Raw genomic sequence first — 72,089 nt, 5'->3', positions numbered from 1 at the left:
TTGCGTCACAGTTAAATAGTTATTATATATTTGTTAAAATATGTTAATAGAATTTAAAATTGTTGTAAAATTGGTGTTAATTTTGTGAATAATCAGGAAACTAAGATAAAATTAAAGAGAAATTTCACTAATAAAAATGAGGCTTTAGAGCTAATTATCAAAAACTATTTTTTGCCTTTATGCAACAGAAGGAAATGTATATAGAACCATTAAAGTTTCTATTTCATAAACTGCTGATCTGTAGCAATGATTTTCTCTTGCAGCTCTCTCGTTGCATAGTATCGCGACATCCTGACACAAGCCGTAATTTCCGACTAAAGCTAACTTTCCTCAGCTTTTCCAACTCTCCCATGTTATTGTACTAACATTTTACCGGCTGCTCTTCATTGTTCAACTTAACATGAAAGTACATAAATACGAAATAGAAAAATCAAGATGAAAACTTTTAATAAAGCTGTAATCGATAAATTATATGTTTATTGAAAGTTCATTTTTACCCGTTTTGACCGACAAGAATTGTACTACACAGAGTAATTATTACGCATATTAAACAATCGTAAATTTTATTTCTAAATATTAGTTATATTTATTTTTGTAGGACGTCTAATAAAATGGAAAATAAAAAAGTACATTACAAATTTATTTTTAAAGAAAATAAAAACATAATTAATGCAATATTATAGACTGTAAAAACATATATTATATCCTATTGTAACTCTTATGTAACAAGTAAAAATAAAAGGATTGAGATAAATAATAGTAAATGCACTATAACATTATTGGCAAAAATTAAGTTTTACAATACAATATACAAAAGCATGGCAAAGGTTCTCTAATTATTTATAAGAAATATGGAAAGAACAAAATATATTTTCATCAATATAGTATGGTGACTGGTTGGAAAGCTGAAATTTTAAGTTAAAATTGTGCTATGTCTGATCGATGTAAAATAAACCTATAATTATTCGGTTCTGTCGTTGATTACATAATGCTGTTGTAATATACTGTTACTGTTTTGACGTACAAATTAAAACTAATTATATGTAATGATAAACGGAAAACTATAATTAGTAAGATATACATAATTTATTGTAGCATATCTAGTCGCATATCTATGATATGATAGTTATGACATAGAAATCTAATTTTTTATATTAAATATTATTATTATTATTTTTTTATTTTTTTTTTTTAAATTGCACTGTTATATTTTATATTGAACTAAGTTTATATTTCATGTTCTATGTAATTCTTATGAATTTTAGTAAATTAAAATTATGCCTAAGTGAATTTGATTTAATCCCATTTAAGTTTCAGATTCTCTAGAATTTTTGATGCTTCAAGAGGTTATGAGGTCCTGAGAGGGATTTTGAAGTTTCAAGAGGGAATTTGAAAAATGACAATGGATAATAAATTTCAGTAAAATACTTGTCTAGAATGGTAGCAATCTATTACCAATGTGTCTCATATTAATTATTAAAATAAAATTATTAATTACTACATTTATGATAATAAAGATAGTAATATGGGCTTACAAATATATTTGATAATGAATAAAAATATTTTTATGATTAATTTACGTCGGTTAGATTACAATTCGAGACAAAATATTATATATATATATATATATATATATATATATATATATATAATAGTTCTTTAAGATTTCGACTATCTTAATAATTCCAAACTTTCACAAATTCGTACTTGACAATCTATTAAAATATATTTCAAATTGAATAAAAAGCAAATTAGCATGTTTTAACAAAAATTAAAATACAAACTTGACATGAAAATATAATTTATATTCTTAATGTGATTTTCGTAAAAACGTTTTCATTAACAAAAATACCATTTATACCCTCGATACCTCGTTATTTTATACGGATAAAAAAAACAAAAAAAAAAAAAAAAAAAAAAAAAAAGAAACTTACAAATATGTGATCATCATATGTATTGTCAAATTAAACATTTCAAAATATATACCAAACTTTTATACCACTATATCACATTAGTCCCAGTAGCACATACCATTAATTTTCTTACAAATAATAGACTAGTATTACTGCAATAGACAAACATTAATCTTACTTGTGCACTTTTTCACTAGAATTAATTTAAATCCCGTTCTTTCCAGTTTTTCTCATCAATCACAAGCTTTCATATCAATAATATTAACATTATCATATTCAATCGCAGTATAGTAACACATACACATAAGCTAATGTACCTGCCAAATCAATTATATTAATTACCAATACACTTTGATATACTTTTATAAAAATATTGTGTGTGTGTGCGCGCGCGCGCGCAGGTTTATCATCGAATTATAAATGCTCGCCTTGCCAATACTTTATTATTCTCGTATACTATCCGATGAAACCAAATATACGAATATCCGATATGTTCTAAAAAGGAGAATTATTAATCTAAATGATATTAATATGAGTATTTATCCAATATTGATTGTGTCGCTGAACAACTATTAGTAGACCAGAGTAGAAACAGAATTAAGGAAACGAAGGACGTTAGCCACGAACTCCAATTTCTGCTGCACATCTTCGTCACAGCAACTCGTTAGATTTTCAGCAACGCTCATCTCACAAACACGTATATTACAAACTCACGTTCAAAAGTCATTAAATACTTGCAAGTATTTCGTATTCTAACTCGCTCTATAAACTTATAAATACTCGCTGAGTTTAATTCAAGTGATATATATATATATATATATATATATATACGATAAATAATACAAATTCCAATAATAATTAAAAACATTTATTTTTAGTTAAATTATAATTAATATAGATTAAATTTATTCTTTTATTAAATCCAACGTGTTGCAATTAATAAAAAATTTTTTCTTATATTACTGGCTATTGACTACATCGAGCTGACATTTATTTCAAGTGGAAACATTAATTTTTAATTGAAAATGAGTGAACAAAACACTTTTTATTACATTTATTGGAATTTATTCACTTTTTGTAGAAATAAAAGTTCTATGGTAAGGGTTCATATGGATATTTTTGGGAATACCGGATCGATTACACCGAAAATTAACAAATCCTCGTACCAGAAAAAAAATTAACAATTCAATGACGAGGGGCAAATTGAGTTTAAAAACTATTACAATTCTGAGCTTCATCATTAAAATTTTTATTATTAAAATGTGCAAATATTTCTGTAAATTTAGAAATCTTATATATACAAAAAAAAAAAAAAAAACAAACAAAAATAGTTGGCAGAAAATTAAAATTTTTATAAAACTTATCAATTCTAATTATATCAGACTACTTTTAAAATATTTTTATCTTATAATGAGGAATAATATAATTTGTATTAACATTTATAATTACATGTTTTATCCGAAGTCATATATTTATAAATTGGAATGAATTGTAAAGGTTTTTAAATGACACTTATGTAAACCAACGTACTCATAGCTAATAAAAATTAGAATTATTCGTTAGTCAAGAACATTTAATAAAGATATTTTTAATTATTGATAAAAATTGAGTACTCTTTATTTAAACAAATAGATAATAAATACTGTGCTTCTTCTAAAACAGATATATCAGTTTGCGTTAAATAATTGTAAACATAAGCGTTAAATGTATAGATTATCAGATGGAAGAAAAATATTGTTATATTTATTAATGTATAGAATTTCTAAAGCGAATAAATATTAATTATTATTGTTTTAATATTATTTAAAATAATTTCGTATTGAAAAATATCAGAATATTCGTTGAAATGCTAAATTGAAAAAAGAATGCTCAAGGTATAGTAAAGATGCGTAATTTAACTTTATTGTAAAGTTTTTATACTTTTCGAACGGAAGGTCCTCAATTCATTAAAAATGCACAATCAATAAATGAAAATATAAAATATAATTATTTTTTCAAATTCCGAAATAATTTTTAGGATATTATTTAAATTAAAGAAAAAATTGCAAATACTCGGCAAACGTAGCGACATAGTAAATTGTAAAATTCCATCAACTATTATAATAAACATTTATTCTCGTATCAATTCTAACGATTATAAAATAAATAAAGTTTTTTCATTAAACTAATATGGTAGTGTCATTAATCGAATAGGTCGGATTAACTATTTCAAGTAATTATAAAATTATACATTCATCGATGAAAAAATACTTATTGTCTAGCAGAAGCACACTTATTTCTTCTTACGCTGCCAGTGATTATTTACAAATATATATTTAAACAATTATACATCACATTAAAATACACATTAATGCTAAAGTAAAGATTAATGATTATTGGTAAAAATAACAAATAGTGATAAAATAATTAGAAGTAATTCCACGGCAATACGATTAAATTCAACGGGTGCTGTCATTTATATTTATTAACCGCAGTTTAAAGACGGACTGGAAATAGTAAATTTTAAAGTTCCGTTCGTGGCTAAAGCAAAAATAAGGTTTATTTTAAATGGCTTATTATCCATTATTTGCATAAATTTGTTTACCTATCGTTGGCAAACAAAAGATTTGTGTCATTCGGTTAATTAATAAGCAATAAAATTGTCTGTTGAAAGATTAATCGTCTTTAAGTTTATATGTTGCTAATAGTTGATTACAACATTATGGTAAATGCCCTCGCAAAGTCATTTACCACGAATTATACATAAGTCTCATTTAAAAATATGTTAGCATTTTTTTTTTTACTCCAAATTAGGTCTTTAAAATAGAACCTCGATTATCATAATACAATACAATTTTATTTTATTTTTTTTTAATCTATAAATAATTTTCACACGATAAAATGGCTCTTTCAATTAATACAAGACTTTGCTATTACCATTAAGTATTAGTTTCATCTTTTAATTAATTTTACCATTTATCTTACTTTACTTTGGCTAATTTGTACTTTATATATGACCTATGTAAATTTATTTTAATTAACTTGAATAAATAAATTTTAATATTTTTATAATAAATTACAATGATTTTGAAAATAAAATTTTATTATACGTTTTATAATTGCATTTCTACATTAAAACATAAAGAATAAATATTTACATATTTAATTTTTTTCAAAATATCAAATTGTTTATTAAAATTTAAATACGCGTAATACAACTTTCAAAACAATTTAATCCTTCAAATATATTTCGAAATTTATTAATTTAATGCATTTCTAAAGAAAAATATTATTATAAAATATTTTACACATTAATTATAACGTAACTTCAGAAATATAAACAATAAATACATTTATGGAAATTAATAATATTCTAGTTTATAAATATATACTTTAGAAATGTATAAAAATTTTTCATAAGAACATTAATATTAATGGACTAATCTGCCCTTTAAAGTTAAATTTTCAATTAAATTCCAATTTTTCTTATCTGCAAAAGTAAGATACAACATTTAATTATATTACCATGTATTAACATAAAAATAATTTACTTAACCTTCGGCAGTCTATTAACGTAACCAAATTTACTTTATTGTATAACAATACTTCAAGTATAATGGAATTTATTAATTGATTTTTTTTTCTTTTTTTTTTTTTTTTTTTGTAAGATGATTCTATCGATATATATAAGTATACTATAGTTTTTTCAATATTAATTTGGAATAGAATCCAACAAATGAAGTTCTATGCTTCACAAAGTTTATTCATTAAATTTAACGAATTGAAATAGAAAATATTAATGATAAATAACCGTATTTCAAACTTTATTGATTCAGCATCTCAACTAAGAAAAAAATGTGAATATATAATAGTACGATCCTATACTAGATGAAGAGTATTTATTTTTGAATAAAATAATTAAATTGATAAAACGAATATATATATATATATATATATTAAAAATTGTATCAATACAATCAATATTTCGGTATAATCATAGAAAATTTTAATCTAATAAAATAATAGTAATTTTTCATCATTACAAGGTTTCTGTAGATTTTCGAAAAGTTTACAATTGAATTATCTATTTATAAATATTTAAAATTCACATGAAATATACTGAAAACAAAAAAAGAAAAAAAAAGAAATAAAGAGTGTTAAAGAATTATGGACAAAAATAAATCAGCGTATCAACATTTTTTGGAAATTGTTTTGATTGACGTAATAAAGAGGACCAGAATATTATCCTATTAAGTTATTGTATAGCAGAACAATGTAAGAATATTGTTATACAATTTCGCTAATGCGTATTATACCGCAAAATCCGAATTGAATAATAAAATATTAACAACTACATCTGGAATTTCAATGAAACTATGCGATGAAGTCAAAATTGCCGTAACAAAATTAGTGACGCAACTAAATATTGCATTAAACGAAAATTCTTTCTAATTTTCATACGCATCGTAAATATCAAAATGATTTATTTATTAATATGATATATTAAAATTATTTGATGAATAAGATGATAATTTTCATTTATAATTTTAGATAAAACATTGTTAATAATGTTTATATTGCTTTATATTATTGTGATAAATGTATTTTTTAATGAAGCAAATACAATATACCAAATTTAAATATTAAAATACCAACTACGTGATATTTACTTAGAACAACTGATTTTGCAAGTTTTAATTAATAATCCGTTTGTTAATAACTGGACATATAACCAGATTAAAAATCCTTTTAGTAGTAAAATTATAAAATAAAAGCTGTTATTTGAATTTCTGTGTTATAAAATTATTCATTATTAAAAGTTTAATAATCATAAAAAGCATTGAAATATTACAAATATATTTTAAGCCTTGTAACATAGTAATAATACATGAGAAAAAAGCTCACATCGATTACTTTTCACCCAAATTAATGTCGAATAATTATTATTTATTTATTTATTTATTTATTTATTTATTTATTTTTTTTATGTAAATATTTCTCCCGTATTATTTAAAATAATAAAATTAAAATATCAATCTTAAGCTTTTAGTTGCAAACGCAATTTTATTTTTTAATAACACTGAACCAGCAGTGATTTAATTCGTTATTAAGGAGCAAAATGTATTGTAACGCGCGTCATTAACGAATGATGAGAAATGCCAAAAAATGTGACATTCCTATTTCTATTTCAACTAAATTGACGCTGACATTATGCAAAGTGCCATTAAATTTGAAAGTATAAATAACTACGAAAGCGTTTATGATATATATATATATATATTTTTTTTTTATAACTTACCGCAATTCAACGACAAAATTATGTGGATTAGTTATCCGTATTGAAAAATTCGCCTAAAAATCGGTCGACAAAATTCCAAGAAACATTAATACGCGTGGCAACATTTACGCACAAGCAAATTAAAAATCCGTAATCTTAAATTTCATCCCTGTGACAGGTCGAGGCGGAACCGTCTTGGGCTCACCGTTAATCACAATCCTCTCCTCCGCTCATCCCTTGATCGCGGATTGGACTTGTACGTTGCTATGCATGGTCGTGCTTAGGAAGTATAAAGGGCAGGCCCGAGCCCATTCCTATTTTTAAATGTGTGCGCCTCCATGCATATTCATCGTGCGTCACTCTCGTTCGCGCTCGCCATTAGCTATAATATCGAGTGGAGCAACGACGGCGACTGAATAAGTTATAAAGTGCAACTCGCTCGAGTATTATGTAAGTTCGTTGCCTTCCTTAAGAGCCCTCCGGTAGTAGCGAAGTGGAAAGGAAAAGTGAAAAGAAAGTTTCAGTAGTCATTCGGTCGCGGGCCATCGTCCGAGCCAACACCCCCCTCCGTCAACACCACCAAACCCCCCACAAACACATAGACGAACGAGCCAAGTCAATGAAAGTACTCTATTAAACGCAATCGATAAGCTCTAAGTGTTTGCCGCCACGTTCCTTAAAAACCTAGGCATAAAATTGCAGGAAGCCGTGTCAGGAAGACATTAAAGAAGCGACTGGCTGGAAGATCAACATTTTGCCATTTTTCAAATTACCGAGCGTTGCAAGCGCGGACAATCTATTAAGTCGATTGAGTTGAAAAGTACGGAGAATTTTTCTTATCTGACGAGTTGCCATGATATTAACGATCCTAAGAAGATGTGCTTATTCTAAATGAAGAGCGTTTTGAGAAATAAAAATGGTCGACTAAATTATTTACTGAGATTAATTGCTATTGCAATTGAATGATGCTACAATTTGAGAGATATTTTATAAGTCTTGTGAAATAATGTTCTTCGCTGATGATTTTAAAGAGAAAAAAATACTTCACTATAATTACGTTCCTAATATTTTTAGAATATGATTTAAAAACATATTTTAATATTGGTGTATTATGAAAATATCACAAATATGAATAAAAGAAAGCAAGGGGTGGTGGGGAGGAGGGGGGGGGGGGGGGAGGGTGCGCGCGTAATTCCTTTATAGAAATATAAATTTACCCTGGATTTATGGTATTCTGTCCAGGTACTCTCAATAAATATATATTAATTCTAATCTTAAGAAAAATATTTTAGGAAAATTCAGTTTACATGTTTAGCAAAAGTGATTAGATATCTCTTCAGATTTGACAGACGTTAACTGTAATATATTGATTATTGTAATAATAACAAAAAAACATTGTGAGTATAAATAAAATTTCAAATATATGATTTAACTGCTAAATGGTCATCAGTTTATGAAAATAATTACATAATGTAACATTCAATCTAAGAAAAAGAACATTATGTTCATTAAATAATAGTAATTTCTCAAAGAAATCAATATTAATTTAATAAATAATTCAATTTGAAGAATTGATATAATCTTTAGTTTCATACATGTTAGATATTTTTCTGTATTTAAAAAAAAAAGGGAAAAGTAAATACGAATTATTCAATATAATTGTTGTTTTAAATATAAGTTTATCGGTAAGAAATTCAATATTTATTTTTACATATATAAAATAAATATAAATTGAAAAATATTTTATTTACTTTAATGTATATATATATATATATATAAATTTAATAGAATTAAGGCATTTTTGTATATTACAGATCATTTCAATTCAAATAAAAATTAATAATCTCAATATTAACAAATAAGTATTACTTAATAATATATAAAGTTCTAACTTTACAGTTTAATAAAGAGGTAAAGTAATATATGATTTTATGAAAAAAAAATTGTTAATATTTAGTAAAAATATTATGGTAATAAACATTTGTTAAAACTCGTACAATTATTTTACATATATTTGAAGTTTTACAAAAGTTGTACTTAAAAATTACTTTATACATAATAAATATAATTACTATAATATTGATAATATTTAAAAAAAAAAAATATATATATATATATATAAATATGCGTGCATGTAGAAATTTAGAGAGTATTAATGAGTGTATTTTATATTCGACTACATTCCTGTAAATCTGAAAAAAATAAAAAAAAAAAAAAAAAAAAAAAAAAAAAAAAGCGAAACAAAGGGAATAAAAAGTAAATGCTGTGAAAAAATAAAAAGAATTTGCAGAATGTTAATAAATACATTGGCGAAAGATTTATTTTTTATTTTTAAATATTTGAATAATATTTGAAATTGTCATAAAATTCTTTATATTTAAATTTAATAATCCGTCTTCTTTATATAAAATACAGTAGAGCAATTGTTTTAAATAAATGAATAAGGAATAAATTATTTTTGTAATTTTTCTCCGATCCATAGTTACTAAGAATTGAGTATCTTTCATATATTATTAATTATATAATTTGTAAAATAAAATAGACGGTTATCTTGAAATTTTTAAATAAAAGTTTGGCTATCGTAATATTTTTATGAATTGGAAATCGTTAAATCACTTACATTATCTCCCGTACTGACCATTTCCATGATTTATGTAGTATAGACAATTAATATACCAATTCGCTCAGATATTACACAGTCGCCCTTAACGCAATAAGCCATTGGCGTATTCTACTACCATTAACCGGAAGATGAGTCTAACTGGCAACAATCCAAATAATACCAACTAATTCGCGTACATGTATAAACAAATGGTGTAGCATAATTATCGTAAAATATTTTTAAGCAATTGAGAAGTAAAAAATTTATAAGAAGCTACGTGAAAGCGAAAGAACGATAAAAGAAAATATTGCGCTATAATTTTATTACGTAATCTTTGAAAAAGAAAACAATTGCGTATTATGTTGTTTTTAAATAGATAAACAATAAAAATCTGTTTTAAATACATATATATATATATATATAATAATGAATAATGTAGTATTAAACTTTTATTAAAAATTACAAATTATTAATATATTTATACCGCAATTCAGTTTTTACTTTTACAGAATGAATACAAAAAAAAGAAATAACGTTTGCGATATTTCACTAACTTTTTCAAATACATTAAAAATAAATTGTATTTTCTCTGTAAAGAAAGACAAATTAAATAAATAGGAAATTCTGTCACATATTTACGTATCATCAAGTGTCCGTATGTTTAAATACGATAAAAATGAATCGACTTCTCTATTTACATGTTTGCTGATATTTTTACAGAAACATGGAAAACTCTCGACTACTTTATCTACAATTATATACTGGAATATTCACATATATCTATTTCAACGAGACAAATGAATGAGAAATTGAGGAAGAAAATTTGCGAAACTATTTTCTAGAAAGAAATACGATACTGTCGATATTTCTACAAAAATATTTTTACAGAAAATCAGGAAATCAACGTTTTTTTTCTTCTTTTTTTTTATTGCAATGTTAGATAAGTCGAGCGTTTCTGTCCCGTGATTTTTTGTCATGAGATAACATATTTATTTTATTATTGTATTGTTATAATTATTTTTTAAGTAATACAACTTTGTTCATTAGAATATTAATATTATTTTTAAAAACATTCAAAATCTCTACTTGAATTGAAAACAATATTTCTTAGTTAAGTCTTGTTAAAATGTTCATGATGTTCAGTTAATACTCCATAAGATTTTAAACTTTTAATGTATTTACTATTTATTATAAATACTGTTATTATTCATTGCTCAATGGTATTATAAAGATGAGTACAAATAGAGTTATTGTTTTACTTACTAAATTATTGACATACGATTAACATTCAAGTGATTATCATTGAATGTTAAGTCGTATCAAATTAATCTAAGCCGTTCTCCCAAAAAAAGCCTTTTCTAATTAATAGACATATAACAATTGTCTAAATTGTCAATTGTCTAAAGCATCACTTCAAATTATAGTAATTTTATATAATTTCAATAATTAAATTTGTATAACATAATTTGTAAGGATATGTGTAATGTAGACCTATTTATAACTTTACATTATTTATAGCGTTAAATATTATGACTAAATTTGTAAATAATTAAAAATAAATAACTACTCAAATTTTCAGTGATAATAATATAATAATAGCAATTAAAAATCGTGATCATCGTTAAGACAAGTAAAATGAAATTAAATTAAAGTATGAAACCTGCACCCAACATTCTTTAATTGTTAATAATACTTATTAATTTTACAATCTATCTTGTTTTAATTTTCTTGTATAAGACTGTGATGAAGGTTATGGAATTGATTTCTTATTTATAAAATTTTTCTCGACACAAATAGAGAATGATGTTCATTTAACTGCTCATACTCCTAATTCAATGAAAACTTCATTTTATAATTGTACAGGCAATATACCACATGTCGTAACATCTCGGGAAAGCCGAAGTTTGCAACTATGACAACGACTGCAATCGATGCACTTCGTGATTCACGGATTTGGCCGCTTCGCGGTAAATCATCGGTATCACGGACCCGGAGAATAAACGGTCAATTAATCAATTCGCCCGGGTTACCTGGATCCGATAAAGGAGGTCAATCGTAAGATGGTCGCCTTATCATGAATGTTTTACATCTACGCTTATTAATTTATATATTTTGGCTTGCTGCAATTATCTTTGGTATTGTTAAGACTTCAGGGTGTCAAATTTATGAAATCTTTATTCGTAATAGAAGTTTTTCGGCGACAACACAAAACTTGAGCAAGAGTACTTTAATTAACATTAAAACGCGAAAAATATCAAAAAATTATAGAATTTTTCTATAACAAATCCATATGTGTATATAATTTAATTTAATATTGCAATCAATCTATAGTCTAAGGTCTTGACATACAAGCTAATTTCAATACATAGAGACACGTACTGTGACGCGTGGTTTAATAGACGTATCAATCAAATATGTCAATGCCGACTCTGAAATTTTTTTTTTATTATAATTTATTAGATAATTTTCAATCAAAACATTGTATATTCCAATATACGTTTGCGTAGAAATGGGTGATATGAGTGTGTGCGCGCGCGTACACTCCTTCATCATACATAGGAGCACATAAACACAAAGTAATTATAGAAAAATTTATCCTATAAGAAATGAAAACCTTAGTAATTTTTTTTTAAAACCCTAAAAATTTTTTTTTTTTTTTTTTTTTTTTTTTTTTAATATTTTCACAATATTTCTTTTAAAATTATAACAAATACATATCTAACATTAAGTTTTTACATATTTCACATATAAATAAAGCGTTACCATAAATTTTATGATTTATTCATTATCCGAGCTTAATTTATACATAATATTTCCGATTTAATGAATATGGAAATTTCGACAAGATATAAAATAGATAAACGCAACAATATAACAGCTCATTACTTACACACTTCCGAATTATTAATTTAAAATATTTGATTTATTTAAGCATTCTGATATATAATGTAATACTGAAACGAAATGAAAATATGATTTTTAATTATTCATTAATGATTTAAAGCGAAGTTCACGTTTTATGAATATTTTAAGGAATTATAAAAATTACATTAAAAAAAAAAAATTTTTATCTAATTAATATTAAAGATTGAGCCTGTGAATTAGATAATTAATATGAAAATTAGTCTTTCAAGCATAAAATCGAAAAAAATGATATTTTTTATAAAGCAAAAATATTTGGCATTTTATTATCAATATTAATTTATAAATGTCAGAAATTTCATAAAGTATTACTAACGACAATCTGTCAAATATTATCTGTCGATAATAAATACAATATAAATACTATATATACAATATCAAATATTCTGAAATGAAGAAAAAAATTTTTTTTGTAATTTATTAAACTAATAAATTTATCTATTAATTGTGAACAAAAATTTAAAAAATTAGTTCTTCAATAAAATTTGATTATCTTTCGTGCACTGTTTATCAACAATATTGTAGATAACGACTAACAATCAAAATTCGAATATTATATATTGTATATTAATTTTCTGAATATTGAATTTACTGAATTTTTCGAATATATATGTTTTTTTTTGTTTATTAATTAATTATACAATAAACTGCGGTACTCCTCGGCTGATTGCTTAGAAAAATTTAGATCGATTTATTTGAAATATTAAATAGCTTATAGTAAATTAATTTATATATAAATCTAGACTATTACAGCATTTCTGTGCGATAAATTTGACATAATAAGTGTATGTTTGAACTTTATCAGTAACTGCTTTATTATTAATAAAGATTCATCGATTGTTAAGCAAATAAAAATAGACATTAATAAAATAAAAGGACCGAATGCAGAGAATCCATAATATTGAAAATGTTCTACATTTGACATAAGTACTAATGAAATTCTTTAATAATTTATTCATCTTCACCATTTATTTAATAAAGTATGTACGAAATTTAGCGCTACTTCTTAATTCTAAATCATACTTTTTTAAATAAATAATCATCTATATTACGTTATTACTCTACACCTTTGCTTATATATATATAAATTTATGACAAAAATTATGAATAATTTGATCATCTTGGTTAATAATTAATATAAATTATTAACAAATTTTTATCTATAAAAATTATTACTTAAAAGTAATATGCCTGCAATTATTATAGAAATTTTTCATAATAAAATACGACTAAATCATTATGTCATTGTTATTTTGTAATTTGGTATCAAATTTTTCACTCTTAAATTATCTAATGACCAGCGTCAGATTTAAGAGATTGAATTTAATTACTTTCATAGAGAATAATCTCGACCGTAATACATAGTAAGTAGCAGCAGCAGCAGTTTTATTCAAAAATAAAAGATGCTACTGATTAGCGCGAATTCTTATATATTCAAGCGATTAACTATTTCGGAATATTGGTTTTTACAAATTTTTTTTAAATTTTTTTTTTTTTTTTTTTTTTTTTTTTTTTTTTTTTTTTTTTTTTTTTTTTTTTTTTTTTTTTTTTGAGGCTATAGTTAACTCACAATTACCTATCGAAATAACTTTTAAAACCAAATAAACTCACGAATATATGGTATAACAGTCATTAAATATTAAGAATCTCTAGTATATCGATGCTAAATTTATGCATAAATTTGTTGTCGTTGATTCTAAATTTTTAGGTAACTTTTGAGAAAGATTTTATAGTGTCGCAAACAATATTGGCCATTATGATTCATTATGGTTTTTATGATAACATTGATAACATCCTAACACGCACATACTCTCCATGTTTCTCTTATTATTAAATAATAATAAAATTTTTATATAAAATACATAAGATGCATTGACGTGCGTGCGTGCGCGCATATATCTACCGGAGATGAGATAGTATTGGTTAGAAGAAATAAATCGATTTATATCGTCCTATTTGTCGAATCTCTGCAAAATACCGATGATCGTTGAGATTAATAAATATCATCAATTATAATACTTGTTCCGCACCGTAAAGCAGCTTTGCGTTTTAAGTTTGCAAAATATTCAACGCTTTAATTAAATAAAATTCATAAAATTCTTTAGCCTCTGACTCGCGCGCTTACGCACACAAACACTGTCGCACACCGTATATAGCATGTCACGTCATTACGATAATGCGCGAGCAGATGCGGTATCAAACTTACACAATTAAAGCATCGGCGAGTAAAATAAGGACTGGCAATTTAAGAGGCGCAGCCGGGGTGGGGAAAGGCCGCGCGCGCGTTATAATTCAATACTGCCGTAATTGACGGATCAATTTGGAATTGGAAGCCGCGACGTATGCGCCGAATATATTAAACGAGAGCGACGGGCATAATCGGCCAGGTGGAAATGTTGTTTATCATAGTAGAGATTACTATTAAAATTAGGGGCAATATGCCAAGTCATGCGAGCTCGTTAAATGCAGGGGGGGGGGGGGGGGGGGGGGGGGGGGGGGGGGGGGGAGATGGCGATGGAGATGGAGAGAGACAGAGTCATTCAGAGATTTTGTTTGTTTGTTTGTTTGTTTGTTTGTTTGTTTGTTTGTTTTTTTGTTTGTGCGTGTATGTGTGTGAGTTTGAGAAAAGAGATACTCGATTAGAGAGAACTCACTTGTGGCCCACATGTCGCGGCGCTCGTTCACGTTCCAGCCGCTCTCCTCCACCACCAACTCCACCATCGTTCGCCGGTGTGCCCGAGCTCTCGGCTACGCGTATCTTGATCTCATACGTGGCTCCGGGCTCGTTGCCACTCGGTTACTGCATTGCCTGGCCTCGACGGCGGACTCGCCTCGCTCATGATGGATGACGCTGCCGAGGGCGCCGGGGGCTTGGTCGTTTTTTTTTTTTTTTTTTCTTTTTTTTTTTTTTTTACCGACGCCGCTCTTTATTATGCCCGACTCCTTCCGCACACAGCACAACACTGCCTTGACACTCGGCGGCCCTCGGTATTTACAAACGCCAGCTCCTTTATTTTCATTTCAGTTTAATTCGGGGCCCGCTCACCCGCTCACCCAATTATGCGTCCCCGCGCACTATTTTCGCTCTTTTAGCGGGCGCACAATCGTCGCGCGCCCAAGTAACGCCAACTCGTATGCTTCGATGTTAGTCGGGCACATAATAATCCGCTCTTCCTACTGTTTTGCCTCACTCACACTTGCTCACACGGCTTTAAAACGCTACCAATCTCGTCCCGCCATTGCCCATTCCGATTTACATCTCATCTCACCATCTCACGCGCAAACACACACACACACACACACACACACACACACTCTCTCTCTCTCGCTCCTCTCGCTCCTCACGCTCCTCTAGATCCTCTCGATCCTCTCGATCCTTTCACAATTGCAAGCGCATTGTTAATCGTTGCACCATCGTACATCCATCCAGCAACGGCGACACTTTAATCGACAACATCAGACACGACTGTAATAATTGATCGATGACTACGGTCTCCGGCAAATTATAAGCGCAATCTAAGCCGTGAATGTAAATTATGTTGGTGCGATATTACCGTACCAGGTTAACGACAAATACCTTCGCTATTTTTTTGCTCGTTTTGCCCTCACGCCGCGTGGATTCTCAAAATCCACGGCCCGGCCACTTTCTTATGGATTCTAAACAAGTAGTAATATCGTTGCTTCGTGCCACCATTCACTTTGTGTGCCTGCGCGCGAGAGAAATATTGAGAGAGAGAGAGAGAGAGAGAGAGAGAGAGAGAGAGAGAGAGATCGAACGACACGCTCGTCAAGGCTGGCCGATCTCGCGGACTTAGATTCGCACACTCGCGTCGCGTATTGAGGCGACGGCCGTGGGTGGTCGCCGTAGTTCTTTTGGCTCCCGGCCGCGCAGAAACCGGAAGAGCCGCGCTTCGACGCTCGGGATAGACCAACTCAGGCGGCGTTAACCGTTGCGGGAGCGCTCACCGAGCTCTTATCGCCGACTGTCGCCTGAAGGCGGCATCCCCTCGCAATAGGGACGGAGCGGGCGAGTGCGACTACCGGTAGTGGGGGCAGGGAGGAAAGTAGGGAGCGTGAGGGGGTGGGGGAGAGGAGAAGGAGGCGAGAGCGCGTTATCGCGAGAGCCACCTGTCGCGCGGATCTCCGGTGCGAACCTCGGGACCAAAGGTGAGCGAAGCGCGATGCGTCGAGGTCGGCGCGCGACACGCGAATGCCGGGGCCGAAGCGAGTGCGCGCGACGCCACGACGAGGTGGTCAAAGGTCGTCGTCGCCGATACGCAACATCATCGGACACCTACGTCCCACTCCAGCTTACGCCCCCGCGCTCGCGCCGCCGACGACTTACTCCAACTTTGAGAACCCCTTTGCCATGGCTGCGCTGCGCTGCGCTTCATTTTACGTAAACGACGGCCGTTTACCCCGCGTTATTTGAGCGACTGCGGCCCACTCTGGCCCGACTCGGCTACTCTCCTCCCCCTCGCCCCTCTCGCACAATCACACTCTCGCTCTCTTTCTCTTTCTCCCCTCGTTCCCTCCCTCGCTCACTCTCTCTCCCTCCCTCTCTATTCTACGCGATCTTTCTTTCATTCTCGTCCGACTAAATAACCTCCCGTCTTTTCGCTCAAAGCTCGCTTTGATCACTGCCCGGGCCTTGTAATTTTATTATTATTCATGCTTTACCAAATTTTTCTTCCCATCATTACACCTTTATTACAATCTACTCTCTAGTAACTTTGCCCCCATCAGACTAAATTGAATTACTTATTTAATGGCATTAATTGCGTTTTAAACGTGTATGGTCGAAGCGAATGAAAACAGTTATTTTCTTAAAAAGGAGATTCTCTCTCTCTCTCTCTCTCTCTCTCTCTCTATCTATCTATCTATCTATCTATCTATCTATCTATCTCTCACTCGCTCACTTTGACATTGTTAAATACGGGCGTGAGAAAAACCTTGAAAACAATAATTCGTTAAAAACTCCAAAATACTTATTAAAAGCGTCTCTGAAGTTCGCGATTATGTTGCAGCACAATTGTTGGAGTGTGATGAGTGAATGAAAGCATTCGCCACGTATGTCTCACTCCAAGATCCTAATAACAGAGCTTTTTTTAACTTACGTATGAAGTACCTTATAAACTTTTCATTACGAAATATAATGAAACTTGTAAAGGGAACTTAACCACCGTTATAACTGAAAATATATTGCTTCGTATATTGCTTTAAGAATAATTCTTGCAAAATCCTTGAAAACTAAACCTCAACATTCGTGAAGGATGTTAAGCAAGTTAAACTAGATGGTGTGTTTGTGCATATGCGCGCGCGCGTATATTTGATGATTCGTTATACTTGCACCTTGTTATAGTTAGTTTTAGAGAATTTTGGAAAAATAAATATAAATATGCTTCATTAGTACCTTTAATACTTATCTAATATTGTTAAATTTATGTGGATGGCCCAAAATATAAATAAAATTGCATAAAAATAATTTCAAATACAGTTTTGTAATAGCGTGAGTTTATAATAATGTAATGATATGTTATCATTGAATGTTCTGAGTATATTCTTGAAAATAGTATGGAATTTTTAAAATAACCTAGGCACATTTTAATATCATATTGAAAGGACAAGAAATATAATTAATTAACATACGAATTACCTTCGATACTCTGGCCTATTTTACAATTTCTTAAATAATTGTTGTCACAACATTTGAGATGAATTTAATTAACTTAAAAATAATATAACGATTAAATGAAATTACTAATAATATAAAACTTACTAATCCCTTTACTGGCAAATAATCTTTATTTTTACGCTCTTTTCACTATTTATCAAAGAAATGAATTAATAAAATACTAAACAGTACAACATAATTTTATTATAATGAAAAATATTAATAATTATTTTGTTTATAAATCTAATATGTGCACAATAAACGAATAAACAACAACAACAAAATTACCTACACACACACACACATATATATATTGAAATTTTTTGTTACTTAGAGCACATTTAGGTTTACGAGACATAAAATAGAAGGAACATATATTTTTACCATATTTCATATAATATTTCCATTAATAAAACGTAAAATTCATCAATTATTGCTTTATTAAGAAGTAAAATAAAATAAAACATGATAAATCTTAATCGAAGCACATTAACATATTTAATTAACCATAAATGTATAAAAGTACTGATAAAAGTACTAAAATATTAGCACTTTAACCACAGTTTTATATCGATATCATCGGTAGATAAAACTATAGATACATCTGAAATAAGTCAAATTAAAACTTATTACGTGCACATTATATTATCAATAATTACATCACTTATGTTGTTATAATTTGCCTCAATACCGATTCTATACTACACTTCCTTATTCATAGCTTAAATAATCGATGCTGAATTTAAAGGAAATATTTTTGAAATTCTGGAAAAAATAATTTTTCCAATAAAAATGCTCTCTTAAAATGTAACGAAAGTAGAAATAACTGAACGAAATATTTTAAAACCATAATAGATATATTAAATTATATAAAATATGTATTTCTATATATAGTCTATTTTTGAAAAGTAACTATTTGCAATTAATCGCATAACTTTGATCGTCAGTGTAATTAATCATTGAGCCGTATGGAAAAAAATGGAAAAATAAAAAAAATTGAATAATTTTTTAGCATAGCCAATGTAATTCTATCTAATAATATTAAGTTACACGTCATATTGGATTATGTGCTAGAAAATATCCGGATTAGCAATCCTTTTACCATAAATTGCACATTAATTGTAAGAACTATTTTTCTAGCCCTCTAGTATAATTGCACATTTTCTTCTATCTTATCGTCAAAAAAAAAAAAAAAACTCCACTACCACTAGAGTTTTGATAAAAAAGAAAAAAAAATTAACAATATAAATTGATTAACTATAAAGGCTAGAGTTTACGATGATAGAAAATTACGTGTATGATAGATACTACCCTAAGTGAATTGAAAAAAGTTTTACAAAATACTATTTATTCCCATCAATCACATGATAAATTCATGCAACTATACTCGTACGAGTATCTAAAAAGAAATTGATAATGTGATTAACTCCATCGGCTTCGTCTCTTTATACTTTCGGATTCATTTTTACAAAGTGTCAACGATCATCGAGAGCTACCATCTGGATTCGCAATATACGAATTTCTCCCCGGAGCATTACTTACGCAATGAATTATGAAAATCAACAATACAACGATAATGCCAATATTCGAGAAAATGAATGAGTATACTTGACGTTGTGCTATCACGTGTCATTTGTCCATCTGAATTACACGTACACATTTTTCTGCTGATCTTGTCAGATTAAATTTTCTTCAATTAATCTCGTCTCTGAGAAAATTAATGCATAATATTGGCCATTTACTTTCATTCTCATAATGCACTTGAAATAATGTCTAATTTTGCATAATAGTATCGTAAAAAATAATTTGTGTGGTAAGATTAATCCACGTCACTCAAACAATAATGTGCAGACAATGATGTGCATCTACTTTGTATATAAATTCTTTATATAAAATACCTTAATAAATAAGGCATTCAACGAGTTATAATAATATTTATTAACTAAAATCAATACCTTCTAAAGTTCTCCATTGCTCTCATTTAATCTTTCATACTTATAATTATAGAATAGGAAATAAATAGAACGGAAAACATAGAAAAAATCATTATATCCAAAAATAACTTAAACAAATATTAATAAATAATGACTAACGGATATCATCGGTACAATAATTTTATTCATTGCTCTTCAAATATTTAAATGCCTTTTTTTCCTTTTCCTTTTTTTTTTTTTTTTTTTTTGTTATTATTTTATCAATTTTGAAAACAGTTTATGACCCCTTAATCTTCAGTTTAGAAAATTCTTTTGAAATTACATATACTTGTATTACAATTATTCCATTCCATTCGATCAACAATGTACAATAATCATTCGTTTGGGAATAAACGTAGATGAATTTTGATAATTCGATGCCTCTTAATAAGTATTTAAAAGGCATTTTCTATTGTCGTAAGTTCTTACCAAAAGTTACACTTCGATAAATTTCTAAGAGATAAAGATTATACGAATGTAATAAAAAAAAAAAAAGAGAAGCAAAATAATAATAGATCTCTTGCTAGAACAACGCTCTTATTTTTATACTTATTCTGTCGACAAAAATTTGGCACTTTATTGAAAGCATAATATACCTCTGCTGTTTCTCAGTTATTTATACAATTTAGTTAAATATAAACGGATTACAATATGTTTGTAAGAAGAAAAATCAGTGAGTAATTAATTAATGAATAATTCATCATCTCTAATAAGGTATACGATACTCTAATAACATTATACATTTAACTAATAAATTGCCGGAAAGTATTATCAAAGAAGAATAAAACAATAGTATGAATTGACAATAATATAACTTATATATTTTTATATACTAATACAAACTTAAAGTACAAATTTTTCTTCATAGTACATACAACAGTACAGTACATAACTATCACTAACATAATAAAACAGATAGTCCGAGTGAGGGGAAAATGTCAACTTATACGCGGATATAAAATGATGTATTACAAAGTAACCTCTTGGTATAAATAGCTAATGGAGCAGTACAAAATAATTCAAATAACATAAAGGAAATCTTGATTCTTTCCTCCTCTCAATGGTAGACTTTTACAAGCGTACGCGCGTAAAAATAATCAAATGAAATTACAAACAAAACGGATTTAAGAACATATTAAATAGAGAAGAGCATGAAAGGCTCGAATAATTGATTTTTTCAAATCATAATTCATAACTCTCTACACGATTATCTCAAATATACTTAAATAATTTAATTGAATTTAAAATGTTTGAATTACACAGTAAAATGATAAATAAACTAAAAAAAAAAAAAAAAAAAAAAAAAAAAAAAAAAAATTAGTACAGGCCTATTAAAATTATTAAGGTAATCAAATGTATTTTCCATCTACTAATTTCTTTATCTTAAATTTGAACGTTTCAATTAATACGATCGTGATTCATATTCATTTTTAAGATTTGTAACTTAATTTTAATTAATTATATTTTTAATACAAATTATTCATCTTTTAAATTGAATGTTAAAATGAAAAATGTACATACAAAAATAATATAAAGTATCCATCAGAATAAAAGGAAAAACAAACAAAGGATGTTGTTAATACATTATCTTTTAATTTTATTAAATTTTAATCTAACATAGCACTATATGATATAGATAATTAGTATCACGTTTTTGCAACAACATTTATATACTAGAAAATCAAATTCTAAACCTTACAAATGACAATATAATGGAAGTGAAATAAATTCATGTACATATAAGTGGTTAAAAGATATTTTTTATAGCTGTGAAAATAGACAAAAAAAAAAAAAAAAAAAAAAAAAAAAAAAAAAGAAAAGAGAATAAACTCAAAGTAATCATTGAATATATTATTAATCATAAAAGAATTTGATATAAAATTCACTTAATTTAATGTATGATAAAATAATCTACAAACATGTTATTACATATTTTTAAATATTCATTTCGTTAAATATATAAACCCGTATTCTTTATATATTGACATTAAGTTTATTGTTATTTAAAAATAAGATTTTCAGGTTTTAATAAATTTTAAATGCTTATAGAATAGAAACCTTAATTTTTTTTTATACAAACGTAACAGTATTAACACGAAATGTAAAAATGCCCGATTACATTTTATTTTAAATTAGCCAATAACATTATTTTATAATTTTATTTTGAAACCAATATTTTTCTGACTTACACTTTTTAAATATAAAATCTCATGTCTAACTTGGGCAAATATAAAAACAAAATAGCTCGATATTGGTTTTTAAATTAGTAATATTTATTTATATAATAATGTTTGTATCATTAAAATATTATTTATAAAAGGTGTTTTTAGTTTAAAGAAATTACAGTGGTATATAAATTATTAAGAACATATTAATTTCGTTACTATTATTTGAAATGATATAGATTACATTGTGTACATAGTTTTTAATATTTTCATTTATAATTAAAAAATAAATAAAATATCTAAAAATAATTTTGTAATATTTGGAATATAGTAATGGGATTAGATCTTGAAGTGTTTGGAACATTTTGGGTTATTAACAAAAATTATGTCAAATCAAATTCTGATTACTAATTTAAAAAATATTTCGATATATTTTAAGTCTAAAATTTATAGTTACATAGTAATTTTTAAATTACAATGCAAAATCAGAAGAATATTTGAATAAATAAAAACAATAAAAATATATTGAAAGTATAGAAAGTCATTAAATTCATTATACTTTCATTGTGTATTTTCAAAATGTATAGAGAAAATTGTAATTATCAAGTGGATGATCATATAAAATCTACGAAACGTCATCTAAATGATTTCCTTATGGAATTTCTATTTCATTAGAATTTTAATGTTTTATTGACTTTAAATACTAAATTACTTCGCAATTAAAGATATATTTAAATAATGGGAATAATTATCGTTATTACATAATAATTGACTTAAGAGTTACGATAAGATTTTTTAATTCTATTCAGATAAGTTATTATAAATATGAGCATCTGGCTTTCTACTTCACAAATATCCATTCAAATGGTTAAGTAAACTAAAAATGAGCATTTTAATAAAATACAAATTACTTCACAACTAATCTAACCAGGCAAATTAACAAAATTTACTTTATTCGATAAATTTTAATTAAACCTAGTATTATATATATATATATATATATATATATTATTGAAATTCATAAATAGAATTATACTCGTGGCATTTCATTGTATCTAATGAAAGGGTAATTATACTTATGGTATTAAAAGTAAAACTATTTTTTATACGTGTCATTATAAATAATATCGATAATTTAAATATATGAAGAACGAATGTGTGTGGCGGAGGGTTGCAAATATAGCGTCCGAGTAATGTCGAACGGAGTCAATAGGAGTGCGTCGTAGACTAAACCATCGCGTACATTCCCTACATCCTATCTATAATTGTTATATTGTAAATGTTTCCCGCAAGTGGCAAGAAAAAGACGATAGTTCACATATAAAAATAAGTCATTTATAATGGCTTAAAACAATTAATTTCTAGCTTCATCTATATTAACACAACTGACAAATACCGTCTGTTTGGAATTTTTAATGAAATTTTATTCTTTTTAAGTATCTTAAATTAAATTTAAGACACCTAAATCCATCCCATGAATAATATTTATTACATATATAACTATATAATTATAAGCGTATAGTTTGTTTGTAAAAAAAAAAAAAAATATAAAATTTTACATTTACAACCTCATTGCTTACAATTGGAAAATCGTTAAATTTGCACCAAATCTATTACATTTATAAAATGTCTTTCTATTTTTAAGCGAATATATTAATAATGTATGGCACATAAACACATAATTCAATTCAAGAATTGACAAGAATTTTATGATTACTACATAATATCGAACGATATGAAATCGTTCTTTAAAAACAAAAACAAATAAAACAAAAAAAAAAAACAAAAGTAGAAAATTCTTTAATAGACTCAAAAGCTTACAATAAAAATAATAACTTGTAATTTTATTAAAAAAAATTTTTGTAATTGTAAAAGCCATTGTCAGTGTTAAGCTAAAAATTCTAAATATTAATAATTATATTCGTATTTTAATTTTTTCATCATACGTAAGAGTATTGAAAATGAATATATCAATTGCCTCGATAAGAAAATTTCTTTCTAAACAACAACGAATGTAAATAGAATGCATGCAACAAATATCATGGAATAATGTGTTATCAAAATTCATGTTACAAGATCGGTTATGTAATATGTCTATTCGATCAAAAATTGTTTATAGCATCAATTAATATCCAGATTACAAAAGTATTTTATTTTTATAAAACAAAAAACAAACAAAAAAGATGGTTTAGTGTTCCAAATCTAGTCGTGTTACATATTATTTGTAACGAAAATACTATAGAAGAGGGCAAAGAAAAACATACAAACGTATTATTCAACATTGTTTTCATTAAATATATATATGTATATCTGAAAAATATAAATGTGAAAAATGACTTCATTTAACATTTTATCATTTTCGCAACTGAGTAACACATATATTTTTGCTTCCGTTTTTGTTATATTTTAATAATTTTATGTCGCCAGTACTTCGAATGCGATAATGAATGGAAAAAAAAATAATAATAAAATAAATAAATAAATAAATAAATAATAATAAATAAGACAGACCAATTGTTAATAGTAATAGCTGTGTAATTACAAGTTTTTCATTATTTGAATTAAACATTATTTTTAAGATTTAGAATTAACTAGATGGCGCTCCTTAAATAAATATTTATACTTGCTTAATAATTTAAATAAATATACTTAATGAATATTATTATTGAGATCAAGATTGAGTTGAAGTACATAACCACATATAAAATCAAGATTACTTTTAATTTATCATAATAAAATATCAAAATATATTATAAAATGAAAAGATAATAATATTGTTGAGTTTTTAAGCAAATGAACGAATATAAGTAGATGCGAAATTTTATAACTGGTTATATTTCTGTCGAAACTCTTTTAAAATATAGAAAATATATAGTTATTAAGTTTTACTCGCAATTTTAACATAAAGCGATTACTTTAAATTGAATCAACAAAGATTACTCGAATGTGTATTATAGTTATTAAAGAATTTAAATATCTAAAAGATTATATACATTATCAGTTATCTTGGCATCAAGCCTTTATTATTCCTATATTTTCATATTGAAGAAATATTTTCGAATATAAAAATCCTGCAGATTGAACTTTATTACTTTGAATGTATTTCCTTTTACAGTCCGCCAATAATTGTTAAAGCCAGTAAATATCTGATTTTTCTCATTTTTCTTTTTAAATAAGAATCCGAGCTTGTAACAAAATTATTATATAACAAACAATATTGAAAATCATGGTGACACAATGAATGCGACTTGCATGAAATAAAGACATTGTCATTATCGCCATTAATCATTTATTTTCACACATATTACCTTTAGTGAACTACTCTGATAAAACAAACAAAGAATAATGTAATTTTTAATTGAGTGTATAGGCATAACAATGGGCATGTTTATTGAAACGTAGAATTGTGAATTTTCTAAAACAATGTGCAACTTGAAGGAGAACTCTTAGTAAATTTTTAATGTAAATTCTGTAGAAATTACTCGTGACCATTGAACGTAAACACGCTATGCTCTTAAAATACTTATGAAATGTTTATAATTGACTAGGATTCTTTATGAAATAAACTATATAATAGAAATATATTTTATTATAAATTCATTTACCTTGTTGAATTCATTTTATATCATACAAGTTGGACCCAGATTGATTCAAATTGTCCAGCATCGAGACTAATATTATTCAAGTTTCACACACGTTAATATTACATATCGTTAAAATACAAAACAATAATACAAATTTAATACTTTATAATTACTTGATTTTTAATTACAGTTTAAAGATTTAAATTATCTTTTAAGCTTTCGGTTTTCTCTGTATATATATATATATATATATATATATATATATATATATATATATTAAATATACTTGCTACAGAAGTACAGACAATCGAAAATCGTGTCAACATAGTTAAAATATAAATTACTATTATAATTAATTATACTTTGATTAATATTTATTAAAACTTGCAATAACTATATATTTTTAATTTCTACTTTCTAAACTTATTAAATAGTTATTTTAACAACAAAGTTTTACAATTTTAAACAACAACAGCTTTATTATAGTTGAATAAATATAGTAAAAAAATTATAATATTTGCTTTTTAATTTACCTTTTAATAAAATAAAAAAAATATATATATATATATAAATATTCTTTTAAAATATTCATAATAACTTTAATAAAATGAAATATGTATATAAAGTTTAGGTTAAGAATATTTCTATTTGATTTCAATTTGACCGAATTCCAACATTATGCATGTTTATTTTCTTCAGTTTTATTGATCTTTCCATTTCGCTTTGAATTTATTTTATTTATTTTCTTTGAATTCAGCTAAACATGACATATTCGAATAAATGAAGCAAATCGTATCATTTTCAAATAAACAGCTACTTCCTGAAAATGTTCAGGGTTGCTGAATGATAAAAGAAATAAACTTACATATGTGTCAATGAAATGACAATTCAAGAAGGAAAAAACGATAGTAGTTATGAATCTATAGTTTCTGGTTCATTTAAGATATTAAAGTAATGTAGATTCTTTTTTTTCTTTTTTTTTCTTTTTCTTTTTCTTTTTTTTAATTTATTTCTCAAAATAAGAAAATATAGTTCTAAAGAACCATTATAGTAATAATAACTCAATAATTTCATAATTTATCGTTTTTATAAAATACATAAGCAAGATTCATTAGTTTTAGTCTACTAATTTCAATAATTTAGAAAAGAGATCGAAGTTGAGAAATTAGTAAAGGATAAACTTTAAAGCAAATATTACTATAACATTAATACATTATTAAGTAATTTCTAGAATGATGATAATTTAAAAATCTACTGAATTTACGAATGTAAATAAGAAACTAAATCTAGTGTTACTGTAACGTTTCATTAAAAGGAAAATCAATTTTAAAGACTTAAAATGGCAAGATCTTTAAAAATATTTTGAAAAAAAATAACATACAACAATGATATAATAAAAATACTTTATGATATATATTTTACAACAAAATTTTATATTCTCTATCATTGTGTAACAAAATTTAATAATTATAATTTTATTAAGAATGTCTGTAGTATGAAAAAGTTAAACACCACTGTGATAAACACTTGAGACTATAATTTTTGATATTTTAAAAGATTATTAAAGAATTATAAACAATATATATATATATATATATATATATATATATATACATTTGATGCTAACTTTGCTGACAGAATTTAAACTAAATTATTTTGAAATTTGTTAAATTCTGTTGCTTGTGAATAAATAAATGCATAGAGAGAAGGACGATTAAAATTTTTAATATCCATCATACTAAAATCAACATTAAGCATTTATTCTATATGAAAATGTCTGATTATTTTACATATTATGAGATATGTGTAAAGTAAAAAAAATTTTCAAAAATTTCAATGCACCCCATCCACGAAAGTATAAATGAAAAACTTTTAGAGTTAAGAAGAAAGGTAAATCTATCGTTATGAGGGGGGGGGGGGTTTATAATCTATATATTTATAACGATTTATTAATAGTAAACATATAAATAAAGTGGTAAATTAATATTACAAGGGATATATAATGAAGCAAATAAAAAAATTATAAAATATATAATGATAAAATGAAATAAATATAAATTATGAATCCTAATAAATTATCTCGCTTAATGTAGATATATGTTGACTTTAATGTATATTGATATTACAAAAGTATTAAGAATAATTTACGATGTATATAAAAATATATAATAAATTATATTATAAATAATGTGGTGAACAAATTGTGCATTAAATAATTCTTCAGATAGCTTGATTGATACTTATCGCATATAGAGTACTTCCCCTGCAATCAGGATGACTAGCCATTCATAATCATAAGAGGGAATTTTTGAGATGTGGCAAAATGAAATATGAATATTAAGTGGAAATCAATATAAAAATGAAAAATTTACTATAATAGTCGTTATCTCATGAAACATTGTAAAATTACAAAAAGATAAACTGCTTGTACATTAAAGGATAAAATTAACGTGACACATAAAAAAAAAAAAAAAAAAAAAAAACTATGAAATTTCTTTTAATTAATATACTGATATTATTATAATATTCACAATACAATAAGAGAATAATATTTGAAGAAAAAAAATGAAGAAGAATCACTTTGTACTAGTTATGTGAAAAAGGCACTATTTATCCTATAAATTCGCTTCTTAACTCTGAATTCCAACTTTAAAAATAATAGATCCATCTGTTCAGTTATATTATTAACTCGAGCTATTATTAATATGTAACTATAATTTTTGTAAATATGAGGCGTAAAATTCAACACTCATGATTGAAAAACCGTTGAGTTCTGTGAAGGTAATGTGATAAAAGGTTTTTAATAATCTTTTATCTTAATTTTTAAATTTTCATTTGTTTGGCTTCTTATACTTTTAAATTTATGAGAATCTTATAAATAACAATTTTAACTCTTGCAATAACAAATAAGTACATTTCTAGTAGCAATTATGAACTAATGTTTATTTATTCATAATTATTTATGCTATTATTATACTTATCTAAAATATAAGACATATAACAATAAATAAAAAAAAACTCCAAAATAACGTATTGTTTTTTTGTTTTTAATTCAAAGCATTATTTATTAAATTTATATTTTTAATGTATATTGTATCTTACGCAATCCATTTTGAAATGAACTTATGCAATTCAGAACCAAATATTTACTAATATTTGTTTATAATTTAATATGCAAAAATATAGATTACTTTAAAAAAAGATCGATTACATTTTCATTCCACATACACTATTAATGTAATGTAGTTATTTATATAAAATATTTATAATATTTTAATAATCAATAATATTGTATGACGTAAAAATTTATCCTATATACATGTAATATATTCTTTTTTTAAAGTACAATATTTTCCTTCGAATATTCTAACTCGAACTATATCACTAAAACAATAAATGCAAATGGTTTAAAAATTTGAAGAAGACATGAATTATAATTACCTTTTCTGGATTACACGTTCAAATGTAATAGGTGTATATTTATATCAAAACTATATCTAATATATATATATATATATATATATATATATATAAGATTTAATAAAATACTAATATTCAGTTTAAAAAATAATTATACCTAGACAAATAATATGATTTATATTAAATAAGCTCAACCGAAACTATTGTTTCAATGTATTTTTATAATTAATAACTATTTGATTTGAGATAAATTTTTAAATATCCATTGCAACATATAATTTTTATAACTATTTTAACGGTATTATATAGTTTTTCCATCGTTTTATATCATAGATTTATGAGCAATATACATTTTACTAGATAAAACATATATAAATATCATTAGAGAGAAGAATTTGGTTTACTTTACTATAATTTTTTAGTTAATGGCATACGCTACAAACACTAAGAAAAAAGCCTATAGATGTATACGTTTAAAATGTATTTAAAATATTTTTAAAAGTATAATAAAAAAAAAAAAATTCTAAATTATAATTAGAATTTGAGAGAAATGCAATTAAAATGCATTTTGAAATAAAAGTATACATAATAATCATTATCTATTCACTTCAATTATTAAAAATATTAAAATAGATTAAAATTATTTAATAAAATTTGAAACTCATTAAATTAATACCTATATGATTTTATATAATGTGTAACCAATAACATTACCTTGCTAAGAGTATAATCTAACAAAGCTGTGATAAATACGATCTTATACAATGGGTAATATACTTGTCGATGCTTTTCCTTTTTGATTTCAAAGTTCAAACAAAATTCCTAAAACATTTTTTAAATATTATTCTATAATATCTGAATATTTTCAGTAATAAATATATATTTTCAAGAAAATGAAAGAAATAAAGTACGATAAAGTTATGAGAAATCTTCAACGAATAACAAATTATTCCTCATACCGAATTAGATTTGAGAGGATATTATAATATAAAAATTTTTTATTGACACAATTTTTTTAATTACTTACATGTTGATAATAAACAAGATTTTTTATAACATATTGACACTATGAGAGGTCGAATAATTTGTTTTATTCTAAAGTTGAATTTCAATTGTCATATCATTATTAATGTAAATAAGTTTCAGATTAGAGTAATGTTGAAATATAATTTTGCAAGCAAGGAATTTTCATAAAAAAAATAAATTATTGTAATATAAATTATTTAAGATTGTAATAATGGATAAAATTAAACTTTCAATAGCTCACGAATTGCCATTCAAAAGCCAAGACACGAATAAGTTACAACAGTTACATACACTATAAATCCTATTTAAATACTCATAATTCTGACATTTTATAGCAAATCGTGGAAATCAATATCTTAATAATGAAATATTATATTTATAAAAATTATATAAGTAATATTTTTTAATATTGCCGAAAGAGTAAAAAAACATAATATGGACATGAAATGAATGCAATTATTCAAGTACATTGTAACATTGTATTAAAGGATTAAGCAATTATAATATCTTGAAAATATCTTCTATTAAAACGTTGTTAATTTTTTTTTATAATGAGCTCCGCAATAGGGATGAAGACTATCGAAAGTTTAAATAAATAAATAAAAATACAAAAAGCAAGGAAAATTCCAAAACCAACAATTACTATGAATGATGCTTTAAAAAGCCAAAATATAATAAATATTTGACTAAAAAATGTTTATTACGTAAATCTCAATAAACAAAATTAAAAAATTTGAAAAACGTATTTGTCAATAAACGATACACTAAGAAAAACGACATTTAATAAAGTTGGAATCGCTGTTAATGTTCAAAAAGCAATTTTAATGATATTACTAATATGGTAATAGAAAAAATATCTTCATATTTTTAACATATTTAACATCCATTAAGTACAGCTTTTTTCAAGCTATTTAATATTTAAACTTGTATAAACATCTGAATAATAATAATAAATATTCTGTCCAAAAGCAAGGATGGTTTGCGTCAAAATAATAATAAGTAATATAATTCCTTTTTATAATTATTGAATGTAGCAAGACATTATTAACTAATTTTGGTAAAATGTGGAAATACACTGCACAAATCAAGAATCACATGTGCCAATCACTTGTAAAATGCGACTCTGATAAAAAAAATTATTTGTTAGTTATAAAGTTTAGCTTTTCTTTTTAAAGATAACTTGAAGATGAATGAGTTTTAAATATATTTATAGAGATACTTTTTTATGAAATATTAATATTTAAAGGTTGCCTGCAACTTATTTATTCTTAAATCTATATCATCAAAATTTTCATTAATCTATAATTTTAAATAATAATATAATTTTATATAAAACTAATTATATTTTATATGAAATTTATATTTATAGGCAACTTTCGTTAAAATTCAATGTTAAAATCAAGTAAATAATCATTTTATATAAAATCTAAATTATTTATTTTTATCTATTTTATATGATATTGTATGAAACATTAAGTAGCATTATAAAGTAATTTATAATACATTAAATATTAATATATTGGTTTACAAAATATATTTTATGACAATTATGTCATAATTGATTTAAATAATATATAAAGCCATTAAAAATTAATAGAAAGCAATAAATTGGAAAAACGCAATAAAAATTTTAACTGCCTAACTGATTCTATCTTTATAAAATTTATTATATGCATGTAGGTAGCTACACATATTTAAAACGGGAGAATAAATTGTTTTAAATTCCAATTGAACAAATGCTTATTATATTATTAAGCTAAATTATAAATATACTAATACTCAAAATGTCTTATTTTTTATACATATATATATATATATATAATATAATTAATATAAATTTATATAATATATTATATATACGTATGAGGTATGCCATCAATAGTTTTAATAAAAGTTTTCGCAAACAGTAAGAAAACGTACAAACGGGGATCGTTTGTACAAAAATAATAAATATATCGACTGTCTTATGAATTATTTGGCTTCGTTGAATCGGCCCCTAAAACAAAGCAAAAAATAAAATTTAATAATATAATACAATGGGCCTAATGTACCATCTGAAATAAGTAAGATGAGCAAAGAATGAATCAAAGATAAGGAAGTAGAAATTTTCACCAATTAACTGGAATCAATAACAATAAAACAAAGGACTATTAATCGATGGATTTAATTATTTAGAGAAGAACAGGACGGTGATACTTGAAATTCCAAATCTCCAGCAAATAAGGCAAATCGGCCAACAAAGACAATCGACACATGTAATTTAATCCGGCGTGAGTCTATTCCTTTGTTAGCCCTATTCTTTCTCTCTCTCTCTCTCTCTCTCTCTCTCTCCTATCCCTCTACCGTCATCAGCCATTCTTCTTTCCAATTTTTTTCTCATTTTCTTTTTCCATTAATTGTTTTATGTTGCCAAATTTTTCTGTTTCAACACGAAAATAAACATATTTTAATAAGCATTCATCGATTACTTTTATTTCTCGAATTTTGTCTATGAGGAAAGACATTCCCATTCTCAATATAGTGATTTAAGTCCGCAATATGTAACATATTTCGATATATCAAATCTGTTGCGTCGTAGATCAAAAAACTTATTAATATGTTTTCCTCTCTTGGTACTTTTATTAGAAAAGCCAGCACACAGCAATACAATAAATGAAATTAAGAAAACCCCACGACACAATAGTAATTACTATTTATAAACTTAAGTCGTTCTATTAATATTGGTAATGGCAAGTAAACGCTAATTATCCTCTATTTTAGAACAAAACTTCAGATGGTCAAAAAGTTATGGAAATGGAAATTATAAATGGCAACCAATAGTTACGCTATATACGGCTAACATTAATGAAAATAGTCGAAATATGACATAATTCATAATTGAGTCATGCTTAAAGAGGAAGAAGCATCATAATAATTAACAAAAGTCAAGAGAAGGTAGCATAATTCAAATGAAATGACCATAAAGGCAGAGTCGCGTCAGTTATAACAGAAGAAAATTAGTCATACGCATAATGGAGATTGTAAGGCACATTACTATCAAGTAAATTTAGATAAGCCACTCGATGTAATTCCAACATTTAATAAGAAAACAGACAGCTAAATCATATTTTATGCAAGAATAATGAAAAACTCGTCCATTTTTGTCTGGTAATTTGGTAAATTATATGAATCATACTAGCGAGTGAAAAAAAAAAGTTCGTACACATTGCTTTATAAGATTTGATAATATCGTAGAGTAACTTTTTAAATACATTACTAGGGGATATGCAGATTTGGGAATATTGTATGCGATTTAAAAAAAGTTAAAAGCAGTAGTAACTGAAAAATAGAATAAATTGACGATAAACTCTGTCAAGAACTAATATAAAAGTTTAATATTTCGAAGGCAAACAATGAGCTTTTCGATAAATTACCCTTTCCAAATACGTGAACTTAAATATTTCTCTATAACATTATCAGTAGTAATAAAATTAACATTTTTTATAAAAAAAAAAAAAAAAAAAAAAAAAAAAAAAAAAATTTTATTACCACTAAAACTTCTTATAGATAGTATTTTAGTAGTAAGTTGGTGATGCTTCGACATGAAAGGTATAAAGCGATAAAAGTTTAAATCGTAATACTTTTTTTTTTTTTAAAAAAAGATAATAAAATGCTATTAAGAAATAAAATCAATATAATTGGCTAACATACCAACAAAATATAAAAAAAAAAACTTTAAAATTAAAAAATAATCGCACTTATGAGAATATTGCGTATAATGTCTTAAGGCACTAACATTATTATTTCAATAAAATAAAATAATTATTGTTTAATTGTGTATCATTTATGATCATTCATATTCGGCAAAGTAGGAATAAAAAAAATAAGATAACTATTTAAAATATAATAATAATAATAATTATTATTATTATTATGCAATAATATGAAGGATAAAAATAGCGATAACGATACATCATGATTGTAATTATTAATTAAACGAGCATTGATGAGAGAAATAGTAATGCATAAAATAGTTATTTAGCATTAATGACGATTGTTTAAAGTAACATTAACAACATTAGGAATTAAAGGGGTATGAAATAATCGTATTATGAATCGGAAAGAAAGATCTTATAAGAGTCTCTCGTATACGTTGATAGAAAAAAAAAAAAAAAAAAAAAAAAAAAAAAAAAAAAAAAAAAAGAATAAAGGAAAAAAAACGAGAGAAAATAAAAGCAGAAGAAGAAAGAAAGAAAGAAAAAAGACACTAAATAAGAAACAGTTCACAGTTGGATCGCAAGCCAAATGATACACACAGGCACACGCACAGCTGAACGCGCCGAGGGTAATGTGTAGTAGTAATAGAAGTATCGCGTAAGTCTCGAAAGCCACAGAAGCAGATGATGACAAGCTACGTCGAGCGTAAAACCGATATTATAAACGAATGCACAACCTATGGAAGAAATGGCATAGTAAAGAATATTAAAATAAAATTGCAAGTGCAATACAGAGTGTTGATAGGCAATAATTAACAGCTCGTGACAATGATGGAAGCACGATGGTATGGTATGGAAGATGAATAAACAATTTATATTACGAATGGAAATTAATTCTAATGTACATTAAAGAGTTAAAATTAGTGGAACATGTGATAAACACTAAATTGATAAACACTGATCTTAACAAAGGTCGTTTACGTAATTCTTCAAATGATCGGCAAGTATAAGGAATCAATCATATTGTTATGCAATGATATTGAAATAAGAAATTAGTAATAAGCAATAAATTATAATTAAATAATAAATAGTAACTGAATTTTTGAAATTTCATAATAAATTATTATATTTATTTTATATATTAATGGTATAACAACAAATTTCGAATGTTTCATCTTGAGATAAATAATAGCAATTGCAAGAAGTTCTTAAGTAATAATTATAATTGCTTTAATGTGAAATAAAGTATGTCATGGTAACGGGTGAAAGAACAGAGAAACCAAAATAGAATACATATTTAATCGACGGTAATAATAATAATTATAACAAATAGTACAGTCATTTTAATCGTGAATTGCACTTACCGACGACTACCTTTTGTCACTAAGGGAAGCGACCCTCGCTCTCTCCATTCCTTATAAAACGGATCATAATTCCCCCATCCCACCCCACCCCACCGACAAACGCACATACGCCCAACAAGTCTCTCTCTCTCTCTCTCTCTCTCTCTCTCTCTCTCTCTCTAACGTTCAACCTGAAATAATCACGATAACAAGGAAATACCTTCCTTATTGCTAAGTTACTGTACTATGATTTGAGTTTAGTGCACGCATATAAAAGTTACGGCATTATTTCAAAAGAAACCACAGTGATTCGCAATATAAAAAATAAATTTATTGGCAATTCATTATAATTTTTTATACATATTTTATCGTATAACAAAAAAATATCTAAAAAAAATATAAATCATACATACACTGGTAAATAATAATCAATGTAACAAATAACAAAGTAATAAGGAATAAATAAATTTAATATGGATTATTCATAACGAATTTGTATAGATAGATCGTTTTTATTATTAGTTAATCTAATCAATTTATATAAAAAAAAAAAAAAAAAAAAAAAAAAAAAAAAAACAGAAGATAATATCGTTTGAAATAAAAATGAAACAAAAAAGTAATTTTAAACATAAATAGAAATATTTTTAAAATACATTAAATCTCTCGATGGAGAAATAATTAATTTTACTAAGAGCATAATTAATTAATGACAAATTAAAAATGATCAATATTAATTAATAACAAATTAAAAATATAAAAAGGCACGTAATTATGAAATGTTACATTTTTGATACAATCTAAACGAATAAAGTAATGACAATTGTTTTAGCTTTCTAGTTTGAAAATTTGCTTTGTAAATTTATTTGACTTCTTAGGCTTCGAACAAAAAATCATTTATTATCTCTCGACTATTCTATTATTAATTACATTTGAAGGAGAATAATGTTACATAACTTATAGCTTTAATTATTAATGATTAAAAATTAATTCAATGGCTTGACAATTATCAAACAAGGATACTCGAACGTATATTAAATTGAATGGAGAATATTAAATTTCGAAAAATTTCTAAGTATCAATGTAAGCGTTCAAGAAATAATTGTAAAATTAAGAATAGTAATAGAGATATTAATATCTAAATTATAAATAATATGAAAATATTTTGTAATTAGCGTGACAAACCATACTAAACTAAATAGTAATTCTATTCAATTGCTATTTCTATTTTATTGATACTTTTTTTAATATTAAATATTTTATTTTAGCAATTGTTATTGTCAGAAATATTGTCAGAAAGTATAAAATCATTTCTCCTATATATTGTATTTTTTATGAATATATCAGAGCCTTAAGTCTTTTTATCAATAAATACTGATATTTATATTTTTCAGCAAATTTTTCATTCGCCCATTGTTGTTATTTCAAACATAAAACGTTTCGATCAAATTTCTCTTAATTATCATTTGATATTTATATTTTCAATAATAATGAGAATATAAATTATTATTTAAAGTACGTAAAAAAATTTTTTTTTAAATAATAATAATAATAATAATAATAATATGTAAAATATCTGGATTCTCGTTTATATTCATTTTATGAAGTTTTTCGTAATTGTATACGTAACATTTGAATTCTAAAAAAGTACTTGCTGTATTATAAACTTGATTTAACGAAAGTAAATCAACTAAAAATAATAAATGAAACGATACCGCCGACATGATCATCAATGTACAAATAAAATTTATTTAACCAAAAATAAAATAATATTTACACATTTAATCAACTCAACGAGTATTATTTAATATAAAAATTTATATATATTAAAAAATAAATATTAATAATAATTTAATAAATAGATTGAAAAAATGGTCATTATATTAATTTAATATTTTTAATATTATTAATGGGCTTAGGTTGTAAATTTATCGATTTAATTAATTACGGATAATCAATGACAAAATATCGTTAAAATATCGTTAAAATAATATAAAATTTTTAAAAATTTCTTTTCACTTTTGTGTCGTGTGTATGTTGTTGTACTTGAAACGCTAAAGGCTTTAGAGATTTTGATTTTCTTTCCAGTAAAGTCACGTACCTTTTTACGCATTATTTCGTATTTTCATCTTTTAAAACATTGTTAATCTTTATTATGCATTATTATGGGGCATAATATGTGCAGGAGGATAGAGTAAGTGGGAAAGTGGGAAAGTGAGATATAATATACAAATGCGAGCGTAAGGTCCTGATTATAGGATTTTTAGTTTCGTTGGTAAGCACGTTATTGACCGAATCTGTCTTATAAGTTAGAAGAGGCCGAGAGATTATTCGACGTATTTTATCGTCGAATAATTCTTTTTCTTGCCACTTGCGGGAAACATTTACAATATAACACTTATAGATAGGATGTAGGGAATGTACGCGATGGTTTAGTCGACGACGCACTCCTATTGACTCCGTTCGACATTACTCGGACGCTATATTTGCAACCCTATAGAGCAAATTATTTTTAGACTCATAAAAATAAATAATACAAATACATAACTTGATCTAATTAGCAGAAATCAAATGTATAAATTACTAAGAGGTGATTGTGCCTGTACGTATAAACCATACATGTAAAGCCAAGTAAATTTGAAATATTTCATTGTTATTAAATAAAAATTCAATAAAATACAAAGGTATGTTATTGTTTAATGTATCAACGGTATTAATCGATAATGATTTTAAAGGGAATTTTTGCTTTTTTTTTTTTATTTTTTTTTTTTTTTAAATGTTATATAATAAATAATTAAATAACAATAAATAATGAAAGATAATTAATATTTAATATAATAATCTCTTCTTTTTTCCCAATTTTTTATTTTTTTTTATTCAATATAGACAGAATTTGGCTCTTTGATAATTGTTTGTTTTTAATTTTAAGCAACTTTTGGTTATTACCTACTAGATGTTATCGCTCATCGCCGAAAAGCAAAAATGCAATCTTAGATAACCGAGGTATGTGATACAAGGAGAATACTGTAGCGTCAGTCGTCCCTTTGTCGAAACCAATTTCATAAAGCTAAATAACAAAAGTAGAATAACGCGAGTCTTAAAAGACTGCATCGAAAAAAGGATCGAGAAAAGGACAGCACATTGTAATATTGTGAATAAAATAAATTTTTGTTGTTGTAGTTTTTTTTTTTTTTTTTTTTTTTTTTTTTGTGTAAATATAGAACGCCTACGGATTATTTTCTATAATGTGTTGGTGTGTGCTCGTGTATGCAGTGTTCCAGATGTATACGCGGAAGAGGCATAGCATACACACGCGCAATAAAATAGTAAATGGACAAGCATCGGGCAGCTATAACATTAGAAAATGTATTATATCTGCCGCAAGTAACAAGGAAAGATGGCAGTTAGTTTATAAGGATAAATCTTTTATACTCTTCGTAACGTAAAGCCGGTCCATAACAAAATGGCGCATATGCCTTTTTTATATTCATATATTATCCCCTTTGATTATATTCTCCCATGTATATATATATATATATATATATATAAAGCGACATACTAAAAGAGTAAGATTATAAATATACTAAAATTCTATTTACTTTACCTTTATCGTAATACGGCCTTTGCGTTTGTTTGCGTGCATACGTAAATGCACATATCCCCGGGCATTAAAAGCACATAAAATTGTGATAAATTTGTATTTAAATTTTTCTTTTTATAAATTACTTACGTCGACTTTAATTAAGCCGTTGAAACAATCGATGCCAAGTGAAGCTGATTGTTATGATAATTTAAATTCAAGTGCATCACGGTAGATACTTAATAATTTGATAATAATACCACCTCTTTATGCATATGTTTAATACTTGATGAGCTTTTGAAACATTGATTAAACATTTCTTTTTCTAGTACATTTGCGTAAATAAATTATTCGACAATTTGTATTTCCAGGACAATATTGATTCAATAATATAAATTTTTAAGCACTTTCAACGTCAACAAATTTTCTATTTTCATCATTTTAAATTACGATTCATTCTTACGACACAATCCAAATGCCAAGGACTGAATGCTGTATTAAAAAAAAAATAAATAAATAAAAAAATCTGAAACTTGCATTTTAAGTAAATAATGTAAATAAATTGTGATTTTAGATGAAACATTGTTTCGTTTCTAAATGGTCAATTGTTAATCATTATGAAATTACCTAATAATAATGTATATCCTCGAATCGTTAAAATTGTAAAAAAAAAAAAATAAATAATTCATAACTTTAACGTGTATTATTCGAAGTTAAAAAGTAATTTGAGTCTTGGATGGCATATCCTCATAATGTAAACAAAAAATTTTATCCAAAACATTTAATCGGCGAATAGAATAGAATGATAAGTGCCTATTTTATTTACAATTTCTAACTATCCTTGGCCTAAACAAGAATTATATCAAAGTATAATTTCCCGGAAAATGTACAAGCATTTCGCCTATTAATATAGCATATAAGCCGCATATCTAACCATAAGTAGAGACGCGTGTTTTTGTCGAGCTTACATATCTTGTCTCGTTGCCAAACGTAATGGGTATTGGTGATGGTAGCCCTTGTTCAACGTAAATGGCGATCGATCGAAGCCGGGCTTATTTATTAACGAAAGAGGTGTTCGTGATGCAATTCCCAACTGCTTGTCGTTACTCCTCCCATGATATTATTATGCAACATTCATACTTAGCTTATCATTTTAGGCAAATAAGCAAATGTCATGTAAAATAAGGAAGATTAATTAGAAAGCGTTTGGAGGACAGAAAACAAATGGATTCGACCAACACCCCGATGTAGCCAATGGAGCTACGGCTGACAAAAAAGAGGATTCTGGACGAATTCAATTTCATATTATTCAATTTCTGATTACGAACATATAACGATAATGCATTTATTGCAACGTTATAATCATATTAGAATTTGATACCCTGTATGGGTCAAAAGGCATTTCATAAATGCCATTTACCTTCATGTTACATTTAGGATTTTCAAAATTTAAAAAACCAACGAGACCATTGCATCTCACGTTTCAACATAAAAAGAAAAAACTTGTTTTTTATGACTTTTTATGGGCAAAAAAAAAATAAAAATCAAATCGTGTACTTTATATATATATATATATATATATATATATATATATATATATATATGCATATATATTATTCTTAAAATGCTCACTTATATTATTATTGTAACGTAATAATACATTTTAACAACAGAAATTAAAAGACTCGATTACAATTCATTAGTAGCTTCTTAACACTTAATTCAATGATAAAATATATATTTTTATATATAAACATTAAACATATATATATATATATATATATATATGAATTTATATATATATATATATATGAATTTATTAAATTATTAATAAAGTATTATTAAAATGTAAAAAAGATTAAAATTTTTCTAATCACATTTCGCAGATTAATAACGAAAATTAGATTTGCTCATGCTACATTATATGAAAAACTTTAAATTTTCTTTATTATTATATAAAAATAACGAAGCGTACTTTAAAATAATAAATTAGTTTAAGAGTTTTTCACAAAAACTTGGTGGAACACCATTGTTCGTCTTTATATCCTAAATATGGCAAAATTTTTATGCAGCATTAATTGAAAATTGTCTGCATAACAAAATGATAAACATTACGCTAATAATTAACTAAAAATATAAATTAAATATACGTCCAATCAAACAGAGTCTTATAATTTTTTTAATGAAATTACATTTCGAAACCTTAACCAAACAGTTTACCAATTAAAAAAAAAAAAAAAAAATAAAAAAAAAAAAAAAAAAAAAAAAAAAAAAAAAAACGAGTAAAAAGAATGACAAATGAAGATAGATAAGAAATTATGCCTTTTACGCACTTTTCTTACTTGCTTCTCATAATTCTGACAAACATAGAGTATTTTGCGAGCAATTATTTATGACTCCTATCGATAAAATATTGGCAGACTTCCTTTTATTATCTCAAAATTCAAGGGTTCATTTTCATTGTCGTATATACTTAAACTCATACATATTTATTTCCTCTCTATACCTATTTCGAATCATTTAGCATACGTTCTTATCTTGAAGAAATTTCAAATTTACCCTCATACATTACATATTATTTAATAAAAGGTTGGCCATTTAACATTGTTATAATTAATTGCGATAGAATAAGTAAAAATTACACGCCAATGAAAAGCTAATAAAATAATGCGCACCTAGTAATTATTATTATCAAAATTACGTTCATTTTGCAGAATTTTGATGCAAATGATATAAGATAATGATATATATTTTATCATGCTTTTTCCACTTTTGAAATGAATATTCATTTTTTTTTTTATATATATATATTTTTTTTTACTCCTTTGAATGCAATCTAATGTGATACTTTTGCTTTCATTAAGAATTTATAATGGGATTGAAAGTAAAAATTAATTTAATATTGTTGGGCAGAGCAATTTAATTATTAATAATTTAACCAATTATCCAAATTAACAAAAACCGAAAATTAATATTAATTTCATTAATTAGATGACATGATATATAATATCTTGCCATCCTTATATAAGATTTTTTTCTCAACATTAACATCAGAATAAAATCGTTTACTTGAAAACAGTTTCTGTCATTTGCTGCTATAAATAGCATAAATAATTTTAACTCCACTGACACATTAATTAACTTTTATTATATTGAAATTCAATTTGCAATTACTACAATTAGTTATTTATGAAAATAAAATTAATACATGGTAGGCGGATTTATTTATCTAATAATATTAATTTTAACAAAGAGACAGGTCAATTACAACAAAAATTCATAGCATGATGATAGAAGTAAAAATTTGTTTATTAAAACTAAAATTGCGTGGTGATTAAAATGCAATATTTAACACTGTAACTATTCAACGCAAAATATTGTTTACAAATAATTATTTTTCTACATGCTCTTTTCTATATGCGTTAGAGATTTAAAAGTTACTACTTTTATGTCCAATAAAGCTCGTATGTATTGACATACATTTTTAATGTAAAAAATTATCAAATAATAGAGCATATTAAGAGACAAAATGACTGAGAACTAAATCAACGCATTAATTTTTAATTAATTAAATAAATAAATAAGAATTCATGTTTATAAAAAAAAAAAAAAAAAAAAAAAAATTAACATAAATTATATTTTATTTCCTTTGTCAATAAAGAATTATTCTCCACTCAAATTATACTCAACCACAAGGCTATAAATATATTTATTTAATACTTGATCTTGTTACTCTTTTCAGCTGTCGGACATAAATATAATCCCAGCCAAAGCTGTGAAAATCCAAGCGTTTATTAAACGACTGACCAGAGATTTTGTGAACGTTAACTTAATATTCTATGCTCATGCATCACAAGCGCGCGTCTGTGTAGATGTGCGTGGATCATCTCGATCCAAGATTAGTCATCTAAAAAATATGTTGAAAATTAGTTTTAAAAGTTACGCGCGTATTATATATTACAATAAGTAAGTATTTCGTATATCTCTTATTCAATGAGGTTGCCTCAGTTCTCTCACCGACGACTAATAAAAATATAGCTCGGACAACAGCAAAAAAAGAAAAAGAAAACTTCATTCCACCATCGTTTCCATAGATTTTTAAATCAATTTCCACGTAAATATATTAACATTAATTCGAAATATTCAATCTTACGATTAGGAAATAAGAAGGCTTTTGGGTTTCTAAATTTAATTTTCGCAAAATACAATGTCATTTAGAATGATGAACGCCTATTTAACAACATTTTCTCAATATTAATTCTAAATATATTAGAATAATTGTTTTAAAAAGTTTTTTGCCCAACTAAATTCTTTCAAATTACATGCAAAAAGTCCAACCGACTTAAGCGGAGAATTTTTCAAGAAGTTCTTTTTATATAATTTTAAAAGCACTTTAACGTTTTAATTGAAGCAAATTATTGAAATATTAAAGAATTACTTCTTAAAAACGTAAACAATGTTATTGATCGTTTAAAAGAATTGAATAGTTTAACTATCTCATGTTTTTCATACATGGAAAATATAATAAATTTTACGTTATTTGATAATAATCAAAATTATTATCTCGTTTCTTAGTAAAAACTTATCGATTTATGTTTAAAAATTTGTACAAACTAAATTTCAATAATATTACTTTTTAAAAATGTATTTTTACACAATGAGCTTACACTCTAAGGAAAAATAAATAAAATATTTGATTTTTTGTTATAAATATTTTGTTCTTTCTAATAAGTCAGGTGCAAAGTGCTATGTTTCTTCACCACATATTGTATGAAAAAGGACAAAATATATTTTTTAATAACTTTTAGATGCATGCACTTGGGATGAATGGTTTCGCATATATATCAAGTCGTTATTGTTTATATAGGCGGAGCAAAGTTATGCAAAAAAATTGTTTCTCGAATTCTTTTTCACTTTATAAAATATTCGTATTGCATTTTAATATTGTTTTTATTGCCAAATGTTTTTGCACGTATGAATCTAAATATTGTTGGAAATAAGAAAAAAATTGATTTTATAAGCAATTGTTAGATTGCTTGTTTCGAAATACGAAGGAATTCATTCCTATCAATATTTTTATATTATACATTATATGTGATTGTTCTGATATTGATTCAATTTCCAATACTATTTGTCATTGTTCGATTTTTTTATATTTGCCGTCGTCGTCGTCATCGTCGTCGTCATCGTCGTTGTTGTTGTTGTTTACATAATTATAATTTTAATTACATTTTAATGCACAAAATATTTTACAATATACGTGAAATATAAAGATTTAAAAGTTGAAATATTTTTATTATTGTTTTACTTTATAACATAAATGTAGTATCAATAGTATAATATCTTACGAAAAGTGTATGTGATGTTTAATTTACATAAAAGTTACCTTTATCTTGGACACGAAAAAGAAAATAATACACTACTATACCTACATTATAGTTTCAATTTAACTAAATATTGGTCAGATTATTCACTTCACGAAATAAAACATGAAATAAATACAATGTACATTGATAAAAAAATTTGTAAATATTAAAGTGCTTTTCAGTCCTTCAATAATGTCAACAATCGTTCTATATTTAATTATGTGTCAATTTAATAATAAGATTGCGATTGATAATTATCTACATTGATAATTTACAGTTCAATTATTAGATTCGACAATAGTATATGAAAAACAATAAATAAAGAATAAATAATTAGTCAATTTTTACAAATTCATTATAATATTTGTATTATGTAAATAAAAAAAAATTAACTTCTAACATTGATTATTGTTTGAAAAAGCGTTTGAATATAATAAAAATAAATGTATTTGAAGCGTAAAATAAAAATTGCTTAACATAAACGTAAGTATGCGAATTAAACCAAATTTAAAATTTGTAATCATCTACATCGTCTTTAATCAATCTTTACCGCATAATATCATCGTAGATGTTGAAAATTGAGATATTGATAAATGATATTGTAAGAAATTAATCGCAAATGATATTTTCCACGCTTACTTTCTTCTATTACTTTCCTCTACATCCTTCCCCTCTACATTCATCGCGCACTTTATCCTACCTTAATTTTGTTAGCTCATTAGGAACTTTTCGACATATATTCCAATATACAATCAAATAAATATCTTCACTAAGGGATAATACATCACAAGGGTTAGTTACTAATGTTGTTCGGAACAATTAAGTATTATTAAATAGTGAATTATTTTTATCTACTATTTTGTATCTCGTGCACGTAATCAAGTATAGTGAAAGTTATCAAGTACGGCCTGCGCTATCTTATGGGCAGGTACTTTGCCCACGAGAATGACCGCAAATCTATTATGCAATGGCTTGATACAAGACTCCTTGTAATCGACATTCACAATTCGTCGCGACGTACCTTACTTCGGGCATTGTTCATAATGCCCGGGACATCGGGGACGATAAATTCCGAGAATCTAAGCGCCGCTGGCATTCGATTAATGGCATTGGACATCGTGAAAACCGTCGACATGCCGAGCCACGGCGTGCCTCAAAAAGTGAACCTCCGAGCTTTCACGGATAAGCGGCGTCGAAAAGCCAGCCCCCGGAAAATATGTAACGTCGTCGTCGTTGTGCACTGCTGTTGGACGGTGCACAGCAACAGCCGACGAATACCAGACGGCCACGTAACCCTCGAAATACGGCTTGCGAGCGTCTGCCGCGGCGCATGTTGTTCGCGTAAGCTCGGTAGCTTTGGTGAGTTGGGGGTAGGGGAGAGGGGGGTGGGGGGAGGGGGAGAGGAGAGGAGAGGAGGAGAGGCCGCGTGTAAGGGAGGCCCATTATTAGCTGAAACTAGCAATAATTAATTTTTATTGATAAACTGCCGACGCGCATACGCCACAAGTGAGATAATACTACTGGCGAGCATAATGAATGCAAAGTCGTTTGCGAATGAATGAACGTGGAGGGAGTTTTGTGGGATGATGAAGACGGCGGTGATAGGGACGGCGGCGTTTGACGGGAATTGGTGGGGAAGGTGGGGAAGGTGGGGAAGTTGGGGTGGGGAGGGTGGTGGAAGGTGGAAGGTGGGGAAGGGAGGGGGGGGGGTGGGGGGGGAAGGGGGTGGTGGAAGGTGGAAAGCCGCTATTATACGGTAGCTTAAAACCTATTTTAGCATTATGCGTAAGGAATTACTTATCGTCAAAAATCAAAAGACTTTTTGATAATACCGAACAATGCGAGCGCTTCACGCGGCTTCCTTTATACGGCAATGCACTCATACGTATCGTATCAAGACCCAAAGATAAATAATTGACGAAATCTAATAAAATGTAATAAAATCGTTGATCGCATTAAACTTTAGCGTAATAATTGGAATTGGATGGCAAGTTGTTTCTTTAATTAAAAACAATTTCAAATTTTATAGTAAATAGAGCCGTTAATATTCCTTTATTTTAAGCGTCGCTGCAATAATATTTCCAACTCGATTTTGAAATATTATTAAATTATATGAATGAACTGTTGTCGTTATCATTTTAATAAATTAATAATAATAAAATTACTATTTTAATTCAATATATATATATATATATATATATATATATATATATATAATCGTGTAAGTCAATGGATATGAATATGGGTATATTTAGATAAAGAAAGAAGAAAAAAGAACTCATCGTTAATAAAATTTTCATTTTATTTAACATTACATATATACAAAAATCAACATAATCATTTTAATAAATTAAACGAGCATTCGATCTCTTGGTATATCACAATAAAATGTCACATATTTTCATAAGACTACAAGTATCAGTATCGTATAATCCGAAATTATGAAGGAAATATTGAGATGTAATGTTGCGATTAATAATACAACTAAATTTTATATAAAATACATTTTACCGTTGAGAAAGTTTACGAACTTTAAGCATTAAAGTATATATTATTCGTGTCGGCGACGAAAATTTCACTCAAAAGTGTACGATTGTTACATCATAGTTCTTTTGGAATATAAAGTTGCTTAGCTTTAGCAACTAAACAACTTTCAAAAAAGTTACTTTTCAATTCACTATGACGGCTAATACGGGAACAAACTTCCAATTCGCTTTAACAAAGTTTTTATTTTTATTTTGAATTATAAAATAGTAGATCACGATAATAACAACAAATATAGACGATATTCTATAAGTTTAACCAACTTGACACAACTTGACACAACTTGACACAACTTGACACAACTTGGCACAACTTGGCACTAATTAATTCTATAAAATTTCTCGTACGTAGCAATAATTTATACAAAATCGAGGGCTAAAAGCGTCATAGTTCATCCGTTATTACATACATTATGTATGACGAAAGGAAACATCTCATTTCCAAAATAAATCATAAAAAGGAATCGAGACAAGTACTAAAGTGCAGGCGAGCGGTGTCTATAAGCTTGCACCGCTATTAATATCCCGATATAACGTTAGAAGCGAAACAAGGGACTTCGAAACCTGATATTACGTCGAAGTTATAAAAATATCAAACAATCCGGAATTGCGATCTTCGAGAAAGGGTCGCGATCTACGACGCGGTCCAACCACTTGAACTCCGTGTACGTTATACAAAATTCCGAAGCTGTCGCCTTACGGGCTAAATCAGGGGATCTATGAGAGGGAAGGAGATAGATAGATAGATAGATAGATAGATAGATAGATAGATAGATAGATAGAGAGAGAGAGAGAGAGAGAGAGAGAGAGAGAGAGAGAGAGACTCGACAAATATGCCCAAGGCGCGTGAAGTAAGTGAACAGTCATTATCTTCATCCGCTGCAGAATGTGGCGAAGCTGGCCATTATCTTAAGCTAAAAGTCGGCTCGGACTTTTTCCTCTCCTCCCGTGCCTCTGAAATGGTAAATGTACTTAATTTTACGATATCGTTCAAATTGCACATATTACGTGACCTTTCGCTAACGTTACATCTTAAACGTCAAAGAGCATACTTAATCGAGCAATATGTGTGTGTGTGTGTGTGTGTGTGTACGTGTTTATTCTCTTTTATTACCTGCAGACCAACGCAAAACAAAAACAAAAAAAAACCAATCGTTTTTGATTTGAAAAATATTTACAGTTCGTTAATAAATATTGTCGTGAAATACATTGAAAAATATGTTTAATAACGTAATAATTATTTTGTATGCAATTATTAATATAGGTAAGAAAATTTTAATTGCACTTCATTGCAGAAATCGCATTAAATTTTCTCTCTCTCTCTCTCTCTCTCTCTCTCTCTCTCTCTCTCTCTTAAATTAACACGCTCGCTTACTGCAGTCCAAATCTCAATTAGAGCCCTTTGATTACAGTTGGACAAAGACGTCTCGTCTCGTATCGATGATGATGTACCGCTTTGTATTCAGCATGGATTTTTTCAAACGAAATCAACTAGCGCATTTCTAACATTTGTTACTAAATTAAAGTTACCATACGCAATACGATCGCCGCATTAAAATCTATTATATCGCAGCGTTATTGCATTTTTAAAACGAAGCTGAAAAATAAATTTAGCGTTAAATAAAAGATGAAGAAAAGAGGCAAATAAAAAAAATAAATAAATAAAATAAATAAATAATACATTTTTCAAATTCGTTCAACAAGAAAATGAACATTGGAATTTCAATAATCGGAGCTCGGGGATTAATAATATTATACAATACCAAGGGCTTTCGAAATAGCACAAAATTCGCGCACAAATAAACAAAGGAATCCTCTTTAATAAAGTAACCTAAAGGGTCGCTGCTCGTCGCGAGATCCAATTATGAATTCGCATTGGCCTGATCGTATGAAATGCTCGTGAGCCGGAAGCGAGCGACCTCCGTCGGTGTCGGCGACGATCGATTCCCCGCTTGTCGCCACCGCCGCTCGATTAACATCGAACAAACAGAAAACTAGGGGGAGAACGTCGCGAGCGTGACGCGAGTCCCCCGCCGCCCCGCGCTAAGGAACCACGACTCCCAGTTGACAATCGGCATTGCATTCGCGGCAGCCTTCGCCGGGACGCGCCCGCCCGAGGATATAATGTAGTGGTGAGCCACCGTGACTTCGGCATCCCGTCGTCGAGCTCCTGGCCAACGCGCTCATTCTCACTGATACTATTGAAAAAATTATGTACGCCGCATGCGACAGATTTCGTATGCCCGGGCGCGTTGTTACGTTTTGTGCTTGAACGGTGAGTTAAGTAAGACTCGAGGAGCCGGCGTTACTTTTTGCAAGACGACCGTCGAGGTTAGGAAGTAACGAAACGGCGAAACCCCGTTGAATATCGATAAAACGCGACGCGCCAAGTATGAAAGGTGTTCTGGCCTCCCCTACGTCGCTCGCTTATCCTTAAACATTTATTAATTAAGATCGGTATAAGACTGTCGGCTTGCTTTCATTATCCTTTCATGAATTTCAACCAAGAATTTATGTGTCTTTTCTTTTTTTTTTCCCTTCTTTTTTTTTTCCTTCGTTTTTTACCCTCTTTTATCATAAAAAAAAAAAAACTCGAGGCAAGGCGACGTTAATGAAATCATACGCACTTATGTATATATATGCGCGCGAGCGCACACGTGCTTATTGCATAAGCTACATTGTATCAACAGTGATATTACAATAACGAAGTAACATTTCACCGATTATCTCATTATTATAATAATACCCTTGTTAATTGCCATTCTGGAAAATAAAGCTTTTAACATAATATTTCGTATCATTATATTATTGCTATTGTTTTTGCAGTTATATCATTGAATGCTATTCTCGACAGATTTGTTAAAAGTTTAAATTGGCCAAACGTCAAAAATGCCCCTAAAAACGTCTAATTGCTCGATCGCGACAAAGTCATCGGATCGAAAATTAAATTCATCATCGAGTCAACGAAAATATCGAGCTCAAGAGTACACCATTCACAAGCCAAGCGAGTGTAATCAGGTTCTGAACAAGAAGTCAATTCATTTAAAGCGATGCACATACGACAACAAAGAGGTAAAGAGCTTACTTAGGCTTTAAAATATATAGTGAAATTAAAATTGTCATTATAGAGCGTGAAGAATACTTGAAAAAAAAAAAAAAAAACCCTACGAAGATTAACAATTTGTTTATTAATCAACAACATTTTCATTAATGATCAAACAAATTAATTTAGCAAAACTTTTTAAAAAAGTTAAATTAAAAAAAAAAAAAACATCGCAAGACTTAAATAACAACTCTTTGTTTAAAATTAACGTCAATGGGCGCTAATATCCCGAAGATCCCCAAAGCAAACCGACCAATTAATCAAATATCCTATTTGACATAATAGATATAAGTTTGATTTGTGCCTGACAATGATATCGAATGGCCAAGGAAATCTATTTCATCACTTATACTTTAGATAACGTATCATTAACTCTACAAGCCAAATTACCCTACGCCATTAACTGTAAATAATAAATTTTAGATAATACGTGCTATGGACAAGGAAGGCTTTCGAAGTCTACTCATACCGTCGACAGAGCCAAACGTCTATCCAAAAATTATCTCAAACACGGAGTTTACGAATCTGCTCGAACGCACTCGTAATCCATCGAAACAGGAAAAAGAAGCGGCTCTCGCAGCTGCCGAACGAGAGAAAGAGCGTCTTCTACAGTAAATAATAAACATAATTTCTAACAAATTCTTTTGACGAGCTCCCACAGCCATTCTAGCGACTCCATATCTAATAACCAACCCCCCCCCCCTCCTCCTGGAGTTTACCCTTTTGTTCATCGATTACTCCATTTTTCTCACCACGGTTAGCCAAATTTTATCCAAATTTTATCCAAATTTTATTCAAATTTTAGCCAAATTTTAGCCAAATTTCATCCAACAAATTTTGATTACTCCATTTTTCTCACCACGGTTAGCCAAATTTTATCCAAATTTTATCCAAATTTTAGCCAAATTTTAGCCAAATTTTAGCCAAATTTTAGCCAAATTTCATCCAAATTTCATACAAATTTTAGCCAAATTTTACCCAAATTCTCCTCTCCTCTCGAATATCACTAAAAATAAAGAACTTTCATTAAATCAATTCATTTTTCTTAAAATCCATTTGTTTTTGTCCGTGTTCGCTTGAATATTGATGAAACTGTAAACTGATAAATTGCCGAATACTAGAATTCCAAAAATTTTTAATGTACCCTCCTTATGAGAACATTTTATCAATTGAAATGCCATTACGAATTTATTAATAAAAAGAAATTTCTAAATTTACACAATACCGGAATTTCATTAAATTGAATGAAATAATTTAAATAATCCTCGAGTCCTCCTTGTTTTTTTTTTTTTTTTTTTTTTTTTTTTTTTTTTTTAAACAGTATAAAACCGACAGTGAATGAAGGAATGCAAGTGATATATGTGCTTATTTTATTTTATATTAGAATTGCAAGATTTCTATTAAAAAAAAATTAGTTAACTTACACGTTCATAAGCACACGAGCTATTTTATTTTATTAAAGTTATGCGATTCTTTTATTAACATAACATAATTATAATTATCTTTGATACAATTGCTATATTAAATTTAGTATATTAAGTATAAATTTAAGAGTATTCTATCTCTTACATCCACTAATACATTAATTGCTTATTTCCAGTCCATTAATGAATCAACGTAATAATTGATCATAAAAATATAATAAAATGCAAAAAGCTATATAATATAAATATTTTGTGTGCATTTATAATTTAATAACAGTTAATGCACATAAATAAATAATATATATTATGATAATTATATAATGACATTTTATTGAAAAATATTTCTCAAAAAATAATAAAAACTTAATTACTTTTGCTTCGAGCAGACATTAAATTACATAAGATTAAAAAAAAAAAAAAAAAAAAAAAAAAAAAAAAAAAGAACCAGTAATTAAAAGAAAAAGTAATCAACAATGGTTAATCGTAGCGATTTTAGTCCTATAGATCTATCTTTAAATGATTCTTTCAATAAATTTCTCTTCAGTATTTACATACAATCGTTGAATTTATCAACATTGTCAATATAGCATATAATAAATTTGTAATAGTAATTATAAGAAAAGGCAATTCATTTATCCAGTAAAAACTCTTGATATTTTTAAGCATAAATTGTTGTGGTTTGTGTAATTTTGAAAAAAATCTGTCGTTTAATATTCGACTAAACAGCATAGATATATATCATGCTACTTTCTACATACTTTGTTTCAAGAATTAAAATAAAATAGATATATTTTCTCCCTAAGTATACACGAATATCGATTCGTTTAATTATTTATCTTAAAGTTTGTCTTTTAATGTGATAGAGACATAATGTCTCGAATAAAAGCACGACGACAGCATGAAATTATTCTATTTACGATTGAAATGCAATATTTAATAGTTGGCAATATTGAATGAGTTTCATAAAATATAACTTACTCTGTTGTTGTTGTTGTTGTTGTTGTTGTTTATCATTCAATAATTTGTATGTAAAATATAAAGATCTTTTAATAAAAAAAAGACAACATTAATGTCTTCTGTGAATGTGTTTCTTCGTCGGTATTCGTTGATATTCGCACGCCCACGTAAAATATTCAAAATCACTTGAACAAAAAAGATGATGAAAAAAAAAATAATAATAATAATAAATAAATAAATAAATAAATAAATAAATAAATAAATAAAAATAACTTTTAATTCAGGACATAAATTTAATAGATGAAAATTACAGATAATAGTACGAAGAATTATACTTTTATTATTTAAATTAACTGCTATAATAATAAATAGCCTTTTAATTGCAACAATTTATTTATTATTAATTTTCATTGCAACGAAAAAAAGAAAGAAACGTGTACGATGTACAAAATAATTTATCTTTTTTGTCTATTCCTTTAGTTAAGACAATCTTATTTTCCATGTATATAATAATAGATATAAAAAACTTTTACCTATTAAGTCTTTTATTCTTATGGGCGACAGAGCGCTTCAGCTAATAATAAAAACCATTTACATATTTATGAAACACTTTTCCAATTAAAGATATATCCGATGACTAAACACATAAAACAGATAAGAATAACAAAACTAATATTACCATTTATTTTAAAAAGGTGACTGCTTTTTTTTTTTTATTTATTTTTTTTTTTTATAGTATCCATTTATACATCCGTTTCCCCGTCCTCCAAACCCGTTGCCAAATTCCCTCTCTAGCTCCCTTCAATTCAAATCGAGCGGAGACCCTACTAATTTATTAAAAGATCACATTGTCAAACTAAAGGGAATGTATGGCACGCAAGGAGTCGATCCGGCACATGGATTTGCAGAAGACTCGAGCGAATCAGGGCCGCATGTCCGAGATCGAGAAGGAGGCGCGCGAGCGCACGATGAACCTGTTGCAACGAGCACACGATATAGAACTCGAGAACGAGGAGCAAATTAAGAAGTGCAACAAGCTCATCCTCGAGACTAAATGCCGAGCGGTACGCGATGCTCAGGTACGAAAGTTCAGCAGCTATTGATTTCATAAGTTACTACTAATTTCAGAAATTCTATTCTAGCGTATGGAATTAGCGTTGTTGTGAAAAAGAACTAAGTGTTCGTGTATCAAATTAATTTCCCGCAATAATAACTCTAAAAGTCAATTTACTCATTCCATCTAATTATTAATAATAACAAATAATTTAACAATAACAAATAATTTAATAATAACAAATAATATGATTATTATTTCCTTTACGAATTATTAACTTTAACGAAATATGTTATCTTTAAATTTATGAACATCGTGATAATTACTAATCAGCTTACATTACATTGGAATCGTGTAAATCCCATGTGCAAATAGCTATTGTGCCAATAGTTTTATTCAACCAATTTCTTTACCAAAGACAAATTTGACATACCCAAACATGATGTCCTCGCAAACATAAATACTTAAATTAAAAATATACAATTTAAAACGCGCAAAGTACCAGTATAATAATTAATAACAAAAATTTTCACTAAATAAAACGTATTATTTCATTATACCGATATAATATTTATAAATAAGTACATTATAACATTTAATGTAAATAGAGATATTGAGGGATATAATGTTTATTAATATAAATTAATAAATAAGCTTTGAAAAACCACTGGTTACACATAGTAATATATAATACGAAATTCATCTAATTCTCTTACAGTGATAAATAATAGATCCGAAAAAAAATTAATTTTGTAATTATAGTATTTAATTTCGTTGTTGTTGTTGTTGTTGTTGTTGTTGTTGTCCGATAATTCATAATTTAGTTTTTCAATTTTTAATATTATAGTTAAGTTATATGAATTGTGGGATTATTAAATCAATTTTTTTTTTTTTATTACTTCGTTTATTCTTAAAAAGTTAAATACCGCTGAGGTTCTATCGAAATTCTTAAAATTGTTGCTTCAGCAACTTAGAAAAGTGAAGTAGCACGTTCACTTTGTAGCAAACATGAAAATTTTTGTTGTACGAGTTTGTATTACAACCTTTTTTTTGTTATTTATTTTTAAAATATCATGTTTTTCAAATTTCTTTCAAATCGAAACTCCGATTGAAACAAAATTTAAGAATATTTAAGGCATATCCCTTTATTGAGCAAATCAACAACAAATTAATAAAAACTAGATTTTGTTCATAAAAAATGCGTACATCATTAATAATTAAAGTGAAATATATTAATTATTTAATTAGTTATTTTTAATAATAATTGCTTTTAACTTGACAATGTTTTATAATGTAAAATTTATTCTGATTTTGGATTTAGGATTTGCTTCGAAATTAAAAATATATATTATTATTTTATCAATAAATAAATCGTTATCAACAGTATTAGTTATTAGCAATGAATGGTCATACATTTCCGTTCAATTCAAGTTCATCTAATGACCATGGAAAACGTATAGCAACTCCGTAAATATTGCTTAATTAGTTAACTAACTTTTTATTGTGATTGAAAGAAGAAATTAATTATTAATTCAATTATAAAAAAGAATATACGTGCTATAGCTATTCATTTTACTAGTATTGCTCAGAAAGTTTACTATCTATGTTTTATCCACGATCTATGAAACATAATTGAGATAACGCCATGATATATAAGTATAATATATTATCGCTATCATAATGTATAATAGAACAGAATAGAAATAAATATTCGGTAAAAAGCCCAGCGTATGTACTTTTGATTTTTCAAAATTGAATATGGAAAATTCTTTTGAATGATAAAATAATCGTTCATTTATCCGATTCCGTAAATTACATTTATTTTATAAATATATTTTTGGACATATGTCAAAGCATTTATTAGATACATAGTTAATGATTTTATTAGTGAATATTTTGAAAAAGAGAAATATCGATAAAAATATTTTTTTTTTCCTTTTTTTTTCCCTTTTTTTTCTTTTTTTTTTCTTTTTTTTTTTCTAGTTAATAAGATTATTCCGTTGGTATTTTCGTAATGTCACTTTCGACACTTTACAGTGATATGGCGGATGACGATTCATAAAATTTACGTTTATTTAGATATTTCCGTATTAATATACTAATCTAATAGTAAAGAAATCTTTAAAATTTGTTAAAAGACAAGCCTATCTACCTCGGACACTAGGCTGCAACCTACTTAAAGCTTAGTTTATAATTTCAACAATAGTAAAATGATTAATTAAAAATTGTTTCTAAATGTCATAATAAAATTTACCTGTAAATTCTTGACTAACTCGTTTTTAATTGCCACCTTATCGATCGATTTGATGTCCGCGATGCTCTGTTAATAACAATCTAGCGTGGCTGCTTCATTATAGCCAAGCATTACCATTTAAAATCCAAATTCCAAATGAATGTTACGTATTTGCAATCGGCGTGACGTACCGCACGTGACACTGCCCCGGTTCTTCGTAATTCAAAGCGATTAGAATGTTTATTACAGATTGCAGAGAAGAAGCTGCTGAAGCGGGAAGACGTGGCCGAGGAGCAGCGCGTTAACGAGCTGATGGAGAAGGAGCGCGTGTCCGCGATTCGCACGGAAGAGCTCAAGGCTATCGAACGTGTAAAGAGCCGACAACATTTTGCTGAGTTCCTGAAGAAGCAAATCGAGGCGAACGAGCGGGAGCGGCTATTGATGTACGAACGCAAGCGCGAGGAGTCCCGCCTCGTCAACATAAACAGCATCGCCCAGCAGGAAGCGAAGCTAGAGAAGCAAAAGGAAAAGATAGAGGAGAAGGAGAGAGCGCGACGGGCCCTCGCGCAGTGCAACGAGCAGCTCAAGCACATCAAAGCCATGGAGGAAGAGGAGAACCGCATTATGGACATAAGGTTGCCACTTGGCCTTCAAAATCTTATATTACCGTGACAGTAGCTAAGTAAAGAAGCTCCAGGTAGGCGAATATAAACATTGATATTTTATGCTGAAAAAAAAATAAGCACTGGATTTTGCCGAATGCGTAAGCAGCATTTATATTGATTTTAACAAGTAATTCAACTATGAATAATCAAATGCAGATTATAGGCGATTATCGATAGATTGTTTGTTACAAATGTTTTTGTACGTTGCCTATAGATGAAACAGATTGAATCCGTATTAAAAAATAAAATAAAAACAAAAAAAAAATGTCATAATGCAAAATAAAACATGGAGCACTATTATTTTATGAAAAGCAAATGCTCATAAATAGAAAAAGGTAAATTTTTTTCTTTTTTCTTTGCACTGACATGCAATTATAGCTCATCATTAAAACAACGAAGTCTAGTACAACAAGCTTGACCTTATTACATTTAGAATATAAATAATTAATTAAAAAATACAAATCTAAAATCTGTTAATAACAAATTTTAATGACGTGTAATTCAATAAAGTATAAATTAGTAGTGGTTAATCATGACAATTAATAATAAATAAATTATAAATTATAAATCTGCATAATAGAAAGTAATGTCTATGAAAAAATTAATTACTTGTTTTGAATTTTTTATATTTCTTTTTAAATAGTAAGACAAATATTTTGTCAGTATTGGAAGCATTGAACACAATTCAATTATAATTTCATTATTGCGTATAAAATGTGCACATGTGCGGACACGCAATTTTTATACGTTTATATGTAATTATTATTATTATATATATATATATATATATATATATATATATATATACAGATAAGTATAAATAAATAATTAACGAATCAAAATATTTAACGATATACATTTTAATTACTTTACATTCAAATATATCGTTGAAGAAAAAAAATGCAATATTAACAAATTTAATTAAAAATAATATTGACTATGCAAGTTATGATTATTATTATCTAAAGCGCTATTAAACATTTAAGAATTTGTTTAATAAATTTATGCACAATGATACTTAATATGTGAAGGAAAGGGTAAAATCAAAAGAATTATCTTACAGGATACAAAACTTTCACCGAGAGAAAGCCGAAAGAGATGCCAAAATAGCTGAAGAGCTTCGACAAGAACATTTAAGAAAGGAGCGAGAAAAGCATCGAATAGCTGAACAAACATCTCAAAGTCGTGAACTTCAAGTGCGTACACTAACCACTAATACAAACAACTCTTAAAGGAGCTAAAATATGCGACAACTTGAAGTAATTATCACTTTAAAATTTGCAGGCTCTGTTAGACGATATGAATACAATTAAAATGCAAGAAGATGTTGAGCGGGAGTGGCGACAACGAGAAAAGGAAAAGGCGTTATTGCACGCTGAAAACCAGAAGAACCTGCGCTTGATGAGAGATCAGCAAATTATGAACAAAATGCAAATACAGGCAATGGAAAGTGAGCGAGAGAAGCAGGAATTCGAGAAGATACTGAAGCTGCAGAAAGAGGCCGTTTGCCGGGAACAGAGGGAGCGCGAACATACACAGAAGCGAGATTTTGAAACAGGTAATTAATTATTTGCCTTCTCATAAGAAAAGACTTCATTTCTTTTCAACTTTTCAACATCAATGAAAAAATTTTTTTACTATTACCACACCCCCTGCTAATATAATGCACCTCTTACCATTTGGTTTTTCTACGTTAAAATCGCATTAAATGCCAGTCGATAACGAAAGTTATAAAAACCCCTTCGATTGTATGTCTTGCAGGTAAATGAGAAAGAGAAAGAGAAAATAATGTCTCGTCAAAAAATGTACGAAGAAGGTTTGGAAATACGTGCTAAGAACGAATTACGAAACCAAAGAATTCGAGAAGCTATGGAACGAAAATATCAGCAGATGGTGGAAAACAATGTACCAAACAAATACGTAAACGAAGTTAAGCGTAATATCGATAAGATAAAATGAACGTGAAAAATTTATATAAAAAATATATATATACAAGAAATTTGTGTTACCGTCTAATTGGGCAAGTACTTACTTGACTGTATTAACTCATCACTTCCACAACATCACAACATTAGGATCTCTCTCAACAATTTCTTCGATCTGAGCTGCTGACTGTCCAGTATTACAGCATATTTCATCGAGATTGAAAGCTCCGGTGAAATGCTTATAAATCGAATTGTTGCGGCCTTCTTCGCTTGAACCGCCGGGCAAAAGAATCGGATACTACGAATTATACAAAAGTATATAATTACTTCCTCAAACTATTAATAAGTTTCTATAATAAATATATTCTTCGATTATTGTATTTTATGCACAATATCTTTAAACAATCTATAAATATCCGATATGCATATAATCATATATATATATATATATATATATATATATATATATGCATTATTATTTCAAAGGGCAAAAATGATTAAAGCAAATTTTACACGTAAGAATCATTGGATTAAAATAATATTCAATCTATATAATTAAGTTTGACATGATGATGTTGAAAAATTTTCATTACGATTTACAGTCGTTTTTTAGTGTCAGCCTTTACTGAAAGATTCCTAACTTGAAGAAATACCTTGTATACTCGACGAATTAAACCCTCGATTAGTCCGAATTGTATAAGCTTCCTCTCATTAATTCTTAAGTTCTGAGGATTCAATCGTTGACACAAATCCCTCATACTGCTCCCATGAGTCATCGAGGCATACATTCGATAGATATCTCTTAAATATGCTGGCTGCCTAGCTAATAATATTAAAAATTATTACAATTAAGATACTTTAAGAATATTTTGCTTTCCTATTCATTTCTAAATATAAATTATTTATAAACATAAATATAAAACCACCAAAGTCTTTTAAAAGGGATAGATTTTATATTTAAATTAGTAATAATAATAATAATAATAATAATAATAATAATAATAATAATAATAATAATAATAATGATGATGATGATGATGATGATGATGATGATGATGATGATGATGATGATGATGATGATGATGATGATGATGATGATGATGATGATGATGATGATGATGATGATGATGATGATGATGATGATGATGATGATGATGATGATGATGATGATGATGATGATGATGATGATGATGATGATGATGATGATGATGATGATGATGATGATGATGATGATGATGATGATGATGATGATGATGATGATGATGATGATGATGATGATGATGATGATGATGATGATGATGATGATGATGATGATGATGATGATGATGATGATGATGATGATGATGATGATGATGATGATGATGATGATGATGATGATGATGATGATGATGATGATGATGATGATGATGATGATGATGATGATGATGATGATGATGATGATGATGATGATGATGATGATGATGATGATGATGATGATGATGATGATGATGATGATGATGATGATGATGATGATGATGATGATGATGATGATGATGATGATGATGATGATGATGATGATGATGATGATGATGATGATGATGATGATGATGATGATGATGATGATGATGATGATGATGATGATGATGATGATGATGATAATAATAATAAACCAAGCTCCAATGGGTTATTCATTATTCCATTAATATGTTCTAAAATTTAATTGAATTATTTCTTATCCAACAAACATACGCGGTTAATTGATTATAAATTCGTTAATTAAAATATTTAATTGAAATAGCTATGTTGTAAACGATAATCCATACGCTCCATACGCTAATTTTTAACAATTAGAATATTAATTATTCAATGTGGTATTTTAAAATACATTATTTTTTATTATAAATTTATAGATCCTTTACGTACTTGACTTTGATGTATATTCTATGCAGCGTACTTGTAATTGTAAATTTTCTGCTAGTTCCTTTAATTTTGGTGTCGTAGCATAAACATTACTATACTGGAATATCGGTATAAGTGTAACCACTCCGTAATATCTATAATTAATTACGGTTATAATATTATTTTTGGCAATTGTTATTAAAACAATTTGAATAGATGCATTATAAAAAAATTAAAAAAAAAAAAAAAAAAAAATAAAAAAAGTCTTACACAAGATTTTGCACACAACTTTTAACAAGATTATTTTCTACATCAGCCTCTGCTGCTATACGTGACACGTGATTAAAGCCATCGATGTACGGTAACACTTGCTGAGTAGTTAAATCCCACTGATCGCTTCTAAATGCTTCACGTCCTTCGAGAAATATTGGTACTTGATGATCAAAAACTGGTTTAGGTTCTGGAGCTAATCTTACAACTTTTAAATGCGATGTCATCGTTCCTTCTGAAAAAAAAGTTATGGTAAATATTTTGCTTAAACGTAACGAAGCTAGAGTACATTATCACCATTACCGGTCAAAGTACACATTTTATGCATATTTAAATCTTGCATTACTTGCTGCAACATCTCTAAAAGCCGTGTCTTATCATCCGAGGCTGATAAAAAGCAATTCTCTATCTCCAATGCCATCTTTAATATAAAACAAATTTATATAATTTCGACCAATATTCATAAATGGAAAAATAGCAATAATAATAATAATAATAATAATAATAATAATAATAATAATAATAAATAATAATAATGATAACAATAGCAAATCGTTACCAAAAAGTCTGACATTTTCTTTACTACTGGTTCATAATGCACTGTTCTTGCTTCAGCATCGCAAACAAAACAGAGGTTAAAGTAGAATGCATTTCTGGCATATTTTTTATTGTCAATTTTCGTAGGGAATCCCAATATTTTATAATCTTTTAGGGTGCTAAAAGTTGTTTGATAGTATCAATTATAAAATATGAATAAAGTAAAATAATAATAACAAAAATAAACATAAAAGGTTCGCGATATATATTGCCAAGCATTGTGGAGTTTACGTGAAAGATTGACGACGGAAGAAGGAGAACGAGAGCGAGAGAGACGGAGCGAGTGACGGTGTTGGGGGAGGTAAGAGGGAGAGGGAGATTTTGTATTTGGCTTAAAGAGGTATTTCTGTAAACTCGTGTACGAACACACGTACAATGCTCCGCGAACCGCGAATACTTCATCTGATAATAAAAATACGAACACAGTAATTGTACTTCTTTGGAGCTGAGCTTTTGGTATAATATACACGCTGACGTTATCGAATATATCCTTTGATATAAAATTGTCTGGTACCTAAAATAATAGATTTATTTTATAAATTAAATATTGTTTCGTTCGTTCGTTAAAAGAAATTGCTTAAGAAATGAAAGAGAACAAAAACAACAATTTAATACATTGTCTTGAGAAACGTCTCTGCTTTTTTATTTGATTTACAATTACTCAATTTATTACTTGCAGTTGCATAAATCAATGTGAAGAGAGAAGATATTATAAACTAACCTGACAAGTAATTTTAGGACCTGCCGTTGGATGAAATTCAGAGAAAAAGATACATCGAATAGGCCCTTCTTGCCCACTATCCTCTGTATTTTTTGCTGTAAAGGATACATTTTCCTTCATCACTTAATTTATCGTTAAAAACCACCCCTTTCCTACTCAAATTTTACTCCTAGAAAATAATTCACAATAGCTCTCTTATTATATGCATGATGCGCGCGCAATGCGCGCCAAGTCTATGTTTACTACAATCATAGTTGTAATAATTGTTACGTAAGAAGTTGTAAAATAAATTTTTATCTATAAATTAATCTAGAATTAAAACAAGCATGTACTTGCTAATTGATATCATTGTAATTTTTTTATTGAAATGAGACTAATGTGGAATAAATGTGCGTTAAATGTGCTTATAAGAACGTAACTTAAACATTAAACGCTTAAACATATTTTTAATTAACTTTAGCTCATAAATTTTTTTAATCATTATGAAAAAATTTATATAAAATACAGTTTAAAAAGAAAGAAGATAATAAATATAATAATTGATTTTTCTGATTATTGTATTTCGTAATCTTATTGTATATGTAGTATTCAAGTTATAACATAAGCTTAATAGTTTAAAAATTTATTATTCTACCATTTTTAAATAAATATTGAATCTTGGCTCAAGACTGAAAATGACGTATATATCCAATAAATAATAATTATATATATATATATATATATTAAAAAAGAACGATTTTATCAATAAGAACTCGATTAAAGTTTCACGATCTCTCTAATTACACAATTAAATAATATTAAAGAGGAATAGATAAAAATTAATGTTCATTTAATGAATATTTCTAATTAATATGAACAAGGAGTGAATAAGGAGCACATACGATAAAAATTTTATTTAATTATTATTACAAGCAATCAAATTATTATAAAATCGTACAAATATTTATTTAATTTTTTAATGTTAGATATAAAGTTCGATAGCTCGTTTTACCAAAATATTACTTACATACTAAACAATAATTTATAAAATCCATATTACAAAGATTTTTTTTATCTTATGAAATAAAATACAACGTTAAACAAAATTTAAAAATTGTATTAATTTTAATTTTTGTAACTATTAATATAAAACTTTATAGTATTTATGTATATTTTAATTGCGTGTAGATATAAATGAATCTGTATATAACTCTAAATATAATACATAAATATTTATCGTAACAAATTATATTTTCAGTATAAGTAAATGTTATTATGCAATACATTACATTTTTATAATTCAGCAGTTTTTACTTTTAATGAAAGTGAAAATTTTCCTAAATTTCTCAGGTCCGTTCCATAAGCCCCTGAAAATTGAATAAAATAGTTAATTGTTTATCGCATTTCCATGCAAACATAATTATTGAATGGTAGAGGAACCAACTTAAGCATTAGATTCCAATATATAAATGGAAATAAATGTTTTTTTAACAAATACATTAACAATAATTCCCTCTTCTGATTAATAGGAAAAGTTTCTTGCGGTGTGAAAGTATAATCAAATTCAGCGAGAATACACTTTCCAGGCGCTGTTACTAATGGACACGACGAGTAACCATTATAAAACATTTTCATTTCTCGCCCAGATAAATTGGCCATTATATTCTCATACAAAACTTTACTTTGCGATGCTACGAAAAGAAAGCAATAAATTAATACAAAAATATATTAAACTTTTGCTCTATAAAATGTAATACCTATCGCAGCCATTGTCTTGGAATTGGGTGTACTAGTACAATCACCGATACCATAAATATTTTTGAACTTATTATGCTGCAATGTTTGTGGATGGATGTCAAGAAAACCTACTTCGTTTGATAACGTTTCATGTTTTTTCAATATGTCTGGTGGCCCCATTGGTGGAGTGACATGTAGCAATGAATACTACTAACAAAAGCGTATCAAGTTTTTGTTACAAAAGATAATATGTAAGATAAAAATGCCATACTTTTGCAATGTGCTTATTTTCTGGTTTTTCTAAATTTTGAAAGACAGCTTCTTTTTTGTCAGGATTAATTGCAATAAGATTCGTATGTAAATTGACTTGGATATTCCGATTATTACAAACTTGCAGAAGCGAGTTGGCATACTCTTTTACACCAAAGATCACTGGTAAACTTGTATTATATACAACATTAATATTATTCCGTGTCTTATTCTATTAAATACAAAAGAAACAAACAACAAGTTTGTAAACAATAAATAATAAAACCGAACTATTTATAAATAAATATACATACAGTAGTCCAATAATGTTCAGATATATAAGCAATTTTTTGAGGAGCTCCAGGACATTTTACCGGTGTATTTGGAAATGTAAATAAGGCATTGCCTTCCTCTGTTTTCTTTATTTTATCAAAGACGTTTGCCACCGTATTTGGCCCATATATGGAGCAAACTTGAGCCTCCGGATTTTGTAAACTTTCTATTAATCCTGGCAACTAAATAAAATCATTAATCATATGTAGAAAAAATGCGATTTAAATAATCATACGCATATCTATTAACTTTATTCCAATGTAATTCTAAACCAATTGCCACTATCATTACATCATACTGCACAGTATCTCCGTTTTCTGTTTTAACTTTATTTTCCTCGGGTTCGAACGACACAACCTTATCTTTCAACCATTGGGTATTTTTAGGTAGAACGTCTTTCATTAATTTCTTAGAGGTATCAAATTTTGAAATGCCTCCTCCTATCAATGTAAATAATGGTTGATAATAATGATCCTAAGTAAAAATATTAAATTATTATTAATATCGACTCTGTTTACAAAAACAGATTTTTCGAAATGCGTAATACTTTGCTTGGCTCAATAATTATCACATGATTTGGGCTCTTGTGAAAAGTTTTAGACAGTTTCGCAGCCATTGTACAACCACCGGTACCACCACCGATAACCAATATCTTGCATCTGAAATCAACTTATCGTTAACATTTATAAAATTACTTTTTAAGAGGATAAATATAAATTACAATTTAGAAAACTAATATAAATGTTTGATTCATTCATTTATATCAGGATATAAAATTGCTTATGTATATATTTCTATAATTATAAAGAAATTCATTTATATGTTTGAGTTTATTGAATGTTACAATAAGCTTTGCAATCAAAATAAATTGAACTTACGAATGATGTGCATATCTAATAACATTTGGAAAACTTGTATTTCTTGATATTGACAATAAATTACTGTTAACTACGCTGTGCATTCTACTTAATTTTTTTTTATACTATACTATAATAATAATAAGAAATTAAGTATCGTTAAATATTAAATAAACAATTAGTCTAAAGGAATTATCTTCTTAAAGTCATTATTGGCATTAAAGACATATAAATTATATTCACATGAAATGCTAATGTACAAATTTAGAAAGAAAAAAAAAAAAAAAAAAAAAAAAAAAAAAAAAACAATAAATCACAAGTGTTTAAAATTTATAGGAAATCGTGAAATTTAATAGAAAAATTGTATTTAATTACTTGCACAGAAGTTGCAACCACAGTTTTAACCTTAAAATAATATATTTCTACAAGAGTATCGTAAAACACTCGGCAAAAACTTTATCAAAGCGCGGTCGTATTAATTTAGTAGCTTAAATTACATCGCAGACAAGCCTTAATAAATTATATTACATACCAAACATACAGTAACCAATAAATTCTATGAAATTTCAAAATAAAAGAAAATTATTTTTTATTATTTTATGGATAAAGTCTTATGAATATTTAATACAAATATTTAAATGAAAGCATTTTATCAATGTTGTTTTTTGTTTGTTTGTTTGTTTGTTTGTTTGTTTTTTTTTTTGGTAGAATTATATTTAAACAATATTTATAAATCAATTAATCAAATCAATTTTTCTGCCACGCTCGAAATTAATAAGACATAAGATTAAGAGCCAAATTAAAAAAATCGTTAAAACAAAATAAATACTTTGTCGATATTGTACGATAAATGTATAGAGTTTGTTATAAGAACAAAATTACAAAATTAATATACGTAATTTCCTAAAGTAATTTTATAATATTTCAATATATATATATATATATATATATATATATATATATAAAATTTAATTTATTAAAACTTTCAAAGAGGCAAAACGATTTATCGTGATCGATTCACCGTCGTCTACTCGATCATTACGGACTTCGTCGAAAGGCCAACCAAACCATGAAGTATTTCGCTCCTCTGCATCTCAAAGTCTTTAAATTTATTCCATAAACCCAGTCACGTGAGTTTGAAAAAGCCTCGACAAGCATTCGAATAATCTATAATTATTCAAACAAATACAATTTTTATTCTTCTTCTTTTTACAATAGCACTTTTAATTATTATTAATTACATTATGCATGTTAATGCTCATTATATATACTTATCTTATGGCAGTGTATAAGCATCGTTACTCGAGTTACACGAGTTTCAAAGCAATTCAATGTAATTCTGAAATTTAAAAGAATTATTTAGGAATAATAATAATAGTGCAAAATAAACTACAATGTACTACACTACACAGATCGAACATTGTTAATTAGACGCAAGCCAATAAAGATTGCGAAGAAGTGGTATATTTAACAAGATTGTATTGTCGTATTATCTCTTTTTGCTCGTGATCGAAAAAATAATTCTTCGTAATATTTATTTGATCGATCCTCCCGTTCGCTTTATATCCACATAATGCATCACGTCAAAACGTCACTGCCCTGTGCCTCGAACCATTCACAATCCATGAATTTCTATGCCAACAGTCGCCGAGTCTCAATTGCTGGCACATCGCTCAAATTCATAAGCACCGACTTACCTTTTTCACGTAGAGAGTATCGAATAACCAAGAGGCGAAATATTCTCCACCTTAGCTTATCCCACCGCATACTTGCAACTCTATATTTTTTTTTTCTTTCGTATTTGCTAATGCAGCGAGTCTCCGCGCATTATTACCGCCCAATAGATCTTTGATTACTGGATTGAAATAGTAATTTATCTCTCCGTCCAGGAAGTTAATTATATCGAGATTATCCCACGTGTTTTCCATTAGATTTCATAGATAGGAGAATACACTTGTATTCATCAACTGATTACATAACGCCGAATTTCCATATACTTTGCGACGAACAATTTGCAATCTAAATACATAGTCTAACGAATGTGAAGATAAATTAGGTTTTAATCTAATTAAAGCATGTAGTAGTATCAACGCCCAAATCTGCCTAGGCAGATTCACACATCGACGTCTACCCGAATACGAGCTTGCGATGCTCACAGAGGATTTACTTCGCTGCTTGTTGCATCTTATTACATTACACACATTGTTGTGACATCTCGATTGATTGTCCCTCTTCCAATATTCGAGCTTGCGATTGTCCTTGCGATTGTATCCTGATTAAAATTTAATTTTAACATCCCTTCATCTTCGATATTTACCCGAGCACTAATAATAAGCCTTGTCTAATGTCGTCATCGAGACTACCGCCTTTCTAGTTACATTGATACTCTCCATCTTTATCGCTTTTCACCTCGGTCCAAATTTTTTTTTTTTTTTTTTTTTTTTTTTTTTTTTTATGAGCTTCGACGCACGGTCGATCTGGTCTCCGTACAATTGCTCCATCATTTTCAGCATAATTACCATGTTCTAGGACCTCGGATTTGTCAAAGTTTAATTCGACTCGAAAATCAATACTTGTGCTTGAATAATGCAGGCACCCCATAATCGCACATTCTAAGAAATATGCGTTAACTGCGAGAAAAATGCCAGCCAACACGATCGATCGACGCCTATGATCAAAATAATAATAATAATAATAATAACAACAACAACAACAACAACAACAACAACAACAACAACAACAACAACAACAACAACAACAACAACAACAACAACAACAACAACAACAACAACAACAACAACAACAACAACAACAACAACAACAACAACAACAACAACAACAACAACAACAACAACAACAACAACAACAACAACAACAACAACAACAACAACAACAACAACAACAACAACAACAACAACAACAACAACAACAACAACAACAACAACAACAACAACAACAACAACAACAACAACAACAACAACAACAACAACAACAACAACAACAACAACAACAACAACAACAACAACAACAACAACAACAACAACAACAACAACAACAACAACAACAACAACAACAACAACAACAACAACAACAACAACAACAACAACAACAACAACAACAACAACAACAACAACAACAACAACAACAACAACAACAACAACAACAACAACAACAACAACAACAACAACAACAACAACAACAACAACAACAACAACAACAACAACAACAACAACAACAACAACAACAACAACAACAACAACAACAACAACAACAACAACAACAACAACAACAACAACAACAACAACAACAACAACAACAACAACAACAACAACAACAACAACAACAACAACAACAACAACAACAACAACAACAACAACAACAACAACAACAACAACAACAACAACAACAACAACAACAACAACAACAACAACAACAACAACAACAACAACAACAACAACAACAACAACAACAACAACAACAACAACAACAACAACAATAATAATAATAATAACAACAACAATGATAATAACTAATTAATAATAATAATAATAATAATAATTAATAATTAATAATACTAATTAATAATATCGTTAGTATAAATTTAATGAATTTATTCTTAATTAGCCTTGTTCCCTTAATAACGGAAGTGACCTTATCGTGAGATGTAAATTTCTAGACCTCTGACAGCGTATTCGGTAAATTAAACGACTGTATCAGTGTGTAGGAATTCTGTAATCTTGTTATAATGGTTGGCAGACTGATTACAGGGGATCTCGCGTTGACCTAGGTTTGCCAATGGATAGGTCTAACGCACAATCTTACTCACTCGCTCGCTCGTCCATTCGCCTTACCGTCCCTTGTGTTATCGACGTCTATTGCAACGCATCCAGCTTGTGAGCATTGTTTGACCAATCAGTCGAGCTTCGATACTAGAAATTAAAGGGAGGAGGGTGGGAGGGATAAATAAATAAATAAATGGAGATTTAATTAATGAAAAATCGCTTAAATATACGATATTATCGAATTATTTCTATACATCACAAAAGTTTTGTAAGATATTACGTAAAAAAGACAAGACAAAGATAATTATTACTTTCGCCGTTTTTTTTTTTTGTTTTTTTTGTTTTTTTGTATTTTATTTTTTTGCAAAATTTCCAACATCTTCGCGAGTTATTTTACATTACAAGCTATTGATCTCAATAGAAAATAACTTATTTGTAAAAATAAAAATGTAAGCGTGAACTTTTTTTATATTTATAATATCAAAATCCGTATAACATGTAATAACAATTGTTGGTAATATTGGCGAATAAGACTAAATTGTTCGATTGAAGTATCAAATGAAAATTCGTATAAATTAAAAATTCCAGGATACCATTATGTGACCTATGCGTATCCTTTAATATTTTCGAAATTACAATGTGTTTCGAGTAAAAAAAAATTTAACAACCCTATTAAATTTCTACTTATTCCTTCATGTTATTATAATTTTATTAAAGAATGTATATTATATAAAGTACAAAGAATTTATTTACATGTCAAATTAAAACAATGATAAACTGTATAACTGATAATTCTTGGTATTATTGCAATTTTATCCATTGAAAATAAATTCAGCCATTGCTTGTAGTTTTTACTTATATTGCACAATAAATACGTACGAGGATTCAAATATCAAGGGTTCAACCTAAGAATAAAAGAACAACAACAACGACGACAACGACAACGACAAAAATAAACAACATATTTGTGTAGTATATCGTTAATTTATTAATATTTACAGGTACATAATGGTACAGATATACCTAGTGGCATGAGCAAATGGAGGAACAAACAAACATGAACGTCGTGTCCTTTATTTAATAAATTTTTATTTTCACAAATTATTGTGTTTTTTTTTCTTCCATTTATTCTCTTGTTTCTCATCGTTTGTCCCTTTTTATATATATTTACACTCTTCAGGCCTTAACCTTTATGCTTTACTACATCACTCGTACATTTGCTCTGCATACGATACAGAAGTTCGCTGAAGATCGGCCAAAAGAAAGGTACCGTCGTCGTCACCTTTTTCTCGCTCTCAATCTATCTCCCACTCATTTTCACCGTCTCACGCATTCACGTGTGCATGTATGTGCAAGTGTTTTCTCTTTCTGCAATACATATACTTACGAACAAAGCGCATCGTAAAACGCATTTGTCATTTTATTATTAGAGGCGCATTTATGCTAACAACCGTCGTCAGAAACCAATTTTTTTACCATTCTTGTCGCACTCTTAAATCTTTTATTCAAAATTACTTTTACAAAATAATATCTGATTACGTGTTTGTCCATCTATTAAATTATAGAACTTAACGTATGTTAATTTTTTTTATTTTTTTTTTTTCTCCAAAATAAACTATGACCTGGCAAACAGTTCGATTTAAACATTAATTAGCCGATTAATTATTCTCTAGCGTGTACTGTGACAATTACCCGACTCATTTTAATTCCTAATTTATAGTATTTATATGCAAGTATAAAACCAATATGAAAACTTATATTGTTAGTCATACTTTATTCCCACATGAAGAAAATTATAATACGTATTATAATAATACGAGTCCAAACATAGATGTTAAGTTTAATTTATCGATTTTAAAGATAATAAATATATATATAAAATAAAAATAAAAAAATAAACAAAACAAAATAATAATAATAATAATAATAATAATAATAATAATAAATAGATTAAATAGAAAATGGGGCTGATCTTTCCATTCAAAATTCAGAAAAACTTCTTGCTGACACTAATCAGTCCATTAATAATAATCTTAAATAAATCATAAAACCTTAAAATATTCATATGAACTTATAAAACGATTACCTCTTAATTGTACTTAAATTTAATCTAAAAGCTAAAATAAATAATTGGTTATATAAATAGCAAATAACATAATCCACCATTTATTTCAATTAATTTTCATATCGGCAAATGAGGTTATCGTCATATTTTTAATATAATTATTGTTTTGATTAATTTAATGAATTAATTAAAACTGATATTATTTACTGAATTTAGAATATTGATTACATGAAAATAAAAAGCTCCCGTTTTTTTTTTTTTTTTTTTTTTTTTTTTTTTTTTTTTTTTTTTTTATAGAAAAGAATGATTTTATCTATCTAAATAATATTTTAGAATTACTTTGTGCGGTTACATGTATTAAAATAACAAAATAACAGGATAAGAACGACAACACAAATATATATATATATATATCAATAATATAAAGTAATATATAACTAAAATAAATGTACGAAAACAACTACATTCTTTTATAAAAGCTAGTGATTATCGCTGCAAGTTAAATGAATTTTGTATTTTATATAAAATTATTTTATATTAAAAGTATAAAAAAATCAATTTATTTGTGTGAAAAATAAAAATAGTGTGTATTTATATCTGCATATACATGGATTCAATTTGTACTAACTTATTAATTTACTAATTCATTTATTTTGTATAAAAAAAATTTTATCGCATAGTATTCGTTTATCTTCTTTTATGTATCAACAGCGCCAAATGTATGTACCATTGCATACAATAATTTGACATTTTTAATCAATTGTAAGCTAATCACGGTATAATAAATCGCATTGTGCATTAATGACAAATTATTAAAATTTCACAATTCCACCACATGAAAATATTACTTCTTATCTTCTGTTAAGCTTCTACCACTACGACTGTAAACATACTTATAAAATTTGCTATTTAATCTTTTAATTTAATCTTACTCTACTCTACATGAAAATTCACCTCGGATCGTCAGCACCATAATAATGTAAAGGCTATTTATTCTATAAAGTAAATCCGCTTTCATTATTAAAAATTACGTTAAAAATGAATCATATTCCCTTTGCAGATATACAACTGGAATTTACACTCTTGTCTCCGTGACAATAAAATTATAAAAATAAGTAGTAGTATTATAATCGCATAAAAAAATTAGAATTTTTGTCAATTGTCACTGTACAGAAAATTTGAGCACTGCTTGACAAATTT

General features: G+C 27.4%; 4 protein-coding genes across 4 annotated transcripts in view; 1 reads left to right on the top strand and 3 right to left on the bottom strand.

Annotated features, from left to right (window-relative positions):
* LOC105366622 (uncharacterized) overlaps positions 1–15,554 on the bottom strand; it is a 55,713-nt gene extending 40,159 nt beyond the window's left edge. Inside the window, exon 1 of the mRNA XM_011505122.1 lies at positions 15,349–15,554. Coding sequence (XP_011503424.1) covers positions 15,349–15,415 — 67 coding nt within the window. The 5' untranslated portion in view covers positions 15,416–15,554. The remainder of the gene's footprint in view (positions 1–15,348) is intronic.
* Positions 15,555–47,848: 32,294 nt separating this feature from the next.
* Positions 47,849–62,088, bottom strand: Nprl2 (Nitrogen permease regulator-like 2). The gene is made up of 9 exons (XM_011505095.1): positions 61,888–62,088; positions 61,589–61,680; positions 61,129–61,285; positions 60,873–60,990; positions 60,570–60,804; positions 60,324–60,454; positions 59,075–59,244; positions 58,529–58,719; positions 47,849–48,014 (listed from the first exon to the last, which is right to left on the bottom strand). The coding sequence occupies exons 1-8, from the start codon at positions 62,005–62,007 to the stop codon at positions 58,546–58,548; spliced, it is 1,197 nt and encodes a 398-aa protein (XP_011503397.1). The 5' UTR covers positions 62,008–62,088; the 3' UTR covers positions 47,849–48,014; positions 58,529–58,545.
* On the top strand, positions 47,949–58,546 carry LOC105366596 (protein CFAP45, mitochondrial). The gene is given in 9 exon segments (XM_011505094.1): positions 47,949–48,022; positions 49,887–50,132; positions 50,587–50,774; positions 53,407–53,623; positions 56,081–56,466; positions 57,560–57,692; positions 57,781–58,025; positions 58,027–58,054; positions 58,258–58,546. Coding segments are annotated over 8 exon segments (1,578 nt in total). The 5' UTR covers positions 47,949–48,022; positions 49,887–49,949; the 3' UTR covers positions 58,456–58,546.
* A 1,057-nt stretch (positions 62,089–63,145) lies between the features above and the next one.
* Positions 63,146–65,511, bottom strand: Sqor (Sulfide quinone oxidoreductase). Its single transcript, XM_011505093.1, has 9 exons — positions 65,418–65,511; positions 65,064–65,172; positions 64,733–64,844; positions 64,435–64,659; positions 64,167–64,367; positions 63,875–64,084; positions 63,624–63,810; positions 63,311–63,557; positions 63,146–63,233 (listed from the first exon to the last, which is right to left on the bottom strand). The coding sequence occupies exons 2-9, from the start codon at positions 65,144–65,146 to the stop codon at positions 63,167–63,169; spliced, it is 1,332 nt and encodes a 443-aa protein (XP_011503395.1). The 5' UTR covers positions 65,147–65,172; positions 65,418–65,511; the 3' UTR covers positions 63,146–63,166.
* Between the last annotated feature and the right edge of the window lie 6,578 nt (positions 65,512–72,089).

Source organism: Ceratosolen solmsi, unplaced genomic scaffold (genome assembly GCF_000503995.2).
Source record: "Ceratosolen solmsi marchali unplaced genomic scaffold, CerSol_1.0 scaffold16, whole genome shotgun sequence".
Lineage (NCBI taxonomy): Eukaryota > Metazoa > Arthropoda > Insecta > Hymenoptera > Agaonidae > Ceratosolen > Ceratosolen solmsi.
Note: the sequence above shows the minus strand (reverse complement) of the source record. Positions and strands in the feature narration are given on the sequence as shown.

Coding starts and splice junctions, on each gene's coding strand:
- Sqor (XM_011505093.1), bottom strand. CDS start 65,146: ATGCACAGCGTAGTTAACAGTAATTTATTGTCAATATCAAGAAATACA. Junction 64,660..64,732: donor TAATTATTGAGCCAAGCAAA/GTATTACGCATT, acceptor ATTTTTACTTAG/GATCATTATTATCAACCATT. Junction 63,234..63,310: donor TATTGGAATCTAATGCTTAA/GTTGGTTCCTCT, acceptor TTCAATTTTCAG/GGGCTTATGGAACGGACCTG.
- Nprl2 (XM_011505095.1), bottom strand. CDS start 62,007: ATGAAGGAAAATGTATCCTTTACAGCAAAAAATACAGAGGATAGTGGG. Junction 60,455..60,569: donor AGTTGTGTGCAAAATCTTGT/GTAAGACTTTTT, acceptor AATTAATTATAG/ATATTACGGAGTGGTTACAC. Junction 59,245..60,323: donor AGAATATACATCAAAGTCAA/GTACGTAAAGGA, acceptor TAATATTATTAG/CTAGGCAGCCAGCATATTTA.